Below are 69,729 nucleotides of genomic sequence, written 5' to 3'. Positions count from 1 at the left end.
AACCTGATCCCTAAATTCCTGGAAGACTGCTTGAAGGAGAGCTACAAGGTGAGTAAATGGGAAGAATTCCTAATATAGGGAAAACTGAGGGATTTTAGGAAGACTTGGATCCTCCATCCGCATCCGATGACCTCAATGTAAGGACATGAAGTGAAGCCAGAGGAATCCATGAGGAGGAGAACTTCCCTATGGAACCGGGATAGGAACATTCCAGGCACGGCCTCACCCCCTCTGCCTCCTCCTTTAGGTCCATGGAGGTCATTCCAGGCCTCGGGAAGCTCAGAAGCTGCTCCTGTTCCAGCTCCAAGCGATCCAAGCAAGTCTGAGCCAGAGGGAAGAGGTGGGAAAAGTCAGGATTCCTATGGAAGCATGGAACGGGATGGGTTGGAACTCATAGACTGGGGCCTACAACTCATGGATCTATGCCCTTGGAATTCCATGTTTTCCACCTGATTCCCTTGGCTCCTTTGAAGGTTCCTGGAGGAGAAGACCCGGAATTCCGACTGTTTCCTATGGAGAGGACTCCACTCATGAACTCCATCCATAAGTGAGTAATGGATACTCCACCTATGGCAATAGATACTCCATCTATGGCAATACCTACTCCACCTATAGCAGTAGAGTTAGGGATTCCATGGAACTCCATCCAGTCCATGGAATTCCTCAAGGATTAAGCATCATTCCATGTCTTTGAGTTGATCTACTACTGCCTTGAGGTCCAAACAGTGATTTAACCTCATAGACAGCATCTTAATGTATTTTACAACCTCTCAACTCCACAAAGGTCACACATAGAGTTAGGAATTCCATGGAATTCCATCCAATCCATGGAATTCCTCAAGGATTAAGCATCATTCCGTGTCATCGAGTTGATTTACTACTACCTTGAGGTCCAACCAGCCGTGTAAACTACATTGAGATGCTATTTCTAACCTCTCACCTACGCCAAGCTTACACATAGGGATGGAAACTATGGAATTCCATGCAATCCATGGAATTCCTCCAGGATTAAGTATCATTCCATATCCATGATGGATAACACTACCACGGAACCTGCTCTCAAAGCCTTTCTTTACCCTCCTCAGGGCTTTACAGGGATGTCTCCAAAGCCTGGAAGCTCAAGGTGACCACCAAGGGGTCTCCTCATCCATTCCATAGGGAAAGGAATCCATGGAGCACATCCCTAAGGTTCTAGATAATGGAAGAACACGGTCATAGGATCCACTTTACCACCAGTACCTGCTCTTAAAAGCAATGGAGTATTCCTGGATTTGCTCCTGCTTTTCCATGAGGATTATGGGATGGGTTGGAAGGGACTTTCCCATCTCCATCCATAGGGATCTGCTAGAGGTTCTCCAAGCTGGCCTTGAGGGATTCAACCCATTCCCATGTCCCACTGCCCCTATAGGGAAGAGCTTCATTCCTGTATCTCATTGGAGCCTGGGTTGGTTCTCTTCCTGCTTCCAGGGAATCCTGGTTCTTTTGGGAAGGGATGTGCTTCCCAAAGGCTGGAAAAGAGCACGGCCTCATTCCCTTCCATTTAATCTCCATTGGAGCATCCAAACCCCTTTAGTAGGACCTATAGAGTGGAGTAAAAGGGTAGAGTTTTCCCCCTTTTCCCAGCCTAAATTGATGGAATGACATTGGAAAACTTGTTGTCATACTCTTGTTTCTTCCTGGAAACATGGATTGGATTGGAAAAGCTCAGAATTCCACCTTCATTCTTCCTTGGAGCATCTTCATGATATCCATACTCCTGTTTCTTCATGGAAACATGGAATGGGTTGGATTGGAGGAGTAGTAAATCCCTTGGGAATCCTCTTCTACTCCTCCAACCCATCAGCACCTTCATAGGGATGAATTTCCCAAGATCCCAACCTCATCCCAACTGGATGAGCCCCATTCCCTGCTTCCCTGAAGCCAGAGTTGATGCTTCCATAAGGAAGCCCCTTCCTAACTCCTCTTTTTCTCCTTGTGGCCACGCTCCTGGATTTGATCATGGAATGCATGGAGAGGAGCCAGAGCCGCCCAGTGTAGAAACATTGGGAATGCTGGCTCCATCCCATATGGAGCAGGGGGGAAGAAGTGCTCCTGCTGAAGCTCCAATGGGAGAATGTGGCTTCGGATCCCCATCACTTTCCCATTGGCTCCTCCGAAGCCTGAATCCATCATTTTTTTGGGAATGGGTCACCCAGGGCATGGATTCTGACTCCAAGCTGGAAAACACTTCCCTATGCCTTTATTTTTCCTGGGATTGCAATAGGAAATAGATGAAAGGAGCTTTGTTTTTCTAGGAAAAGAGGGAAAACTCCAACGTTGGCTACTGGAATCCATAGGGAAGGGGGTGGCTTTCCATATCCATGCTGGTTTCCCACCCAATCCCATTTGTTATCTGCATCAGGGACCAAAGGAGAGAGGCCAAGGTCAATGTAAGGAATGTTGTGAATCCATCCCTATGGAGTTGGAAAGGGGGGGGGGGGTGCTTTGGCTTCCCCTCCTCCTTGTGTTCCAGTGAGGAACCTCCTTGGTGGCCCCATTCCATGATTAAATTCCCTTTGGATTGGTGCTGGCTCTTTTGGAAGCACCAAGCTGGGAAGTGGAACCTACTCCAAGCTTCGGGAATGCCACTGGAAAGCATAGAAGGGCAGGGGGGCTTTGCAACCAGGCCAAGAGGAGGGTTTGGAGCTGGGTGGAGGGGCAGCTCTTTGCAATGGGAACATGGGAATGGGATCGTGGAAGCCAGGGGATGGAAGGAGGAGCCCCATGGCTGAAGGACCTCACTGGAACCTTACTTCAGGTTTACTCCCTTTAGTAGCAGGGGTCGCTTAGGCCCACAGGAGAACGCAGAACAAGGAACTACTCCATGGAGAAGATCCCCACCTCATCCCTTCCATCCAGGCTGCTTCCGTATGGAGCTATGGAAGAGATGGAGGAGGCCTCTGACAGTGTCGTGGTTCACTCATTGCCGCCTTTGCTCCCCCAGTTCCTGGAGAGTTAGGAAGGAGAATCCAAGGAATGCAACTCCTGCAGGTTGGGATAAGAACAGCTCAATAACCAAGGGATAACACAGATCACTCCTGCTACTACTACAAACAATAATGATAAAAGCAATAACAAGCGAAGAGAATCCAACACCTCACCAGCACCGACCCATAACTCACCCCACTGAGCACCGACCAATACCTCCTCCATCCCCCCAGAGCTCCAGCCCTTCCGGGTCTGTCCCGGTTCCATCCCGGCCATGATGTGCTATGGTATGGATACCTCTTTGGCCAGCCTGGATTGGGTATCCTATATCTCCTTCCTCCTTGGAAGAGAATGAGGATCACCAAGGCATTGGACAAAGCAAACACTGGAGCAAGAACCGCAACCGTTGGTGCTATCAGCACCATTCCCAGCCCAAAAGTCAAATCCCAGCACTGCACCAGCTACCAAGAAAGAGGAAAACAACTGCTCCTGCTCAAACCAATAGTGCCTTCAGCTACTTCAAGCCTTATCGCACCCAGCTGCTGCTTCAGCCACCTGCCATTAATTAACAAGTGGGGCTCACAGAGTCAGCTCTGGGACAATGGACGCAGACAACAGAGCTGCAAGGACAATGTGCAGCCATGCCCCAGAAGACAATTGACCTAAAGACTGAGCCCAAGCCTCATCTATACTTTAGCTTAGGGAAGTCACAAAAGCTCCAACTCAACAGCAACCTGCTCCCTTCCCCTGCCCAAAGAGACCACTTCTTGAAGAACCTCTCTCCCACACCCACCTTACAGCTCTGTCTGACCCCTCCCCAAGCCCAGACTTGTACCTTAGCTTTCAGAGGGGCAGAGGTCCAAAGCCATCCTCCAGCAAAACCTCTTCTCACCTCACTGCCATATTCCTTCAGTACCCACATTCCTCTTCTTCATCTGCAAAAGAACACAGCAATGGTACACAGCTTATCAGTACCTTGACCAAAGGTGACCTTTGCCACAACTCCTCCTCCTGAGAACAGCCACAGAGTTCCACTGAAGCTCATCACCACCACCAAAGATAACAGAGAAAAAAACTAAGAATAAAAGAACAACAGGAACTTTACACAAAGATACTTATTGATGTCTGCACTAGTAAGTCTTGACATGCCCTGAGGGTCTTCATTCAGACAATACCACTCCAAAGAACTAAACCAAAACCAGGAAATGGCAACTGAAAGAAACCATAAAGCTCTAAGGCCACAAACCCCAAACAACAGGACAACACTTACCCCGATGAAAGCCAGGCACTAAAGGAGCTCTGCAGTGAATGGGCTTCATATACCCCGAGGCCCACCCACAACCCCTCCCTCAATGCCCTGCGGCAGGGGAGGAGCAAGCAACCAGCTGGCGCAGAAGGAGCCTGATAAGTCACAGCCTGCTCTCTTTACCCCCATTTACCCCCAAATAGCACCCAGACCCCATATACACACCTATAGCACCCATAGCATTCAGAACTCCATTTAACCCCCTATAGGACCCATAGCACAAACACCTTCATTTACCCCCCTATAGGACCCAGAACCCCATTTACCCCCCTAGAGCACGCATAGCACCCAGACCCCATTTAACCCACTATAGCACCCATCGCAACCAGACCCTCATTTAACCCCTATAGCACCCATAGCACCCAGGATCGCATGCACGCCCCTATAACAACCATAGAACCCAGAGAACCCAGACCCTGATTTCCGCCGTTATAGGAACCAGACCCCCATTTACACCCCTATAGGACCTATAGAGTAAATGGGATTCTGGGTGCTATGCGTGCTATAGGGGAGTAAATGGGATTCTGGGTCCTATAGGGGGGGAAATTGAGTTCTGGGTACTTTGGGTCCTATAGGGGGTAAATGGAGATCTGGGTGATATGGGTCCTATAGGGGTGAGAAAACAAGGAGTGACTGGCATACAGCTGGCACTGTTGCGATGCCAGCTGTGCACTGAAGAGGCACAGCACCAGTATCCCCTCCTGGCTCTTCGGCTCTGGGCTCAGGAGCCAAGCGTTCATGCCCCTCTCTGCTGCCCGGCAGCCGAGGGCAGGCACTGCATTATTTGGAAGCAAATGGACTTTTGGGGTGTCCTGGGTTCATCCGTAGCAGTCATTTGTGTCCTTCTTGTATCTGGTGCAGTTCTGTGGTGTGAGTTCTGGGCTGGAACAGTTGCTGATAACAAGTATGTTTTGGGGGTGTTTGTGTTCAAGGCTTGTTCTGGGCACATGCTCCAGCCAGGTGGAGGAGGTGAGGCCGGGAGGAAGGAGAGACAGGACACCTGACCCAGGCTAGCCAATGAGGTATTCCATACCATAGCACGTGATGCCCAGGATGCAACTGGGAGAGAGAGAGGAGGAGAAGTGGAGCTCGAGAGGAAAATGGAGGAGGGAGCACGTGGTGCTCGGCCGGGCAGGGTGGAGTGAGTTATGGGTCGGTGGCTGGTGAGGTGTTGTATTCTTTTCACTTGTTATTGGCTGTATCATTATTATTGTGTTGTGCCTTAGCTATTAAACCGTTCTTATCTCAATCCGTGGGGGCTACATTCCTTGGATTTTCCTTCCTAACTCTCCGGGAGTTGGGGGACTTGGTTTAAACCACGACAGGGGGTTAAAGGAATTCCTTTGCTTAAATAAAAGTATTGTCTTTCTTAAGTACTTAACATGCCAAGGCATCGACTACTGATGAGGGGGAGAAGCAGATGCTTAGTTCTACTGATGAGGGACAAAAGCAGATGCTCAGCTCTACTGGTCAGGGACAAAAGCAGATGCTCAGCTCTACTGGTAAGGGACAAAAGCAGATGCTCAGCTCTACTGGTCAGGGACATTCAGATGCTCAGCTCTACTGGTGAGGGACAAAAGCAGATGCTCAGCTCTACTGGTGAGGGACAAAAGCAGATGCTCAGCTCTACTGGTAAGACACAAAAGCAGATGCTCAGCTCTACTGGTCAGGGACACAAGCAGATGTTTGGTTGTGCTGACAAGTGGGGCAGAAGCAGACGGGACATGGACCAACCCCAGCACAGCCCCAGCCCACAGGTGAGCTCCTCACCTCTCCGGCTCCTGCCCTTCTCCTGCTCCCTCTGGCCTATGGCCAGGGGACGGTGGCCCAGCAGGGCCTGGCAGCAGGAGGAGCGCCCCGGGGCATGCTGGGAGCTGTAGTGCTGGGGCTGCCGGCGGCCATGTTGGTGCTGGGGCTTGCAGGTTGTGCTGAGGGGAGGGCCGGGGCCAGCGCTGAGGTGAGCGAGCCCCTGTGGAGATGGAGACAGCCCCGCTGTGGGCACAGGCACCGGGCACCCCGACTGCCAGAGCGCCGAGAGCTGCCCCAGCCCGGCCTGCGGCCTGCAGCTGGCCCTGGGCCTGCACAGGAGGAAAGGGGAGAGCACAGAGAGGCAGAGAAAGAAGGGCCTGGGCTGAAGAGGTTCCCTGGCAGGACGGAGAGCGGGAGCTGTGGTGAGTGCCCGGCCCTTGGGGCCGTGTCTGCCTCTCATCTCTCCAAGCTCCCGCTCCCTTTCCCCTTGCTCTCATTGTCTCCCTTCCCCAGACCTCTCTTCTATTCCTGTGCTGTCCTCCACGTCCCTCTCTTCTCCAAGTCCTTCTTTCTCTGTCTCTCTACCAGCCCCTTCTCCTGCTTGCAGCTCATTCTGTATCCCACCGTCTCTGTCTTTCTCCCTGCCTACTTCTCCTCTCTCTGGCTGTGTCTGCTGCTCCCAGACCCTTCCTCCATCACTCTGCAGGGCTTCTGATACTTCTCTTTCTTTCTCCATCCCTCTGAGCTGCTCGTTGCTCCTGCACTTCTCTTTCTCTTAGTTGTTAGTCTTGTTTGTTGCTCTGGTTTTAGAATCCTAGAATAGTTAGGGTTGGAAAGGACGTTCAGATCATCCAGTTCCAAGCCTGTGCCATGGGCAGGAACACCTCACATTAAACCATGTCACCCAGGGCTCTGTCCAGGCTGGCCTTGAACACTGCCAGGGATGGAGCATTCCCAAGTTCCTTTGGCAGCCTGTGCCAGCCCCTCACCGCCCTCACAGGGAAGAACTTCTTCCTTATATCTAACCTAAACTTCCCCTATTTCAGCTTGAACCCATCACCCCTTATCCTGTCACTCTGGTCCCTGATGAAGAGTTGCTCTCCCACATCCTTGTAGCCCCCCTTCAGACACTGGAAGCTGCTCTGAGGTCTCCATGCAGCTTTCTCTTCTCCAGGCTGAAGACCCCAGTGTTCTCAGCCTGTCTCCATACAGGAGCTGCTCCAGCCCCTGATCGTTCTCGTGTCCTGCTCTGGACTTGTTCCAACAGCTCCGTGTCCTTTTGATGTTGGGAACACCAGAACTGCACCCAGTGCTGCAAGTGGGGTCTCAGAAGAGCAGAGCAGAGGGGCAGGATCACCTCCTTTGCCCTGCTGCTCACGCTCCTTTGGATGCAGCCCAGGACACGGTTGCTTTCTGGGCTGTGAGCACACACTCATGTTCATTTTCTCATTGACTGACAGCCTCAAGTCCTTGTGGACAGGGCTGCTCTTAGTCTCCTCTCCGCCCAACCTGTAGCTGGGATTGCTGGGATTGCTCTGACGCAGGTGTAGGAGCTTGCATTTGGCTTGGTTGAACTTCATGAGGTTGGCATTGGCCACCTCTCAGGCATGTCAGGGTCCCTCTGGATGGCATTCCTTCCCTCCAGCATATCGACCGAACCACACAGTTTGGTGTTGCTAGCAAGCTCTCCCTGACCCTATTTGTTTTTTACCCACTCACCTTTCCTCTACCCACCACATCTTTTGATGATCTCTGTCAATCCCGTAGTCCTTACTTCTCTCTGCCCTGCTCCCTCTCCCACTGTTTGCCTCTCTTCCTCTTTCCCTGCTGCTTCTTTCTCCATCTCTGTGCAGATCCCTACTCTTTTATTCTTCTCATGTCTTTCTTCCTTTCTTCCTTTCTTTCTCTCTTTCTCTCTTTCTCTCTTTCTCTCTCTCTTTCTCTCTTTCTCTCTCTCTTTCTCTCTCTTTCTCTCTCTTTCTCTCTCTTTCTCTCTCTTTCTCTCTCTTTCTCTCCCTTTCTCTCCCTTTCTCTCCCTTTCTCTCCCTTTCTCTCCCTTTCTCTCCCTTTCTCTCCCTTTCACTCCCTTTCTCTCCCTCCTTCCCTCCTTCCCTCCTTCCCTCCTTCCCTCCTTTCCCTTCCTTCCCTCCTTTTCCTTCCTTCCCTCCTTTCCCTTCCTTCCCTCCTTCCCTCCTTTTCCTTTCTTCCTTTTCCTTCCTTCCTTTTCCTTCCTTCCTTTTCCTTCCTTCCTTTTCCTTCCTTCCTTTTCCTTCCTTCCTTTTCCTTCCTGGAAAGCAGCAGCTGGATGTGATAAGGCTTGAAGTAGCTGAAGGTACTATTGGATTGTGTTTTCCCAGTGAGGTTCAGGCCCTGATGCAGCTGACAGAAATGTGGCAGGCCTGGCCATTGAGCAGCTAATGCAGTGCCTGCCCTCGGCTGCCCGGCAGCAGAGAGGGGCACGAACGCTTGGCCCCTGCACCCAGAGCCGAAGAGCCAGGAGGGGATACTTCCTGATGTGTAGGCCTTCCCTTTGCACATGAAGGCAGCACGGGCAAGTGGGGTGCCAGGAGGAGCTGTGCTTCAGTGCCCATCACTTGTGAAGCAGCTCGAAGCCCTTCAGAGGCTGCCAGGATCTCTTTTTCAGGGGATATAACCAGCCTTGGATCCTGTGTATCCCCGGCTCCGAAAGCCGAGGGGTCGACCTGGAGTCTGTGCTGGAGCTTTCTGCCAGAGGCTCCAGGTAAGCCCATTCTCCCCAGTGTGGTGCAGAGCACATTTCACACCTTGCCCAGTGCGCACTGCCCAAGGGCATGAACTATCTCCTGGTTCATTTGTTCAGAGGCTGTTGTTGCTCAGGGCCCCATCTGCAATTGTTCTTCCTTGGCTCACTGCTGCAGTTTACAATCAGACTGTCATGTGGGTTGTGCACGGGCCCTGTGGGGCTCCTGAAGGGTGAGTGGGTCCTGCTGAGCACTCCTGGACTCTCCAAACAATGCATCAGCTCATGGATGGCAATCAGGGAGTCTGGGTCGGTGCCATCTTGCCACCAGTGCACTGCTGTGGTAGTGATTGGCACTTGTTGTTCTTCTCCCTTCAGCAGCCCCAGCACAGAAGGATCCTGTGAGAGACCAGGCAAGGCAGAACTGCTGCATTTCCTCTGTCTCCAAGACAGCTCTACCAACAGCTCCTCAGTCACCTTTGGGCAGTGCCTGTCACAGGGCTTGGAGCAGCCTCAGTGCCTGTTGCTGACATTGAAATAGCTGTGCCACCTCTTGCTGAGGTAGCAGTTGTGGTGCCTATTGTAGGGCTTGGAGTGGCTGCAGTGCCACATATCTTTTATTTGTATATGTGTGTCTGTATATTTCTGTGTGCCCTGTAATGTGATGAGGTAGTGGATTTTTGCTGGAAGCTTCAGCCCAGCCCTGGATCTAGGGCTTTTCTTTAGGGTATCTTAGAGCTGCCTGTGAAGGAGAAGGGGTATTGCAGCCCAGCAGAAATAATGGCAGAATCCCAGCCCCTCCAGCATGTCTTTGAAACCCTCCCACTGTCCCGCACAGCATTATTCAGTGTCTCTTGCAGGACTGGTCCAGGGACATCTGAATCAATAGGCAGGAGCAGGACTGCAGCAGAAGTAGCATGAGCGCCTGGCAGAGTTGGACTAGGACTAGTAATTGGTAGTGAGGGTGCTAGTGTTTGGTCCAAGTGTGTGGTACGTGACTGTTTGTATGGTGTGAGAACCCTGTGTAAAACCACATTTGGGGTTCCCCAGTGTGTCTGGGATACTCTGCTATCAGGGCAGTAGAATCTCCATGAAGGTTTCATACAACTTTAGGATAATACTGGACAAAAATTGGGAAAAAAGAAACGAAAACAAAGAAACCCCAACAAAACCAAACCACAAAACCTAAGTCAATGAAGAAATAATCCAAGCTTTTGTGCATTCTTTATAAAACAATCTGAACTCATTTGAGGTTGTCTGTTAAGAAGGAGGAAAAGAACTGTTAGAGCTGAACCCAGTGCAGTGATTGGGAGAAAACTCCAGGCACAAACTTGCCAACACAGTTTTCAAGCTGACAAGCAGGTATTCTTCATTGCGGCGCCGGGAGACACGGGGGAGAGCTCCTCCTGCCGTTGTGTCCCCCTGTTGCTCCACAGGCCATCCTTACGTAGTCGCTGGGCATACATACATAGTCATGAGGCTACGTGTGGATTATGTTGTTTTCCAGAACGTTCCCCGCATGCGTACAAAAATGTGGTGGTCTCTGAGGGTATTTACTTCTTCCAACAATCTTCATCACTTCTGGCAGAAGTTCTAATCCAGGTCCTGGAAGGATACCTGTCGGTAATAGTAAAATTGGGTATTACAGCACCTAAGGTGCCTGCCCCCTTCCAGCTGGGGGGGTAGAGTCTCATAAGCATTTTCTCCACATAACCATTACCATCCTTTCCCTTTAGGAATGGGCCACCACTGAACCAGGTTACCATCTATATTAATAGTGTGGTTGCAATTTGAATGGTGACGTACATCTGTGGTATTTGAACAAGCATGATCTCCTGCCCTGGTTCCTGGTGTAATACATCTTTGTGCACAGGTGTGATATTTATTACCTGGATTAGGATTAACTATTCCAAATGTTAACCTTTCGTTTGAATACAAATTGCTAGTGTTCACCCACAGATTTGTTCATGAAACAGTGTTAGGAATTGGAACTCCAGTTCATGGGAGTTCCAGCCTTTCTCCTGATTTAGGCAACTGTGCACACACCCAACAGCCACTACGATTAAAAACTTCAGTACCATTTTGCATTAATTTCAGGTATAAATTCTGGTCCCAAGCTTGTGCACCAGTTATCATACGAGTCCAAATTACGACCGATGCAAGTTCATACGTAAGGGTCCTGAAGGTTCCATCTGCCACATCTCTGGTTCTGGTGCTTTCTTTATTCTTGAATACTGTATCCGAGCAGGTTGTTCCTTTATCTTCCCTGCTGTAAAGGTGGTCAGTAATATCTGGTACGTTCCGCTCCACTTCTCCTGTAGAGGATCTCCTGAAAAATTCTTAACATAAACCCAGTCTCCAGATCTGAAAGGGTGAATGGGATAATCCAAACCTCTTGCTCTTGTCCCTGCTACTCTCTTATTTATCTCCTCCAATTCTTTTCCCAGATTGACCAAAAATTGTCAGAGATAGCCTTCTGCCACTTCCTGAAGACTTCCTGCTTTAAACTGGGACTGTTGTGGTCTTCCATATAAAATTTCAAATGGGCTAACCTCTTCTTTCGACCGAGGTTTAGTTTGAATTCTTAATAGAGCCAGTGGTAAACCTTGGTACCAATAGAATTTCATTTCCTGACATATTTTCCTAATTTATTGTTTGATCAGATGGTTCATCTTTTCTACGTGCTCACTGGCCCGAGGCCTGTATGGAACATGTACTTGCCAATCAACTTCCCCCTGATCCCGGAGGGATGGGAAGGAGAATGGAAAGAGTGTAACTCCCAGGGGCTGAGGTAAGTCAAGTAACTAAAGTATAACACAGACCACTGCTGCTACCACCAATAATAATAATAAGGGAAATAACAAGGGAAGAGAATACAGCTGCTCGTGAGGATCAATGTTTACAGATATGTAAAGGGTGGGTGTCAGAATGATGGTTTTTTTCAGTGATATGCAGTGATAGGACAAGGGGCAATGGGTGTAAACTGGAGCATAGAAGGTTCCATGTGAACGTCAGGAAGAACTCCTTTACTGTGAGAGTGACAGAGCACTGGAAGAGGTTGCCCAGGGGGGTTGTGGAGTCTCCTCCACTGGAGATATTCAAGGCCTGCCTGGACAAGTTCCTGTGTGATGTACTCCAGGTTACCCTGCTCTTGCAGGGGGTTGGACTAGATGATCTTTTGAGGTCCCTTCCAACCCTTGGGATTCTGTGATTCTGTGGAAAATGAAGATCTGCCCCTCTGCTCCCAGTGCCCAGAGGGGATGTGCTGGCAGTCAGCACGGAGGTCTCGATCCCATCAGAGCTGTAGAGTCTGACAGTACCTGCATGGCAGAGAGCAGAGGCTCTTGTAAGGGATGCACTGGCTGCCCTGTTTAAAAATCAAAGCCCTGGCTTGGGTTCCAGCCCAGGAGAGCCTCTGCACAGCTGTTGTTTGACAAAACTCCCAGTGTTTTTGGCCAAAAACTTTCAGGTACAAATGCAGTCAAATAGTTGACTAAGCAAAAGACAATCCAGTGGTTCATTCTTGAGCAGAGCAACGATTGCTTTGGGGTTTTGCTTGAGTTCAGACAGTTGTGGCTGTGGCATGGTTGTAATGGGCCTGTGAAGGCACCTGCTTGGGGCAGGTAAAGCCACATTCATCTTTGCTTTTATTTCTTGGTGCCTGCTTCAGTTTGGAAGCTCGTTGCACAGCAGGGCTTGTGCCTGCAGCCTGCCCAGCACCTCTGAGCACAGCGTGCGTGCTGCAGGGAGCTGCCCCAGCTGCCTGTCAGCAGCAAGAGATGGGCCTGTCCCTCCAGTGCTTCCCAAGTGATAAATAACCCAAGCTGCTCCTTTCACAGCTTCTGAAGAGCCTGCGGGGCTTCGTAGGTGCTGGGGTTGTGGCCGGTGCTCCTGTGGGCTCAGGTTGAAAGGCAGGTCACGGGCTGGGCTTGTCCCCTCCCTGTGTCTCCTGGTCTGATCTTTCTCTCCCTTGCTTCAAACCACAGACCCACGTGCCGGTGTTTGAAGGTGCCCCGGAGGAGAAGTATTAGCCCTGCTGTGGATGACCAGCTTGCTGCAAAGGCAGGAGCCCAGGAGCCCAGTCCTGCTGCAAATGGAGCTGCCACAGGATGTCTGAAGCTGCAAATGCCAACCAAGCTGTGGTGGAGCAGGTAAAGCACGTGAGGGCTGTTGTTTGTCTTGCTCAGGAGAAGGTGGAGGGAAGGAGTGCTTGTGGCAGCTGGTGTGGTCCTTGGAGCTGACCATGGGAGGATCCTGCTGGGCTGTGGGTGCTCGGGTGTAAGCATGGTTTGAAATGTGTGTGATGGCAGGAAGTAAAGAGCTGCCATGTGCTCAGGCTCTGAAGGAAGCTCTGTATCTTGGGGGAGGAGAGGAGGAGCCTGTACTCCCTAGGCTGTGGTGTGTCTTGGTGCTGGGTGGCATGGAGAAGGCCCTGGCAGGAGGGAGAGAAGAGCTGGGTGTGAGGGAAGAGACTGAGCCCTGCTCTGGCTGTGTGACTTTGACTAAGCCCTGGTCCTGCAGTGTGGGGGTACTGTAGGATGTTTCTGTCCTCAGTATCGTGGTGACTTTGATGGTTTTTAGCTGCCAGTGGAGACATGAGGCCAAGGCAGTTAGGATTAAGGCAGTGTCAGCCCCAGGAATGACTGTTGAACCATTCTGTAGCTGCTGCACAGTTATCAGTGCCCCTGACATCTGTCCCCTTTCCTGTTTAACCTGAGACGTGGTGCCAGTACCTTGCTGAATTGGGCCCGAACCTCCATCCTGAATGCGCCCATCTTTCTGTGCCCTGTCTCCTGGCAGTCACAGCCTCAGTTGCTGCCCTGCTCGTGTCAGAGATTGCCCCTGAACTGTGAGAAACTTCTTGAATGTTCTGAAATTTGCAGCAAGGCAGCTGCTGGGTTAAATGGTTTCACAGTGTGAAGGGAGAAGAGCAAGGAGGCATCACACTTGTTGGGCTCAAGTTACTTCTGTTTTGTTTTAAAAAGTGATGGAGGGAAAACAATTCCTCAGTTCAGGTTTGACTGCACAGCTGACATCAGGGTCTCCAAACTGGGGTATTTGAAATGCTGTCTGGATTTAGGAAAGGAGGAGAGAAGCCTTTGCTTGAGCTCTCCAGTTTTCACCTGGATTCGTGGCTGGACATGATGCGGGACATGTTTTGGAGTGTTTCCACAGGCTGGCTGCCTGGAGAGCCAGTTAGCACTCGGGGCTCATCTCCTCCCTGGCTGGTTTGTAAACCCCCAGATGCTGAGTGTTGGTTTCAAAGTGAGGGCTCCACGTTCCCCACCAAGCAGACGTGAGGATTTGCTTTGCCTGTGGCCGAGAGTCTCATGGGAAGGTTTTGTTTCTGGCAAAGGCTGTGCTGAAAACGTGTGAGGCTCCTGGCAGCTGAGATGCCCCAGGAAGCTGGGTGGCCTTGGCTGGTGCGTGTGCCCGTGTGCGCAGGCTGAATGGGTACAAAGTGATGGATGGGTGCTCAGCAGGGACAGCAAGAGGGGTCACCCCAAAGGCAGCCTGGCCATGGGCCTGGTGTGAGTGGGCTCCTCCTGGGCCCGCAAAATAGGAATTAAATGGGTGCTTTGTAGTCAGTGTGGAAGCTTTTTTCTTTACTCCTGCAGCAGGGAAATGATTGGCTCATGTGCAGTGTATAAACCAATTTATCTGCCACTCACGGAGCGTGAACAACTGCTGCTGTAAGGTGCACTTTAATGGTGCTGCAGCCCTTCAGTGCGGGGCAGACATTGAAGGCGTAGGGGGGCTGCAGGGATCTGCAAGGCTGTAACTTTAGCAAGGCCCTGCAGTGGCCATGGAAGCCAGCAGAGGAGAGACAAGGCGGCCGACAGTGATAGCGAGAGAGCTGAAGGCAGGAAGCAGCAGGGTCTCCACTCCAGCCTGGAGCTGGAGAAAACCCAGAGCCACAAGTGGTGGTGGCTTTGGTGTGGAAGTGGTGCGGGAGGGTGAGCACGTTCTTTCCGGGGCGTGTGGACCTCTCCTATTGTGACATAGAGGGAGCTGCTGCTGCTCAATGCACTGAGGCAGGAGCAGGCTTGAGCTACTGTCAGGCTCTGAGCTCTGCTTCGTGGAGGCGCTGGTGAAACCCTGCCCTAGCTGGCAAAGCCAGAGCGTTGAGGAGAGGGGCTGGGCAGCCCAGGTGCCAGCCCTGTCCTTTGGTGCCCAGGTTCCCCTGGCTGTTGGCAGCCCAGCAGCAGTTCCCTGCTGTGCTGGTGGGCAGCATCCCCACCGAGGCGGCTCCTGTCCCTCCAGCTGCCCACAGGTGCCGAGCAGCGCGAGGGCATTTGGGAGCCAGGGCCCTGCGGGGAGGAATCCTCCAGGAGAAGCGTGAATCACCTGTGCTGAGGTAGCGTCTGGCCCTGGGCAGGGAGGAGGCAGCTCCGTTGGCAGCAGGGATGGGGCAGTTGTGTGATAGCCGCAGGATTTAAACACCCCTGGGCTAAGAGCAGGGCTGGGCAGGTAGAAGGGCTTGAAGGGGCTGTGGAACTGCCGTGCGGCTTGCAGCGATGGTAGAGACTTGGAGCTAGGCTGTAGGTCCTGCAGCAAAGGGAGCCTTGTCTGTGTGAGGTGGGGAGCAGGGAGCCCTGGGGTGGTGGGCTGGAGGGGTGCTGTGTCCTGGGTGCTGGTTTGTGCTGCCCCTGCAGGGAGATGTGCCCGATTGCTCCGTTGTGCTCCTTTCCTGCTGCTCTGGGAGGCTGGTCCCTGCGCGCTCTGGGGCTGTGGAAGAGCCTTGCTCCAGGGCTCAGGGGAAGCTGCTGGGCTGGCCGGGCTGTGGAGGTTGGAAGCCCTCTGGAAATAAGCGTTGTGGGGGTGACGACAGGATTCGTTTCAAGTGAAGTGAAATCACAGTTTGGAGAATTGGGACGAATGAGGCAGTTAAGAGCCGGTAATAAACCCTGAAATCAGATGAATGTTGGATCATCCCCATGAGGTTTCTCCCCTGACAAGCAGTTCTTTCCAGCTTTAAAGGCCAGCTCTTGCTGCAGCAGGTCCTCCTGAGCAGAGGCAGTGCAGAGCTCTGGTGTTTGTTGCAAGAACAAAAGGAACCGGTAGCCTTGTTTCCTGAAGCTGCCAAGGGCCCAGCACCACAAACACCGTTTGTGCCGTGCTGTAGCTGTCTTGGGCGTAAAGGCATGAAGTGATTGCCTTGCGTGCAGGGTGTGGGGGAGAGTCGAGGGGCAGGGAATGGCCATCTTTGCCTAGATGCTGCCTTGCTGTGTAGAGCAAGTGCACACAACAGAGGTGCTGTGGAACACAGGGAAGCAGGAGGGAATATCCTCCTGGATTTTCCTTAGATCTGAGCTAATTGCTCCTGTGCCTTTGATGGTTTCCTGCTTCTTTCCTGCTGTGGCAGCCTGGAATGGCTGTAGGGAGCCTCGAGTTTGGGTGTTACCAAGTGACAATGAGGGCATCCTTCTGCATGGAGAAGTGCTCTTGGGCAGTGGGGTGGTTTCCTGGCTGGAAGGAGCCGTTTTTGCCAGCTAATCTTTGTAACTTCAAGCAGGCAAAGTAGCCTTGAGAAACTCTGGTTCTTAACCAGAGTCTTGAGCTCTGTGCTGAGTTAGTTAGAAACATCAGCAGGCTCCTTGCAGAAAGGGTGAGAAGTGCCAGCAGCCCCTGGTGTGTCTCCGTGGCTGGTGGGACTGCACCCAGAGCAAAAGGCTGTTTTGGCTCAGGGGCTGTCTGTTGTGGGGTTTTACGTCTATGAATGGAGCCTAAATGTGGTCTAATGATGAGTGAGGGTGGGGAGGGCCTGCGTTCTGCGCTTAGGAAGGATGCCAGAGGCTGGAGTCCTTTGGGTGTGCCAGGAATGGCGAGGCCCTGGCACAGGTTGCCCAGAGAAGCTGTGGCTGCCCCATCCCTGGCAGTGTTCAAGGGCAGGTCGGATGGGCCTTGGAGCAAGCTGCTCTAGTGGAAGGTGTCTGTGGCCATGGCAGGGGGTTGGGAGTGGGTGAGTTTTAAGGGCCCTTCCCTAAGGTTGTGGGTTCCAGGCTTCCATGGGTGTGGGGTTTTAAGGTTCTGGGGTTGTGGATTGTCCAATTGTTTCTTCTTCCAGGTGAGCTCTGCGACATGGCCAGTGGCAAGACCCCCCGGCCCATGAGGTCCTCCGGAAGGGCGGATGGATTCCAGAGCAGAGTGGTAGCATCTCGTAATCCCAAGCTGGTCAGAGAGGCAGAAGAGTCTCTCAGCAGCAAGCAAAGGCTGGCGAGGCCTCGGGAGATGAGGCGGCCCCGGACTGCCCAGCTTCGGGACATGGGTGAAGTCTGCCATCAAAAGGTAGCGTTTCCCTGGCCTTTTCCTTGCTGTTTGACGTGCTATTTGAAGAGGGCACGTGCTTGTGGCTGACTTGCCTCCAGCTCACCCAAGCAGCTTGGTGATTAGGTCCTGTTGTCATTTCCGACTGGTGGTGGTGGAGTTCTTTCTGCTGGGGGAAAGGCAAAACGTGTGTTTGCAGTGAGCCATTGAAGTCCTGATCTGCAGGAAGCAATGGAACCTGTGCTGCAGTTGGTGGGTTTTGCTGGAGTTGAGCTACCATCGCTAAAGCTACTGGGGGTAGGGCTGGGGCAGGACACAAGGGCAGGAGCTGCTATTTCTCATCCTGCTGTTCAAAGAGCCACCTCTGGCTTTGGTGTAGTCAACTGCCATGTGCTTGGGGTCACAGGACTCCCTCAGTGGTGGCAGTAGTGGCCTTTGAAGGCTGAGGGCCTGTGGCAATTACTTAAGCTGTAAGAAACCCAATTGCGTCAATGCATGAATGGGTTGGAAGAAGGCGTGGGAGCCTTCCAGGGTGTTTGAGTTTTCAGGCTGCTGGATAGCCAGGGAATCGCCCTGGGCAGAGGAGAGTGGATGCGCTTTCCCTGGATCAGTGCTCTCTTAGATGGATGTTTAAAGCTGCTTTTCTTGCAGGACTGCTCAGTGTAACAGCCAGTCCAGGTGGGTGGACGATTGAGGTAGGCTGTTGAGCAGAAAGTTGCCAGCAAGTGAGCTGTAGCACATCAGTTCAGGGTTGTCCCAGACAGCACACGAGGTGGGAACACGTAAGACGGGCGCCCAAATAACTGGCAGTGCTACAGCTTCTGGCCTCAGCCTGACCGTGGCTTTTGTGGGGCAGCGGGAGACCTGCCTGTGTGTCTTGAGTGGCAGCAGTGCAGCTGGGAGAGGGGAGACCAAGCAGGGAGGAATTATCTCCAAGTAAAGCCTCTGCTGGGTCAGCATTTGTTCTTTGTGTGTACTTTTCAGAGCTGCTTCTGCAGTGCTGTTAACTAAACCAGCAGTAATAGAATACAGTGAAGCAGCAACTTAAAGCTCCTGGGGAAAGGGGATACGAATTGCAGCCTAGCTCAGGTTGCCCAGTAATGCTGGGGAAAGAGCTGAACTTCATCCCCATCCAGCATTCACCTCATTTATCTGTTTCCCAACTGCCCTGTTACTTTCTTGTTGGCCTTTCCTCCCTGGTACTGGTGTCTTCCGCCTGGTTTCTTGGCTCTCCATCAAAAAACGATATGTGGGATGTGTGGGACTCAGTGTCGCTGTCCCAGAGGGAAGTTCACCCACAACTTGTTTCCTGTGGAGGCTCATGGAAACTGCTGGGTTTTGCTTGCTCCCCGAGTGCTGGTGGCTGTTCCAGCAAGTGTCTGGAGTTGAGCGAGCAGCTTAGCAGAGGGCTCTGCTGGAGGTGAGCGCTGCTTTGCCTGTTGGAGAAGGCAACCTGCAGAAAGAGCCTCCAAAAGAGCTTCTTAGCTTGAGGCTGCTCAGCATGGTCCAGAACCCTTTGCTGAGCTGAGAGCAGAGGTGGGTGAGCTGCCATCTCCTAGCGTGAGCTGGGCAGATGTAGTCACCAAGAGACTGTATTTATTGGAGATCAGTGTGGGATCTTCCTTCGTTAATCTTTCTCCCAGCAGCTGAAGCTCTCTCTGCTCTGTCTTGCATCTGCAGTTCTCAGCCGTTGATCGGGACCAGAGGTCGTTCCAGCCTTTCCCATCCGAGGTGGTGTTTGAGAACTACATTCCCCACCAGTTCTACATAGCATCGCTAGCTCTGAGGAACAAAGACAGGGTAAGTGCTGGGCTGTGGAGGTTGAGCACTGGGCTGGGGGAGGAGAGCAGTGGAATTCACATGGTGTGCAGCAGAGCAAGGTCCCTGCTGCAGTGCAGCGCATGCAGAATAAAATGTCTCACCAGCGTTATTCTGCAAGATGGGGGAAATGTTCCCATGCTGGGGATTCTGGTTTTGGCCGTGCACTGGTGGTATCTACCCAAAGGAGCTCTTTGAGCCAGCATGCTTCCCCTTGAAAGCCCTGGACTGATGGGATTGTCGAGGGCTGTGCAGTTCTTGCCTGCTGTCATGCTTTACCTCGAGTGTGCACCGTGTCCCGGTGGCTCTTTGGTCAGTCTTGGTTTCTGGCAGGCCATGTATTCCTCTCTCAGCCTGTTCAGCCACCTGTGTGCAAGTGCCTGTCAAAGCACAGGGAAGAGCAGTGGAAAGAGGCTAGCTTAGCAGGAGCAGTTAAAGGGGATTCAAGTCCAGCCTTGTGTGTTCCGTGCGTGTACCTTCAGAGCTAAAAGTGTTTTGGGAAGGTGGTAAGGAGGCTGTCACGTGGCCTGTCCTGGTCCCTTCTCAAGTTTCCCCAAGTGACAAAATCATAGTTGTGTGTCTTTCGTGCAGGTTCCTCGTCTGCTGAACGTCATCCTGGGGAACTCTCCTTACTTTGAGTTGATCAGCCCGAGTGATGAGGACTATAAGGTAGCCCCGGGCATGTCTTCAACCTACCGCATCCTTTTCCGACCTGATGAGAACAAGGTGAGAGTGGAGGTCCTGAGAGATGATGCCTTGAGGGGAGGTGAACCTGCAGGGCTGGATTCCAAAGCAGGCATCTGGTGTGGGTTTTGAAGAAGTGTCCTGGGTTCAGTGGGGTTGCACTGGATCTAGACCTGGGGGAGACTCTTTGCTGGTGCTGAAGGTTGTGCTCCCATAGGCTGGAGGCTCTTGCCTCTTTCAGGCTCTTTTGTCCTTCAGTGGTGGAATATTTAATGGAATGTCTATTGGCTTGAGGGCTGAGAGTCTGCTGCCTGTGCATGGCCTTTTACTCATCTTGTGTTTGCTGCTTAAATGTAGTTGAATAGTCTGTCCTATCCTCAAGCAGCATGCCTCTAGAAAGGTACAGAGGATCTGCCCCATGGTCCCTGGCTGCCCCTGCTTGTGAAATAATCTGTAGTGAAAGGCCATGAAGGTAAAAAGTGTGAGTACATTATCGAATGCTACTGTGAGAGTCACAGAAACCAGCAGCAGTTCTTCTGGCACGGGCATGGTGCTAAAGGCACTGTGCTGAGCTTGTTTCTTTCCCTGCAGGATTATTTTGAGGAGCTTATCATCATCACAGAGAGGGAGAAGTTCTTTGTGCCTGTCCGAGCCATAGGTGCCCGAGCCAGCCTGGACTTCCCTGAGCAGCTGAACTTCTCCGAGTGTCCAGTCAGGTTCAGCACCCAGAAGACTCTGCTGGTGCGCAACGTGGGGAAGCGGGAGGCTTGCTACAGCATCACCACTCTGAGGTAAAGGAGCTCATCTCTTGTGCAAAACGCTGTTGCGTGCTTACGGAGTTGTAAACAGTGAGAAAAAGGAGGCAGAGCATCTGAGGTGCTGGACATGGGCAGGACACGTGGGGTTTGCCATTGCTTACGGTGTTTTGAGAAAGCTCTGCAAGCAAGTTTTACAGTGCAGTGATGTCTCCAAGGCAGCATCTTGCAGATCTGATGCTGTTGGATTGGAAGAGCCAAGGTAGGAAGGCAGCTGGAGTGCTGCAGAAGGTGCTGTGTGGCAGAGGACAGCTCGAGGGGCTCAGGTCACGGAGCCCAAAGGCAGCATCAAGAAATGGGCAAGCAATGAGCTGGTGAGAGGCACTGAAGAGTTGCTCAGCAGCTATGTCTGTATTAGCAAGCAGAGATCATAGATGAAAGCAATTGCTCTGGAGGCCCTGGTAATAAGAGTGTGTGGTCCAGGGCCTTTGTTTTCCTGTGGGCTTGGTCTGGTGCCTGGGACCAAATATGCCTAAGCAGAATGAGCTCTGAAGTGGAGAGGAGCAGGTGGTGGCTTCAGAAGTGGACTACCTGAAAGCTAAGGAGAGCGCAGGTGAAAGATGCTCCAAGTGCCTGGTGCATTTGCAAAGGGTTGGGGGCCTTTTCTCCTGGAGCTGTCTCTCTCCCACATTTCCTGGAGAGGGCTCAAGTAGCTGAGTAGCTGGTTTGCACCCTTGTGGTCACAAATAACCTTCTGAAATGGTTCCATACCACTAGGAACCAAGTACACCCGGTCTCTGGAGGCCACAAGTTCATGGTAGTCTGGTGGTCCCGTCATCAAATGCCTGAGGTGAACTGTGTTGCAGACAGCCTGTCCTGTTCCTGTTGGTCTCAGAAGCCAGTCACTGGTTTTCCAGTTTGCTGCACCGGAGAGGGGAATGTGTTTATGACACTGCATCTGCAAGGCAGGCAGTTCAGTTGGCTGGGAGTTGAGAGTTGCTTGGTTCCAGAGGTCTCAGCTCAGGAGCTGAGGTTAAGAACGCACCAAAGACCTGCTGCGTCTCAGTTGGTGCACCTGAGCTGCTTCAGTTTCTTCTCCAGGAAACGGGATTCAGAAGACTTTCAACTTGTCTCCTGTGAAACACGAGGGTCTGAGAGGAGCTTCTGCCAAAGGCTGGCAAGGCTGTTTAAGCAGGCTTCTAGGGTGCTCTTTAAGCAGGCTGCTGCTTTTCCCTGTGGAGCTCCATGGGCAGGAACTTGTAAATCACTGTACAGTTTCCTTCCGGGATTTCCAGGCCTAGTTGTCACCACCACAATAAGTACCCAGTGAAGTCTAGCATCTATTTGCAATGCACTTGCCAACTACTCTGTTGGGTGACAGAGCATGTGTTGAGAGCTCCTTGACAAGGGTTTTAAGAGTTCCCGAACTTCAGCAATGAACTATTTCGGTCCTGATTTGCAATAAAGAAATGGGAAGCATTACAAAAGTTTAAGTGAGCTACACAAAAACCGTAGAATTGTGAGGATGGCAGAGGTGAAGAGCTGAGAACTGTGTGCAGAGGATGGGGGGCTGAGGTCATGTTATACCACGGGATCCTCTGCAGGGTTCTTCTGCATGGGATTCTTCAGCAGGGAGAGTCACCCGCTCTGTTTCTGATCCTGGATGCTCTGGTTTTCTTGTACCGCCTGTGGTTTGCTTGCTCCTTGCTTGCACAAGAGAGCTGAAGTGAACTAGACTGCAAAGTTAACGGAGGGCCCAGATCTCTCTCTTTGTGTTGCAGCCCTTTCTCTGTGGATCCCTCCATTGGGACTCTTGGCGTTGGAGAAGCAATGCAAGTCACGGTGGAATTTCACCCACCAAAGACCGGTGTTTATACAAGTCCCATGATTGTTCACTATGACACAGGTAAGTGCTTGGTGCACCCTCGGTGTGTCCTTCCAAAGAGAGCAGTGTCTGCCATCATCGTCTGATGGCTTCATTGTCCTGTTGAATCCCTTCTGCAAGACTCCTTCACGGTGGGTAGAGCAAAGCTTCCATGCTGGCTGCCAGATATTGCTGTGCTGGAATATTTCAGCCTGTAACAAGGCAGCAGATCTTCCTAAGCACAGTGCACAGGGGGCGATGGGGAATATTCTGGGTGCTCTGTTGGGGAAGAAGGCATAGCAAGGAGCCTGATTGAAAAGGAGATGGCTTTTAACGTGCGAGAGAGCTGTCTGAAGAGCCTGCAACTTGTCCCATAGAGCTCTCCTGACTGGTCATTGCTTTTCATCCCGATGTGTTGTGTTACAGTTCCTGGCAAGGCCTTTGAGGTAGAGACCCTCTTCTTGTGATGTGATGCACGGGTACAGTGGGTGCTCTGCCGAGAGCTGGGCCATGCATCTTGTGACTGTGAGGAGCAGTGAGTGTGGCAGCAGTAGACATTAGGGTGCTCTGAACTTCGCTGTAGCCTGGGAGTGATTCTGTAGAAACCCCCTTGTGAGCAGCAGTTATTTAATGTGAGGCTTAGGAAGAAGCTGCTGCTAGGGCTGGAGTCAGTAATGTGAGGGTGTAATGATGTCTGAAGGTGGGTGGTGAACAGGACCTTGCAGAAACCCTTGGGGATGGCTGTGCTGCTGTGCGTGTTGCTCTGATGCTGGAAGTCTCCAGCTTTCCAGCGGACACTTACTCTAGTGAAGGGACTCACTTCTTCAGTGGTGAAGTGGTAACAGCAGCACGTTTGACAAAGGAGAATGTGCTGGCAGTGGTGAGGCACTTGGCTGTGAGAGCAGCAGGAGCAAAAGAAGGAGTTAGCAGATGGATCCGAGGGCCCCATAGCACCCTGTTGAGTGCAGAGCTCAGCACAGAAGCTGCTCTGTACTTGCCATTGTTCTTTCTGCCCTTGTCCATTTCATTTCAAATGTTCCCGCTTGGTTTCTGAGATGAGAGCTATGGCCAATATTTGAGGAGCAGGAGATGAGGATGACACAAGAGTGGGGGCATCTCCTGCCTGCAGGAGAGCCTGGGCAAGCCATGACTGAGGTGGGCTCCTCAGCGTCACTGAGTGACTTGGATGTAGAATTCCCTGTGACCTGAGTGGGATGGCAGCCCAAAGGGCACCTGGGCACATCTGCAAAGTCTCACTGTAAATGCTGTCACCTTGGGGATAAATCTCCACGAACACCCCCCAAAATAAGGTGCCTAAGGTGGTGCCAGGACATCCTCATGCCATCTCATGTGCAGCTGTCAGGATACGATAAATGTCCTGATGTGGGGAACTGCTGATGCAGCTCAGAACTGCAGCTCTTTCTCCTGTTGCCTGCAGATTGCCCCGTTCCTTGTACTTCCATCAGCAAGTGAGATGAGCCAAGACTTTGCCTTTGCTTTGTTCCAGGTGAAGATGTTCACAAAAGCCTCTGTGGAACAGCTGTAAATGCTGACATCAGGCTGGACAAGAGCTCCTTGACAGTTGAGAAGACTTCCCTCACGCTGTCAAAGCAAAGTTCCCTGGTCATCCACAACCAGAGTGGCATCACAGCCCACTTCCAGTGGAAGCGTTTTGTTGATGAGGAAGAGGAGGAGCGGCAGAAGCTGAGGTTTGTTTGAGAGATTCCTCCCAGCAAGATAGATGCCCCAGGGGAAAACTAACACACAGCCTCAGAGGGCTCTTGGGGCTTTTGAAGGGATTAGGGCAGACAGAGCCATGCACAGTGTGGAGCTTAACCCTTGCCATTCCAGTCCCACCCGTGCTACAGCTGAGGATGATGTTTTGGGGAGAGAAGGTTGATTGCAATCACTGGCTTACCTCAGAGGGCAAATTCATGTTTGGGAGCCGCAAACTATTGAGTTCAGAGCTGCGTGCACTGCGGAGGGTCCATGAGGCTGAGGCAGGTGTCAGCACTCGGTACCTGGGACTGCACTGAGCAGTAGCACTGAAGAGCTGCAGGTGGCACAACTCTTACGATACTCAAGCAGTTTGTTCTTTGCTAAGGTGTCAGGCTCCTTTTCCAGCCACACGCAGGATACAGTGCTCGGTTGGCCCAGAAGGTGGAGGCCGTCCTGCTGTAGGCTGGGGAATTGCCTTCCAGTGTCCTGGTTTCTGGCCCAAGGAGGTGTTTCTGGCCTTGCTCCTCGGCTGGGCAGATGTGGAGGGGGAGGGCTGTGCAGGGAAGGGAGGGCAGCCAGGACTTGGAAGTGCTTTTGGGCTTCAGCAACCTGTGTCCTGGTGGTGAGAGATGGGGCAGGTTCTTCCAAGGGTGCCTCTGGTGAAGCTTTGAAATTGCCATTTCAGGCAGCAGAGAAACACTGACAGCCTGGGGGGATGAACTGGAAATGAGACTTAAAAGCTTCTGTGACCTGGGGAATCCTTGTGCAACTTTTCAGGCTCCCAGTAAGGAGCAGCCACTGTGCAGCACTGCTCCCCTCTCATCTCCCACTTGTGATCTCTAACCACTAGAATGATTTCTGCTGCAACCAGCAATAAAGGCAGAGGTTAACTGCATTGCAGCTCTGCAGAGGAGGCCAAAATGAGGGAAAAGATGAGGTGGTTCAAGGCTCAGCGTAGGGTTTGCATTCAGAGATGCTGGTCCTGACTTCTTTCCTGGGTGATGCTGGGCAAAGTCCCTTCCTCTCTTGGCACCTCTGTTTTCATGCACAGAAACACATTTGTGTCACTGAAGTGGTGGGATGCTAAACCCATTGGTTTGCTTTGGAAGTGCACCGGGATCCTCTGGCGCAAGGCAGTGCAGATACTGTCTCCTCATCCCTGTTGGGTGCAAAAGGGAAGGGGAAAAGTGTGCTGCTGGTAACGTGCAGCTGAAACCTGGTTGCTTCTCCCCTCCCAGTGCAGGAGGCTTTTTCTTGAGGGCTGCCAGCTTTAAGAAACCTCTGATGAGCTTGTCAGTGAGGAGTAAAACTCGCTGCTGTGCTGGGAATAATGGGATCCATGGGGGAGCCTGTGTCTCAGGGTCAGCCCCGTGCTGAGCTGCTGCTCTTCCTCACCAAGTGCTTTGCTGCTTGTGCACGGACACGACAGGCTCTGCAAATCTGCTGCTTCTTCAATGATCTCCTTGGTTTGTCTCTCCCATGGCACAGGCTGCAGAGGCAGGAAGAGGACAAGCTGGTTGATGTTCCTAAGGAGCACGGGGTGGTCCCCCCTCTCAGAGAACACCCTTCCCTTCCTGTCTGCACCTCCCAGAGCCAGGGGACAGAGGTGCAGGGAGACTCCACGCCTTTCTGCAGTGATATTTTCACCATTGTGCCCATGGTAAGTGATGGCTGAGAACCTTCCTTCCTGCTCCTCGTCCTTCTCCTCTCTGAATGAGGTCCCTTGGCAGATCCCACGTCAGCTGCTCCATGTGCCAAGAGAGGAGACTTCAGGTTTCTGGTGAGGCTGGGGGTGCTTGTTGCAGAAAGCATTTCTGAGCAGCAGCAAGAGCCGACCCCAGGCTGGGCTCTGCTGCAAGGGCTGTGACTCAAGGGCACTTCCTGAGTGTCCTCACAGTGTTCAGAGGTATCAGTTACTCTCTGTAAGGACACATTTCCATGTAGCGCATGGGGGTGAAGAAAGGCCACTGGTGCACTGTTAGTTCACATCCTGACCTGCAGAATGAAATGATCTCCTGTGGAAAGGAGTCCAAATTGAGCCCAAGTTTAATCGGGGGGACAGCAATCCATTCCTAAAACCTGGATGTATACCACATCTGAGTGTCCCTTCCAGTGTCGTCTGTGAGCCTGGACACGAGGCTGGCAGGTTTAAACAAGCTTTTTGAGTTCTACTGCAGATAGGTAGAGAAAACTGCTCACTTTCCTGGTGATGCAAGCAAAACCCCCATGTCCTTCAATCAGCCAGAGCCGTTGCTGTGGGTATTCACATGGTCTGAGCTGAAGAATGGCTGCTGTCTGAGCAGTGCAACATCCCTTCTCATCTTGGAGTGAAGCCTGGAATAATCCCAACCTCTTCTTTCTTTTCCAGTGGGTGAAACTAGTTTATGTTTTGATTTTGTTTTTGAGGAAGGGGCTGCTGTTCTCTTCTTGCTTGCTCCTGCAGCGCATGTAAGGCTGAGAGCCACCAGTGCCAGCACAAGTGCAGTCTCACAGCACTGTAGCTGGCAGCAGCACGATGTGAGCAAGAGACTGTGTCAGAGCAGCAGGGATATTGGGGAGAGTGGGAGCTGCTGAGCTGAGCCTTCAGAGCATCCTGTGGTGTGTGAGAGCTGGTTCTGGAGTGTGCCCCAGGGCTCCTGCTTCATTCCAGTTGCTGTGTCTCCACAATGAGCTTAAGCTGCTCTTGAGCTCCTGAGGTGCATTAAGGGGAGGTCTGGAATTGTGGCTGAGTCCTGTCCACATCAAGATGTGATGATGCAGAGACGTGAAGTGTAGCTTGGCCCCAAGCTGTGTGTGGAAGCCTTTCCTAAATGGCGGTGTTGCTGTTACACGGTTTGCTGTAGGGCTGAATCAAAGCAGGCTCCTACAGGAGTCTCTCCCCTGCTGTCTTGTGCAGCGTTATCAGTCTCTTGATTTCCATGAATTCCATTCTTTATGGAACAGTCCTTTTCCCATGGAGAGTCTTGCTGGTGTCTGCATTCCCCCTGACATGTGTGTGTCTTTACTCCAACTGACAGTACTTTCCCCTCTTTTACACATGTAGAATGTGCAGATCCCCTGCCACTGACTTCCAGACCGTGTTGTCTGTTGATGGCCCTGTAACTTTGAGCTTGGACCAACCCCCTTCTTGCACTGCTCTTGAATGTGCTGGGGAGGCCCCCCCAGAGGTAGGACCTTGCTGCCTCGGACGTCCTGGCCAGAAGCAGCTGCTCTCTTGTTGGCACCAATTGCCTGTGGTTTGTGGGAGCACCCTCTAGAAATCATCAACCCCTGGTGACAAGTGACTGGAGGAAGTGATTGCTTGCAGAGGTTAGGAAGCTGGTGGAGGGACAGTGGTGTTGGAAGTGCTTTGTGGGCAGGATGGCTTTGCAGGGCTTGTGCAGAAGCTTTGCTAAGTGGAGCATCAGCTGCCTGTATTTCAGGTGTTGCTGTCTGCAGAAGCTGCAGCAGGTCACTTCAGCATGTCTAGGGTTAAGTACTGGCTGCAGATCAGACCAGGACAGAGGAGGCAATGCTTTGGGACTTGCCATGTGAGGGGGAACATTTGGAGCAGCTTCCAGGCCCGTGGGGAAGGAGCTGTTGTGCAGGATATGGAAGTGCTGCTGTTGTTGATCCAGAGGCTGGGCCAGCAGGTAGCGGTGTTGTTTGTTCCTGCAAATGTCCACCTGAGCTGGGAGCCAAGCTGGTCCCCATCCAAACGAGAGGATCCTGCAGAGCCCTTCAGGTTTTGGCAGAGGCCCCATTTCCAGTGGGAGCTGAGAGTTGAGTCATTTGTGGATAGAGGCAGATGTTGGCTTTGGCACTGCCTTTCTCCTGAGTGCCCTGAACTAAGAGGATGTGCTCTGGATGTCATGATGGTGCTGCCTCTGCCAGCTCTGTCTTTGGGTATTGTTTGCTGTGAGCACTGGCTTGGTTTCCGTGGCTCACCTTCCACCTCTGCAAAGCAAAGCAAGTGGCTTGGGCAGCCCCAGCTGGTGGTGGGCAGCTTTTGAAGGCCAGCTTCTTCTTCGGCAGCCTGGGGGGGGTCTCACAGATTGTCACCATTTAGGGGCTGAGGAAGGAGCAATAGGATCTGTGTGTAGTTAGCGTTGGCTCTCGCCCAGGGATCACTTGTGTAGCTGTGAGTCGTGGTGTGCCATCCCCTCCTGGGTGCCATTGCTTTCTGGTGCAGCAAAGCCAGGGTCCGAGAGCTGAGGGGTTTGTGCTGTGTCACCAGGCAGCCACCGTCTGTGTTTAGGGCACCTGCCGTCACAGCCTGAGCCTGCCGTGAAGCCAGGAGTGTTGCAGTGTCCTGTTGAGAGCACTGCAGAGCTTTATTGCTGTCCTGGGTAGCATCCGTGGTAGTTCTCTATACTCTGCCTCAGCTGCCATCCTCTAGAGAACCTGCTCTCGTGGGCAGAGCGCTGGCTCCTGAGGTGTCCCGAGGCTCATCCGCATGTGTCACCAGTGTGCAAGGGTGGGGGATGAAGCACATCCTTTTATCCAGCAGTTCTTTTTGCTGGGGAGTAGCAGGCATGTGAAGAACCTCTTCAACAGCCTATTGTAATTTCCCGAGAGAAATAGTGTTCTGCTTTTGTGGTCTGCCCTAGAGCAGTAATGAAGGGAGAAGTGCCGAAGGGTTTCCCAGTATAGGTCTGTCTTTCAAGAATGTGGTTTGGCCATGGAATAGTAGGATAAAGTGTAACTGATGATGTCTCCTGGCCTTCCATCATCAGAGTTAAACGCTCTGGCTTACAGCTTCCCTGCCGATCCAGGGAATGTCTCTGTGGAGAGACTGCCAAAAGTTTCCATGCCAATACACTGAATCCTGCTGGATGGTGATTTCCTGTCAGGAGCTCAGGAGACCTGAGTCTGCTAAGTGCTGGGTCAGTTCTCTTGGGATGGAGGCTATGAATGCAAGGCTCCAGTGGGGGTGCTGTATCAGGATTGTTCCTGAGAGCTGTGCTGATCCCTAGAAAAGGAGAGGCTTTAGTGCTAGCCCATAAGCTTGTTCCTCAGGTGCCTTAGAGAAGTGTAATCTGGCTGTGCCTTGGGACCCAGCAGCACCTTGGATGTATGGAGATGTGTCCCTTGTGATGATCGTGGTGCCTCACTGGATGGCTTCCTGGTGCTTGGTGGCCAGCAAGGCATCATCCCTGGCAAGGGGGTGTGTGCTGCACCCTCCTCTGATTAGCTTGTAACGGAAGCAATGGCACGTGCCCAAAGCTCTAAGCTCCCTCCTGCACTAGTTAAAGAGTGTGTACAGAATGATGGCAGCAGTCAGTGTGGTCTCGGTATGGAGCAAATCATGCCCCCAGGGCCTTGGGCACTCGCAGTAACCCTGCCGGGCTCTCCTTTGCACTCCTCACTGTTTGAGATGCACCTTTGCAGTGTTCTCCAGGTTCTTGCTGAAGCTGTACTTTTTGGTGCAGTGGCAGCTCAGGGTTGTGATGTTGAGTTTGGGTTATCTGGGGCCGGGATCAACTGCAGAGTCAGACAGATGCCTTGAGGCCCTGAGCCAACTCCAGCTGCCCTGGCTAAGGAATGGGGATGCAGGAATGGGAGGAGGCTGGGGCAGCAAGGGCTTTGTGTCATGGGCAGTGTCTCCTGTCCCACATGGGGACTTTGTGCAGGTTTTGAGAAGAATCCAAGTGACTTTACTCTTTCAGACTTTTGCAGTTACTGGCAGTTGGTGTTTGAAAGGGTTCTTCTCTGCCTGTCCTTGCCCGTGTTCTCCTGACTCAGAGCAGGTTGTGCATCAGGGAACTACTTGCAGCTGCAGGCCAATAACTTCCCATGTTGTAGCTCTTTAATTTTTGTGGGGCTGTCCTCTAAGCTGTCAGTGCTGTGTCAGTGGCAGAACTGTAGCTAGTAAATATTGATGCTGCAGGAGTGCTGGAGGCTCCAGTCAGTTCAAGGCTCTTCTGGACAAATTCCTGAGAATAGCCAAGAGCAGAGCGGAATCAGAGCCTGGCTGTGCTGATAGAAAAATGACTCTGTTCTTTTTATCTGCTTCCGTCAACTCAATATTGAATTCCTGTAGAGCGTTATTACGGTTGCCAGAGGTGTAGCTACTTACGTCAAGTGTATTTGTAATGCTGGGGCTGAAGGGCTGTACGAGGTGCCTTTGCTTAAAGCAGTTGGAGGAAGTGAGAGCAGATAGAAACCAGGGATGCCTGCTGAAATGTGTGACAAGGCTTCCTGGGCCTGAGCACCAGTGCCAGGATCCTGTGGGAGAGCAGCAGAGAGAGAAGACCCTGAGGAAGCAGCAGACAGTTGCAGAAACTGGTAGCGTGGCCCAGACTTAAATCCCTGAGCCAGAGCTCAGTCTCTTCTGAGGGTAACAAAAGCCCCTTCCGGGTGCCAGTAAAGGCGAGGGACTTTGGAAGGTGTTTCTGCAGCTGCTTCCAAGCTCTCCTCTAAATTCTGTTGACAAGTGTTGCTTGCTCCTTGCTCTTTGCTGATGCTCTAAATAAAGGCTTACAGGGCTGTAGTGGCAACAAGAATGTGCTGTTTGAAGATAAATGGTTTGCTGTCACTTCTGTTTCAGGAGGGAGATATCTTGCCAAATTCTTCACTTGAAATCAAGGTGATCTTTAAGCCCAAAGAAGCCAGAGTCTACCAAGAGGCAGCCTACTGTGACATCTCAGGTACAGCTCCTTCCTCCTGCTCCTGTTCCCACAGAGGAGGTACAAACACTCTTCCAGCCCACTGGGATCTCGTGTAGCTCTGGAGGGCTCAAGAGGACAGTGCTGGCACATGCTGCTGTCCCTGCGGTTCCCAGTGGTCTCCTGTCCGAGGCCAGGGCTCAGGATGCCTGGCTCTGGCTTCCTGACCCCAGAAGAGACAAAGCAGTGAAGGAATAAGCTTTCCTGCCATGGGTTTGCCAGCATTTGCAACACACACAGCTTTAATGAAGGAGCACCAGGAGCCTGTAGACCATTTACCTCCAAGATGAGTCTTGGTTGCGTGGCTCTCTCCTCCTCCTGGTGCTGCTCGCCTTGTGTGCAGAGTAGAATGGGATGGCAGTGAGATCTCATCCAAAATTTGAGCCAGGATTCAGGCTTCAGTGGCTGAGAGCAGCTTTCAGACTGAAGATCTTGTGCTCTGTCATCTCTAGCAAATCTAAGGGAAAGAAGCCACCCTGGAGTTTGGCTGTAAGCCTTGAGGTGTCGGTTGCCTTTGCACCAAGGGATGTGTACGTTAGCAGTATATGTCTGACTTACATGATCTGCTCAGTGAGAGGGCTGGTTTTCCAGGGCTGGAGGGATGAGACAAGGGGTGATGGGTTTGAGCTTAAACAGGGGAGATTTAGTTTAGATATCCAGAAGGAATTGTTTGCTGTGAGAGTGGTGAGGCACTGGAACAGGCTGCCCAAGGAAGTTGCTCCGTCCCTGGCAATGTTCAAGTTCAGGCTGGATGGGACTTGGAGCAGCCTGGTCTAGTGGAAGGTGTCACTGTCCATGGCAAGGGGCTGGAAGTGGATGATCTTGAGGTCCTTTCCAACACAAACCATTCTGTGGTTCTCTGAGACACCATCCCAGGGGGTTGGTTAGAAATGAGAAACCAGCCCCAAGGCTGATCTCCTGAGGGACGAGATGGGTCCCGTATCTTCTCCTGGAGCATCTGGAGGTGGTTCCATGCAGGCCAGGGACTGGCAGCAGCACTGAGACAACCTGGAAAGTGCCGGGTAGCAGAAGGAATTGCGCTCACAGAGATTTCCCTCCACAGGCTGTGAGACCAGGCTGCCCCTGTGCATCAGTGGGGAAGGCGTCGGGCCCCAGGTGGAACTCAGCTGCGACCAGGTGAGCGTCAGGAAGGTGTTTGTTGGCTCAAGTCACAGCTACGGGGTGAGCAGGACGGGTGGCAGAGCATGGGGTGGATCCGGATGGCTCGTGGGCAGCAGTGAGCCTGGTGGAGGTGTGGGATGGGTCTGAATCAAGTTGGTGGTGCTGAGCAGGTCCTTGCCACTGCAGGTCAAGTGGAGTGCTCTGTGTCAGGGGAATAAGGCCAGAGTGGCTCTGTTTGTGTGAAGTTATCCCTGCTTTGCATGAAAAAACCCTGAGGCAGAACTTGTCCTGTTGTATTTGGCAGCAGCGCTCAGCATCTTCTGCCTTTTACAGATGTTAATTGCTAAAGTAGAAAAGAAGTGAGCCTTCAGTAAGTAAAGAGGATTCTTCATGCATTTCCATGTTGCTTTCTTGCTGCTGCTGCAGGTTCTCCTGCTCAACAGAGGAGTTCCTGAGGCTCCCTTCAGCATGGTGTATCCGGAGAGATCTCTGGACTCCTGCTACGAGGTGGCTCTGCGTGGGGAGGCCTCAGGCATCAGCTACCTCCTGGACACCACCGAGATCGACTGTGGGCTGCAGGTACTGCACGCTACTCTTGTCAGAGCTCCTTGTCTCCAGCCATGACCGGTGGGCTGCTGCCCCCCCGGGTCGAGGGCTCTGCCCCCTTCCCAGCTGCTCTGCTGGCTCTGTGGCTCGGAAGTCCAGCGTTTGGGTGATAGCTCCAAGCTGGTGTTTAATGGCCATCTCCAGCCCAGCCCAAAGCTGGGAATCCCTCCTCTTGGAGGGAACTAACGCTGCCTCCTGGGGCAGGCAGGATCCCAGTGGTGATCTCCAGAGGGATGTGTCCCTCAGATGTCCATCCGCTGATGGGCTCCTAAAGCCAGAGGTGCAAGGAGATGCTCTCTTTTAATGCTCCTGATTCATCGGCCAAGGAGGCAGCTGACTTGGGCTTCCAGTCGCTGTAGCTGGATAGAATGTCCCAGAATAACCCTCACTGTACTTCTTTCCAGTTACATCCCCACAGCTGTTTCCAGCTGTTGGCCATGTGTGTGTTGCCCTGTTTGTCTCCCTTTTGGCTTGTATTTTGCCCACAAATACTTGTGTGCAGGTGCCTTTTCTCCTGAAATGCCTCAGTGTCTCCTCCTGTGTTTCAGCTCGCTGTTGGGTGACACCTTCAAGTGCAGAGGGCTTGTGTCCCCTACTTGGTTTCTTCCTGATCTTTCCATGGTTGTAATTGCACCTCTGCCACAAATACCTGTCCCTGTGTAGGGCTCAGAGGTACCCTGCAGTCGTGGGTTGTCCGGGTTAACCCAGAGAGCCCAGTGCCCATCTCTCCTGTGCACTCCCTGCTTCTGGGCTGTGTTCCTTTGCTTTCGACCCAATGGAAGAGGAATGAAATTGTGAGCAGCAGACGTGTGCCTGTAACTTCCTGCTCTTCTGTCCTCTCCTCAGGTGTTTAACAAAGTCTCGGAAGCAGCAGTGACACTGCAGAACAGTGGGAAGCTGGGATTTGCCTTTGTGGTGCTGAGCCCCGGCACAGGCACTGTAGCCAGCCCTCTGCCTGGCGTGCCCCTGGTCGTGCCCAGCATGGTGAGTAGCACAAGGGCTTCACCCGGCCTGTGTCAGGCTGCCCAGGAGAGAGTTTTGGGGGAAAATAGGGGGAATGAGCACACAACCCCCGTCCAAAACCAGGCAGGAGAGACGGGGCTGTGAGCGATTGCTGCAGAGGCAGAGGAGGTGCATCGAGCACAATCCTAATGGAGCCCCTGACTGGCCTTGGCCGCCACTGCCTCTGCTGTCCTACAGCAACCAGCAGTGGGAGGCACGATTGGTTGCGGGAGCTCTTTGGAGCTGAGTGCTGAGCTCTCTGGTTGTGCCATCACTGGAGCATCACTCCATCCCAGTTGTCATCCTGCCTGGGTGTCTTAGAGCTGGAGCAGTGTTCCTGCCTTGGTGCCCTTTTGCAATGGGAAGAGGAAGCAAAGGGCCGAGTGGCTTCCACCTTCCTCAGTGCTTGTCCGCCTGAGGGATGACACGCTGATGTCCTCTCCTGCAAGCTGCTGCCAGGAGCTGCTGGCCCTGCTGGAAGCGCAGGCCCTTCGGTGCTCTTCCAGAGCAGCTGGTGAAAGAGCTTGTTGTGCCTGGCTCTGGCTAGCAGAGGGTAAACCCTGTCAGCAGAAGAGCTGTGCTCATGCTGAGCAGAGGGCAGCCTTGCGAGGCCTCTGAAGGACATACTGCATCTTGGTGTAGGAGACTCGGGCGTTTGGGTACAAGAAAGCTGGAGGTGGTGATGTCTGATGTTTCCTTATGTATGAGAAGCTGTCTTGTGTCCTCAGCGTGTCTGTCGTGTGAGCCATCCCTCCACTGAGTCCTCTTTGGTACACTACCTCCCTCCGTCTTCTGTGCCCCGCAGGGTTACGTTGAACCTGGCAAGCAGCAAGTGCTGAAAGTCTATTACCTGCCAGGAGTGCCTGGAGTCTTCTGCAGGGCTTTCCAGATCCAAGTGGGTCACCTGGAGCCAGCAAAAATCTACCTGAAAGGAGAAGGGACCTTTCCCAGGATCCACTTGGACCTGCCCAGGAACATCAAAGGTGAGCACTGCCTGTCTGCTCGCCAGGAAGGTCACCTGGCTTTCCCCCATGCCATATGCCCATAGGGCAGCTCATGGGCACCTGCGCCAGGCCTGGAGGTTTCAGGGCTGTCAGGCAAACTCAGCCCTCTGGTTGCTTCCTTGGTCTCTGGCAGACGAGCCCGTGTGGCTTTGTCGCAGGAACCATCCTGCACAGCTTGCCAGCGTATGCCAGAGGTCTGGGAAGACGAAGGCTGGGCAGAAAAGCACAGGGAAGCTGCAAGAGAGGCTGGCAGGGATTTTGACAGGGTTGGGTTTGCATCACGTTGTGGGGCTGAGATGCTCCTGTGTGGTGAGAAAGACGGCTGGGGGTGAGAAGCAGCAGGATCGCCTTTCTCTCCATTGCTGGAGCAGTTTGTGTCTGCGTGCTGGGGGAATGGGGCTTCCCGTCTTCCATGGGATTTGTGCTGCCCCACTGCTATTGGTGGTGTTCTGTGCTTTCAGGCAACGCCAAATATGAGAAGATCCTCCAAAAGGCCCAAGAAAAGCTGGACAAAGGCAGCCAGAGAGACGAGGCCATTGCTCTGGGGGAGGCTGTGGCAGCCGAGCCCCGCATGGACGACTTGGGCACCATAGTGAGTAGAGCTGCTGCCCTGTCCCACACGTGCCACCCTCCTGCGTGTCACTGGAGCCCCTGCACCCCACGGCCCTGTGCCCAGGGCTCTGCTGGCACTGGGTGCCTCCCTGCACAGCCCTGGCCACGGACTGTGTCAGCTCAGCGTGCCCCATGGGCTGCCCACCTCTGGGAGTTGTCCCTCCTGGAGATGCACCAGCTCCTGACTACCCCAGGGAGATGCTAAGGGCTGTGCTCAAGCAGTTGGGTTTATGGTGCTCTGAAGGACATTCAGGTTGGTGCTGGGGGTTTTGTTGCTCACCGGCCAAGCCCTGCCAGCTTTACAGAGTGTAAAGCAGCAGCCTGAATGCACCCTGAGGCTGTGCTGTGTTCTGGATCTCCGAGAGGCTCCAGCTCTCTCATGGTTCCCTTTCCAGGAGAGCTTTTGTCCAAGCTGCTTTGGCACTAACTGGGGGCAGGGACATACTTGGAGCTTTGGAAGGTTTCTGGCTTGTCTGTCCATGTGTCCAGATCAGCTTTGATAACTGGGCAGGGAGAGACACTGGAGTTCATTTCTTTGGAGCTATGATCCTGCCTGAGAGAGCAGGAAGTGTCCCAGACACTGAGCAGTGAGACAGAATGACTCCATCGCCTCTCTCAACAAGAGCAGGGTGGGATCCTCCACCTGAGAGAAGCTTGTGCCTTGGGAAGGACCTTTGCTAAGCAGCCCCTGTCTTTACTTTCCTCAGTGGGATGCTCAGCTGCAGATGGAGGAGATGCTGATGGAGGAACATGCTGTGGAGCAGCAGAAAGCTCTCAGCTCCCGTCCCCCGGAGGACACTGCCTTTCACCAGCGTGTACATCGGAGGCTTCTCAAGTTAGTAGGGAGTCCTGTAGCCTGTGTGCAGGGGCCCCGAGGGTAGCAGCCAGCAGTGCAGGCCTGCTCCTGAGAGCTCCTTGTGTCTCAGAGCTGGGAACAGCTGCGGACTTCAGAAGGGGCCTGATGCTGAGAGCTATGATGTGCTCCCTGTGGGCAGCTCGGTGTCCTCGCTTGCACAGTGCTCCCCTGAGCTCTGGAGGTGCTCCCCTCCCCACAGCTGCTGGGTTCTGTTCTCAGAGCTGAGGGGTGCAGACAAGCAAGCCCTTGCAGACAGCACAGGCACCACCCCTGCTGACCAGCTCTGAAAGGGGCATCTCAAAGCTGGCGTCTTTGTGCCAAGAAACAGACCCCACTATGCAGGAAGAGCAGGGAATGGTCCAGATCCCTTATGCACTTTTCCAAATGGGATTGCCTGCCAAAAGACCTCTGCAAGGAAATGCTATGACAAGGTCCTGAAGCAGTTTCAGGCTTGGGCTGGACACCAGCTTAGCAGTTTGATTGAGATCAGTGGAGATGCAGTGGACTTCTCTGCAATGGCTTTTTGCAGCATAGGAACTGTGTCCAGTACCCACTTTAAAGTCACTCGAAGATCCCATTGGTGGCTGATAAATCCTAGGCCCTGCACTCCCCATGACTTAGCCAAGTGTTATTACTGGGTACTCAGGCCTTGGGTTTCCTGGGCTTGGCTTGAGCTTTCAGAGCAGTGAATACAGAATTATCCACTCCATTTGCTTCTCCAGCCCACGCCATGCTGGGGTTTACAGAGTGTCCTTACTCCTCCTTTCAGAGCTGAGCTGCCCGAATACATCCTGGACCTTGGCTATGTTGTTCCTGGTGACATCCACACACACATGGTGAAGATCACCAACACCGGGCACTTCCCCGCATCTTTCCGTGTCGATGGATATGTCCTGTATAACACAGGTAACCCATGGTGGAGAGGCTTCACAGGGCCTTGAAGGAGCTATCTCTGACACATCAGCTGAAGCCATTGGTCACGGGGAGATTTGAGTACTTCCTTGGACAGCTTTTTCCTCCTTAGTACCCCCGTGCTGGGTGCCCTGTTCAAGAGCCTGAATTCTGGCGAGCAGTGCCCAGAGACCTGCTCTGCCTGTGGCTGCCCTAAAATCTGATTGCAGGGGCCAGAAGGGCTGATCACCTTGATTGCCTCTCAGCATCTTCTGCTCTTGGCTCCCGTGAGCATCATCCCAGTTTCTTTGTGCACTCTGAGGGTTTATGTTGCAAACAGATGGACCCTCTGTGGTTCAGAAGTGCTTTGTTTAGAGTTCATAGTGCCAGAGCACTTCTGCTCAGCCTTTATTGACCGGCCTGTGGGATCCTCTGCTCTATGGAAACAGGCTTCCCAAAGAGGCCTTGAGGTAAGGCTGCAGCTCCACCACATGGTGACTGCTGTCTCTGCGGGGTGGCCAGTCGTCTCTTCTAAGCCGTTGTCAGGGAACACCCCAGCATTTGGCATCTTAGGTGGCAATTCTCCTTTGGAGAGGTATATGCATCCTTCCCTGAGGTGCCTGATGAAGGAATTGCTGGAGTTCCTCAAGCAATGTGATTTCCTTTTACTATGTAACCCCTGGATTCTGGTTGTGAAAGTCCTTTTGCTTTGGGCAGTGCCAGAGGGAGAAGAGCAGCTTCTCTGGAGATGCAAAGGGGTCTTTCAGAGAGCTGCCAGCCAGGACACCCCTGTGGCCTTAGCGTGCTTCTGAGTCATTTCCTGTTGCTTGCATATCTCAGCTGCTTTATTTTGCTGTGTTCAGGCTTCAGCGTGTGCCTGGAGCGTGTGAAGCACCTGCCCTCCTGTGAGAGCAAGACATTTGAAGTGTGCTTCGACCCACAAAGTGCCAACGTGCCCCTGGGAAAAGTGGATGTGCTCCTGCCCATCAAGGTACTCCAGCTTCTGGGGCAGGTAGCAGGTTGGGCACAGCAGCGAGTATCGGGTGGGCTCTCAACCGGATGCTCTGTCCTTCTCTAGGTCAGAGGAGGCCCCACATTCCAGGTCCGCCTCCGTGCCATGGTGGCTGAGCCGTCCCTCTGCGTGTCCAGGGACAGGCTGGAGTTCTCTGCTGTCCAGTGTGGGCAGTGCCAGGAAGAAACCATCCAGCTCCACAACACGTTCCAGGTCCCCTGTAAATGGTCCATCAGCATGACTGATCCTGTTCAGGAGGTAAAGCACAGACAACGTGTAACACACAACCTCTCAGTTGGGTTCTCTTTGCCACTCTTGCCTTTTGTGCCCCTCTGGCTGCCTGAGCACTTGGGCTGCAGCTCACTTGAGGAAGCTTTTGAGGGTACAGAGCAAGGCTGGTTCACCTGGGCCTGTTCACTAGCTGATGCTTCACTTCTCTGCCGTCTTCACCCATTCCTCCTTCTCTGAGGACACTGCCTCCCCATCTGCCTGCCCTGCCAGCATGTTTGCCCTCCAGTTCTAGGCAGTGGTGGCCACGTCTGGGTGGGATGAAGGTGCTTCCTGCACCGTGCCAGCATCTCAGAGCACTGCAGGAACCGAGGGTCTGTCCTCACAGACCAAGGAGACCTCACACCACTGGTTTGTGTGCGCAGGTGGACAAACATCTGCCAGTGAGCGAGCATCAGAAGCTGCTGGAGGAGATGAAGTCTGTGCCCTGTGGCTTTGAGGTGCTGCCCTCAGCTGGAAGCCTCGCTCCAGGACAGCAGTGCCACGTCCAAGTCCGTTTTTCACCCACGGAAGAGGTGAGATTGGTGGGTGTCACGCCAGGAGGTCTGGCAGGGCAGTGTGGTAAGGGGAGGCCAGCCCAGGGAGCGGGGGATGAGCTCTGCCTCCACGTGGAGCTTCCTGCGCCTCAGTTTCCCCTGCACGTTCCCACGCAGTTCAGGAGTCAGCTTAAATGATGGAGCATTCCCAAAGGCAGTTTGCATGTGGCCACCGTGACTTGGAAACTGGTAGTGTGTGACAGGATGGACACAAGTGCTTCCATGCCTGGGGACAGTCCCAGGGATCTCAATTGCTCGTGGAGATTTCAGCGTCTCGTGTCTGGCTTTGACCAGAGGCAAGCACTGAGCAGAGAAGATGATCCTTATTTGTGTCCAGTGAGAGCTCAGGTGCCTCTTGCACACAGCTGATGTTTGCCTGGTGCTGCAGTGCCAGGACTGTGTCTGAGGAAGCAGACCTTTCTCATGAGCGTTGCGCTCCCCCATGCCCAGGTGAAAACCTCTGAGAGCCCATTTTAGATCCACCTGGGAGCCAACTGTCCAGTTATGCTCCAGAGCAGGACTCGCTGCAGTTCCTGAGAGCCATGCAGATGCTGTAGCCCCTGCTCTAAGTAAATACCTGTTTTGGGTTCAGCTTGGAGGTGCTGACAAGACCCCTGACCCTGGGCGATTGTTGACTTGGAGGTGCTGTCAGCTGGGGCTTCACAGAGGAGCTTTCTGTGCTGCTTCTTTGCAGAAGTGCTACCGGGGCGAGCTGCAGATCCAGATTTGCCAGAGCAGCCAACGCCTGCAGGTGCCGGTCTTGGGACGTGGTCTGGAGCCACGGCTGGAGTCCATCCCCGCAGAGCTGGAGCTGGGACCGCTGCTGCCCCAGAGCCATGGGGAAGAGGGGACAGTGGTGGTGAAGAAGCCCTGTGAGGTTTACTCAGTGCAGTTTGAGCAGCAGCACCTTGCTGAGGAGCAGGTGAGGGGGAAGGTCTGTGCACACTCTGTAGATTCCCAGCGCTCCAGCATGGCCAGGCTTGTGCAGGGAGACGGGGGCAGTGCACAGGGCAAAGCCTGGTGGCCTTCCAGGGTTAGCCAGCTCTGCTGGCAGGCTGCAGAGGGACTTGGATAATCCCTGCCCCTGGGGGGAAGGAATGTGGGAGGGGATGGCTCGGCTGGGGAGCCTGCTCACATGGTGAAGGTCAAGAAACTCATCCTGCCTATGGTTTCTCTTCCCTCTGTGCACAGCCCCTACAGACACCGAAAAATGACAACAGCCCCAACAGCTTGTTGCTGCCTCCATGTTCCCTGGGAGAGAAGCTGAATGCTGAGGCCCAAGGAAGGGGCATAAAAATGAAGGTGAGATGAAATCTAAAGGCTAAAACTCCAGGTGGCAACCGGCATGGTTTTCTCATTTCCTCCTCTCTTCCCCAGCCTCCCATGGTTTGGGTTTCTGCCACGAGAGTGGCAGAAAGCCTTTTCTCCTTCTTTCCTTTGGCTTGATATCAATCCCTACCGCCTCAGGTTGACGTTGTGGATCCACCAGGAAAGGTGGTGAAGCTGGGAAACGTCTGCATTGGACAGACGGTGAAGAAGATGGTCACCGTAGCCAACAAGAGTGCAGCCCCTCTCACCTTTAAGCTGAGGGTCACGTCCACCGTGCCAGAGTTGCAGGAAGCTGGGGTAAGGCCCGTTCCTTCTCTGCAGAGCACTTTGGTGTGCCTGCAGGGAGCGCTGAGCTGCTGTGGGTGGGAGCTAGTAGGTAATGACTCAGGTGTGGGCTGCCCTGGCTGCCTGTGTCTGCCCTGTCCTCCCTGCTGGCACTGCTCTGGCAGCAGATGCCTGCAGTGCGAATGCTTCAGCTGAGCTGGGTGCCAGGACTCCCTGAGAGCCAGAAGTGAGAAGGCAGCACAATTCCTCTAGCCTGTTTTAGACACATCCATCAGGATGCAGCCATGTGTTTTAGATCTGGAAAGGTGAGGGAGGTGAATCTTGAAAGAGGGAGAGTTGCAGCTCTGTTGGAACGTATGTGAAAGCTTTAGAAGACAGAGTTGACCTCGCCGTGACCAGGTGGACACATGGTAGAAAACACCTTTGGTATTCCCTAGGAATGCCTAGGAGGGAATGAGTGGGACTGGGGCAGTGCTGGTGGGGACAGAAGAGGAATTGGAAACCTCTTCCCTGAGTGTGGTGAGGGAGGCTCCACAGCTCGCTTGCCAGATGAAATAGTCTCCACTCGTTTCTTCGGGTAGGTTCTGTGCTTGAAGCCCAGCAAGGATCTAAAGCTGAAGGGCAGAGGAGACACCTGCAAAGTGGAGGTGACCTTCTCCCCGAAGCGCCGCATGCAGCCGTTCAGCGGGGAAGTGCTGCTGGAGTGCCGCGGGCTGGTGCGCTCCCTCTGTGTGGTGCGGGGCTCCTGCCAGGGCAGCCTCGTGAGCCTGAACCAGGACCAGCTCAGCTTTGGAGCCGTGGTGCAGCAGAGCTACACGTGCCGGCGCGTCGTCATGCGGAACGCGGGCGACACGAGAGTCAGGTAAAGCAGTAGGTCCTGCCCAGCCTGAAGCCTTATTGCCAGGTGGCTCAGGGTCAGGCCTGAGATGTGGTGGGAAAGCCCACGAGAGACTTGGAGCCTCACACTGAGGCTTACACTGCCTTCACAGCTCCCCGTGGCTAATCCTTCTTTCCTGTCCTTGTGCTTTCCTCGGCAAGGTTTATGTGGGACACGGAGAGCTTCAAGCCAGACTTTTCCATCAGCCCCACAAAGGGTTACATCAGCCCAGGGATGGATGTCCCCTTGGTTGTGACCTTCCGCCCCTCGAAGCTGAGCCAGGCTGTCCAGTACGAGGGGCTGCGGTGCTTCATCCAGGGCAGTGAGGCGCTGCAGCTTACGCTGGCAGGATCCTGCGTGGAGGCCCCTGGCCCCAAAGAGGTAACGCAGCAGGGACAGGATGGGCCCCTGGACCCCAGCATCTGCACCACATTTCTCCCAGGGCAGGAACTGAAGGACACTTGTGAGCACAGACTCGCTGGTGCTGGGGTATCCCAGAGAGAAACTGCTGGGCAGGATTGCCAGAATTCCTGAGCCCTGTCATTGCCTTTCTCCCCTGTTCAAGGTGCTGCTCCTCCAGTGAGCAGCTCAGCTGTCCTGGCTCTGCACTTCAGCACCCATGCCATGTATCCCAGCACTGCACCTGCAGCCACACTTCTCCCCCCTGCTGGGACAGGGGAGGGCATTCAGCAGTAGGAAGGGGCAAGACATCTGCATCCAGTCCCTGGGATGGGGCAGTCTGGGAGCTGTTGGCTCTTGCTCCCAGAGAGAGCGTGGAGCTCCTCTTCCTCCTGCCCACGAAGGAAGGGGCTGTGTGGCTGCAGATCTTGTCCTTGCACAGGAGTTTCCTTTCAGGACTCCCCGTTTCACCCAGCATGCGAAAGGCTTGTTCTGCTCCCTTCTTCAAGAGCAACCAGCTTGATTTACTCCAAAAGCAATGGCCAAAGCGTAATTTTTGCATGTGACAAGGAAAAGCTGCTCCCTGTGCTCCAGGTCCTGGTGCAGAGCCAGCATGAGAAGAGTGGGAAGGGTTGTGGGTACGACCCAGCAGCCTCTGTGCTCCTCTGTTACAGACGCTGACTTTCAGCTGCCATGTGCGTGAGAGGCAGAGCCAGACCATCCTCCTGTCCAACCCGAGCAGCGAGGCCTGGACCCTGCAGCCCATCATTGAGGGGAAATACTGGAAAGGGCCTGAATTTATCCATCTGGAGGCCAGGCAAAAATAAAAGGTCTACCAGGTCACCTACAGACCCCTAACCATGAGCTCTGAGAACAAGAAGCACCAGGTACGTGAGCTGTGCCAGCGTGTGCTGACCCTCATGGCATGACCCTTGTAGCTCACCCTGCTTTGGGCAGGAGGTTGGCCGAGATGACCTTCAGAGGTCCTGTCCAAGCTGAAGGTGTCCTGTGCCCTCTGTTGGAAGCTGGGTTTTGTGGTGGCTGAGGGCCAGGCACGGGCAAAGGGCAGATGGGAACTCGGGCCTGACCACCAAACGTGTTGGAGCAGCTGACCTAAAGAGCCAGGCTTTCTGAAGGCCAAGAAATGAAGTTTGTTCTGCGCAGCTCCTGGTGGCTGCTTGTGGCAGCCCAGGGGGCTCAGAGACCCCCACGCTCAGCGCACGGCTGCACAGGCTCTCCGACCCCTGGGCACAACCACTTGTGCCTGTCCTTGTGCAGCTTGCAGGGAGCAAGAAGGGCAAAGCTGCCCTGCAGTTTCTCAGTGCCCTCCTGGCCGTGAACAGGCAAGTGGGAAACGAGAGAGATCTCTTGACAGTCATGCAGGAGCTGTGGGAGGAGCCCTTCCTGCAGGTCTCAGGCTGGGCACATGGGGGTAACTGGCCCCTCTGTAATGTTTTCTGTGCCATAAGGGGTCAGTTCAGAAGGGCTCTGGGGTGCTGGAGCTGCCGGGTCCTTGTCCCGCTCCAGCTGACCTTACAGTAGGCCAGAAATGAGGTCAGAGATTTCTGGTCTCCGTCTCCAGGGTGCTCAGCAGATCTGTGCCCTTAGGGTTGCACGTGCTCAGCATGTCTTTAACGTAGAGCCTGCGTGAGGAGTCTTGCAGCTTTCAGCTGCAGTGGAGGCAGAGGAGATGGCAGAGGCAGGTGTCTGGGATCCACGGGCACCCAGAATGATCATGGATATGAGCTTTCCATGGCCCACGGCTGGTGGGAACCTGTTGTGCCAGTTTAGAGGCTGCTGTCTGGGCAGTGCTGTTGGGGCTAAGGCCAGCAGGACTGAGGCAATGGAGCTCATGAGGGATGGGCACCCCATGCCCAGGGCTGTCCCTGCATGAGCACAGGCTGGCAGGGATGTGCCCAGGTGAGTGTGGCCAGTAAGGGAGTGTTGGGATGTGCAGAGCAGCTCTGCTGCAGGGCCCGTGTCTCCTTGCTTTGCCCAGAGATGCTGCCTCTGTGTCCTGTAGCTGTGCCATGTCCTGTGGGCCACGCACCCACTCAGAACCTGCTCTGAGCAGGTGCGATGCTGGTGCCTCCTCCTGCACGGGACAGGGCTGCAGGCAGAGCTCTGCCAGCTGGGCGTGCTGGAAGTTGCTGCAGTGAGAGCCTGAGGCATGGGGCTGGCCAGGGGTGCTCCAGAGCCGACTTGTCCTATTCGTTGTCTGTAGGGCTCCATCTTCTTCCCCCTGCCGGACGGGACAGGCTTACGCTACCACCTGGAAGGAACTGCTGAAGCCCCCAGGTGTTCAGGGGCCATTTCCCGGCAGGTTCCATGCAGGAAGTGCCACACGGAGCTCATCCCTGTGTCCAACTGGCTGCACAGACCACAGAGGTGAGTCCAGCCCAGGAAGTCTGGAAGTGCCTGGAAGCTCCTTCCCTGAAAGCTTGTCCCTCTCCTTGGCCGTGTCTGGCCATACCCACGTTCTGCCTGTGCAGAGGCACCCTGGAGGGCTTTCCTCCAAGGGGGATGAGAGCTGGCACCCTGTGCCTGAGGCACTGAGGGTGAGAGGGGCTGTATTGTACCCCCACACGATGGGTATCCTATGGGAGTCCTTCGTGTTGACCTTCACTGTGTCCTTCTCACCCACAGGTTCCTGGTGGTTATTGACATGCTCAAACCAGAGAACCTGGAAAGCAGTTCTGTGCTGCAGGGGTGTTCCTATATGGACGTGCCAAGCTCTGCGAAGAAGGACTACCAGCTCACCTTCCTCTCCTGCAAAGAAGGAGTCTTCAGGGCAAAGGTAAGTGAGGACACTGGTCTGCAGGGCCCTTCAAGGAGCTGTTGGCTCACCGAGAAGCTACATGCCTCTTCATACCTCCACGTGCACAGGTCCTATGAAATACTGCACGTGCTTTCTGTGGTCTTGTGCTCTTCCTCGGTGGGTGCTCACAGCCATTCCTGGAAGCAGGGCGCTGAGCTCAGTGGGCTCTTTTGGGTCTGTTTTCATGTGTGGAATGAGCAGCCCTTCCCTTTCTGTCTGATTTAGGTGACCTTCCTCAATGAGACAACCGGAGAGTACTTGTTCCACATGGTGACTTTCAAGGCGGTGGCTTCAGGACCCATGGGCACTGTTCAAATGAGCACCGCTGTTCGGCAGAGAGTGTCCTCCAGCGTCAAGGTGGACAACCCTCTGCCTGTCCCGGTGACGTTTGACATCAACTGCAAAGTGCCCGACGTCAGCGTTCCCCAGCACTTTACTGTCCCTGCACAGTCGAAGGTAGGGGCAAAGCTCCTCCGGCTCCCTCTGCTCTCCCTGCTCCTGGCTGCAGGGGATGCTCTTGAAGGGTGATGCCTGAAAGGAGCCATGTGGGGCTTCCTTCCGTGGTGGCAGCTCCCTGCCGATGATCTAGGGAGGGAGCAGTGTGCGAGAATATCCCCAGTGGGCATCATCCTGTGCTGGTGGAGCCTGCCCTGCTGCCCCCTGGAACACGCTGCAAGTGGGCCTCACGTGGCAGGTCCTTGTGCCACGTGCCCCTCATTTAGTGTGGTGCTTCCAGCTGTGAGTGGCTGCAGGACAAGCCTCAGCCCATGGCCAGGTTGTCTGCAGCCTGGATTGACAGGAAGTGGTGTGTGCCCTGGGGGATCACAGGGGCTTTTTATGGTGGGAAGCTTCTGGCATCGTGCTGGATGGCTCTGAGCTGTTGGGATCTGTCCCTAAGTGAACCATCCCCCAGAAGGAGCAAGGCTGTGCCCGAGAGAGGGGAGTCAGAGCGGGGAAGGCAGCCCAGCCTTCTGGCACTGCCTGAGCACAGCAGGGACCAGCTGCCCCTTGTCAGGCACACGTGTTCCCTGCCTCTGCCTGACAAAGTGGCTTTTTCCTTCCTTCCTCCCAGGCGGATCTTGTCTTGGAGTATCAGCCCCTGCAAACGGGTGAGAGCAGCGGGCAGCTGGTTCTCCAGAGCAGCGACTTGGGCTCTCTGTTTTACACGCTGCAGCTGAAAGCCAGCTGGAGCAGGCCAGAGAAGCCCGTGTATTTCCGCACCAGGCTGGGCTCCCATCAGACCATCACCACCAAAATACGGCATTTTGCCCAGCAGAAGACCGAGTACCTCGTACAGGTGAGCGCGGCTGCCGGGGCTCTGGCTGGGAGGCAGCTCCTCTGGCCAGCACCAGCCCTCTCCACCAAGGGCTCCAAGTGCCTCTGGCTTGGCGTGGCAGAGCCAGGGTGGCCATGTGAGCCCAGGGGTCTTCCCACTGGTGTGGGCTTGTCACCAGCTGCACTGTCCTCCCTTGCGGGCCCGTGTCTGCTGCCCTGGTTGGAGCTGCTTCTGCAGGCGCCACGGTGCCTGGGCTTGCTTCCCCCTTGCAGCCCAGGTCTGGCAGTCGGGCGTCTTGGGGCTTGGGTGCAGGGTTGTCCCTGCTGGGCACGTTTGCACAGTTCTCGTGCCCATTCCCCGCAGGCACTCACCAGGAGTGTGGTGTGGGTGGGCCAGGCCAGGGCCAGGGGACCATCGTGTTCTTCCCGAGGTGCTGGCTCTGCTGTTGTGACCCACCCCCTATGGTCTCTTGTCTCCCCTGCACAGACCGACTGTGCCGACTTCCAGACGGCAAAATCCATCAGTGCGGCACCCGCCAGTGCTGGGGGCTCGGACCTGAGCGTGGAAGTGACCTTTGAGCCCTGCCACCTGGGCGAAGCCAAGGCCACGCTGCAGCTCAGCTCTGCTTTGGGTGGGCAGTACTGCATCCCACTCATCGGCCTTGCGCTGCCCCCTGAAGCCCAGGGCCCCTTCCTCATCCCAGCCGGCGGCACCACCTCCATCTCCTTCAGGAACGTCTTCCGGAAGGCCACGGCGTTCCAATACGCAGTGAAGCACCCGGGCTTCACCGTCAGGGCCCCCGAGGTGCTGCGCGCCAAGAGCAGCACCACCATCACCGTCTCCTTCGCGGGCGGCCCGGCTCCTGTCACCAGCAGGCTGGTGGTCTCCTGCCCTGGGGGCTCCTGGATCTACCACCTCCGGGGCCTGCCCTCCCCCCGCAAGTGAGCAGCTGCCCCCGGCCCTTCCTGCCACGTTCCTGCTCTCTGGAGCAAATAAATGTCATTTAACATCCTCCCACACGACGTCCTTGTCTCTGAATGGGAGAGACGTGAATTTGCTGGATGGACACCCGGTGGACAAGGAATTGGCTGGATGACTGCACGCAGAGAGCTGCGGTCAGTGGCTCTATGTCCAACTGGAGACCAGTGAGGAATGGTGTCTCTCAGGGGTCGGTGTTGGGCAGACCCTGTTCAACATCTTTGTCGGTGACACAGACAGTGGGATCGAGCACCCTCAGCAAGTTTGCTGACGACACCGAGCTGTGTGGTGCAGTCAGCGTGCTGGAGGGAAGGGATGGCATCCAGAGGGACCTGGACATGCTGGAGAGGTGACCAACCTCCTGAAGTTCAGCAAAGCCGAGTGCAGCTCCTGCCCCTGGGTCAGGGCAATCCCAAGCACAGCTACAGGCTGCAGGGAGAAGTGATTCAGAGCAGCCCGAGGAGAAGGGCCTGGGGGTCAGAACATGAGCTGGCTTCAGCATGGGCTTGAGCCCAGAAACCCCCTGTGTCCTGGGCTGTATCACCACCAGCATGACCAGGTCAAGGGAGGTGATCCTGCTCCTCCACTCTGCTCTCATGAGACCCACACTTGGAGCACTGGGTAGAGTTCTGGTGTCCTCACCAGAAGGACGTAGAGCTGTTGGAGCAAATCCAGAGGAGGGTCACGAGGATGCTAAGGGGGATGGAGCAGCTGCTGTACAAAGACAGGCGGAGAAAGTTGGGGCTGTTCAGCCTGGAAAAGGCTGCATGGAGACCTCATAGCAGCCTTCCAGCATCTGAAGGGTGCCTACAAGGATGCTGGGGAAGGGCTGGTAGCAATAGGACAAGGGGTGATGGGCTTAAAGTGAAACAGAGGAAGTTCAGGTTAGCTAGAAGGAAGAAGTTGTTCCCTGTGTTGGTGGTGAGGCACTGGCACAGGTTGCCCAAAGCAGTGGTGAATGCTCCATCCCTGGCAGTGTTCAAGGCCAGGTTGGACGTGGCTTGAGCACCATGATCTTGTGTGAGGTGTCCCTGCCTGTGGCAGGGTGTTGGAACTAGATGATCTTTAGGTCCTTTCCAATCCAAACAGTTCTATGATTCTGTTATTCTCTAAGATTCTTTGGGAAAGCATGGTTAAGACTTCAGGTGGTTCCCCTTAAAGGTAAAAAGTGGAGAATGAAGACCTTAGGCCCACTGTAGGAGAGGATCTGGTTCGAGACCATCTTAAGAAACTGACTGTGCACAAGTCCATGGGACCTGATGAAATCCATCTGCGGGTCCTGAAGGAGCTGGCAAATGAAGCTGCTAAGCCACTGTCCATCATATTTGAACAATCATGGCAGTCAGGTGAAGCTCCCGACAGCTGGAAAAAGGGAAATACAAGCCCCATTTTCAAGAAGGGGAAAATGGATGACCCAGGGAATTACAGAGCAGTCAGTGTCACCTCTGTGCCTGGCAACATCTGGGAGCAGATTCTCTTGGAAGGCATGCTAGGGCACATGAAAAACAACCAGGTGCTTGGTGACAGCCAGCAGGGCTTCACTAGGGGGAAATCCTGTCTGATCAATAGGGTGGCCTTCTATGATGGGGCTACGGAACGAATGGACAGGGTTAGAGCAGTTGATGTCACCGACCTGGACTTGTGCAAAGCGTTCAACACTGTCCCACACGACATCCTTGTCTCTAAATTGGATTAGAGACATCAATTTGATAGGTGGAGCACTCGGTGGGTAAAGAACTGGCTGGATGGGCGCATGCAAAGAGTTGTGGTCAATGGCTCAGTGTCCAGCTGGAGACCAGTAATGAGTGGTGTTCCTCAGGGATCGGTGTTGGGACCGGTCTTGTTGGACAGCTTTGTCGCTGACATGGACAGTGGGATTGAGTGTGCCCTCAGCAAGTTTGCCGATGACACCAAGCTGTGTGGTTCGGCTGATCCACCGGAGGGAAGGAATGCCATCCACCTCATCGCGGACGTGCCTGACTAGAGCCTGCGGCCGGAGCTGGGAACGGGCTCCAGGCAGGAGGGGGCTCCGGCCGGGAACAGCACAGGATGTGTTCAGAGGCACCCCCGGCTCCAGCTGTGGTCCTTGCGCCACCTGTGCCCTGTGCTGGGCAGAGCCTCCCGCACACTGCGGGTGCCCCGTTCCCGTTCCCAGCCTGTGCCCTGTGCTGCTGGAGGAGGAACTGGAGAGGCCATGGGAAGTGGGGCTGAGCTCTGGCTCAGGGTTATGGCTCCATAACCTCATAGCCCCACAGCACCATAACCCCATGGCCCCATAACCTCATAGCCCCACAGCACTATAACACCATAGCCCCATAACCCCATAGCCCCACAGCACTGTAACAACATAGCCCCATAACCCCATAGCTCCACAGCCCCATGGCTCTATATAGCCCCAGAGCCCCATTGCTCCAATGAACCCCATCCTCTATGACCCCCAATGATGACCCCATGTCACCCATGACCCTATCATACCCATGACCCCAATGACCCCATGACCTTGATGACCCTCCATGACCTCCATAGCTGCCCTGTCCCCATAACCCCGGATGACCTCGTGGCCCCCATCCCTCCCCGTGTCACCCGGTGCAGCAGGGGGCGCTCCGCGGGTCCGCCCGCCGCCAGGGGGCGCTGCCGCGCGTGACGCCGGCCTCGGCGGACCCGCCCTCCCCACAAGCCCTGCCCCGCAGTAGGCTTGCAGTTGTGGGGTTGTTATGGCTGCTTCCCCCATAAGCTGTGGAAGGCTCCTGCCACATGGTCAAGGGCAGAGGCATCGCAAGCCTCTCGCCAATGCACCTTGAAGAGTTCCTTTTGCAGGAGTGTAAACATTACATCAGCCAGAGCCAATGTACCAAAAGGAGTCATGAGTTTGCCTTTCGTGGCAGTTTATAATCAGCTTCTTGTACAAGATGACGCTAATGCCATATTGCATTGTGGTTTTTCTGAGCTCCTTTAGCAGTTCCCAGCACATTGACTCCCATGTGTCAGGTGCCTGACTGCAAACAACTACAGGGAATGTTAAATTCAACAGCTCTCCTTCAGCTGTGGCTGGCATTGAAGAGGCCCCAGCGAGCAGCAGGATCATAGTCCCCTGTCTCTGTCAAGAACTTTTGCCATGCGGGAAGGACAGAGGCAGTGCTGGCGGGTGGTGCAGACTCTACAGGCTCCATGGGAGGGTCAGGCCTAGAGTCTTTAGTGGAAGCCAGCGCACCCGCAGTGGCTGGAGCTGCTGTCGCTCTATTAGGGTCATCGGTATGACGATGCACCCGCTTCAACGCCTCATATATTAAACACCAAGCTGTCATTAACTCTGCTATCCCCTCGAGAAGCAGCATCCCATAGTTTTTCCTTTGCTTGTTCCCAACTGTGTAATTGAAGGCCATAGCAGAATGTGCAGTCAGCCCTTGTCCCTTTAACCAGGATAGAAGGGATTGAACCGGCTTCTCATCCTATTGCTGAGGTGAGCAGCTCGAGAGAAGCCTTCAGCACCAGAGCGGGGGGAGCTCAGTGCCCAGGAGCCTCAGCTCAGAGCGGCAGCACCCACCCAGGGAGCCTCAAGTCCTCCCCAGGCCTCGCCCAGGAGCCGGCAGCTCCGCTGAGGTGAGCAGGGAACCACAGGGGGGAGCCAGGAGGGAGGCACCGGCCCTGGGGGGGTGAAAACCGGCACAGGGAGAGCGAGAGACCAGGGGGGAAACGGGGAGGGTTCAGGCAGCTTGTAGGTGAGTGGGATGGGGAGCACTGACCTCATGGCCACAGCTCTGGGAGCACTGACCTCATGGCCACAGCTCTGGGAGCTCTGCCCTCATGGCCACAGCTCTGGGAGCACTGACCTCATGGCCACAGCTCTGGGAGCACTGACCTCATGGCCACAGCTCTGGGAGCTCTGCCCTCATGGCCACAGCTCTGGGAGCACTGACCTCATGGCCACAGCTCTGGGAGCTCTCCCCTCATGGCCACAGCTCTGGGAGCTCTCCCCTCATGGCCACAGCTGCTCTGGGAGCTCTGCCCTCATGGCCACAGCTCTGGGAGCACTGACTTCATGGCCACAGCTGCTCTGGGAGCTCTGCCCTCATGGCCACAGCTGCTCTGGGAGCTCTGCCCTCATGGCCACAGCTCTGGGAGCTCTGCCCTCATGGCCACAGCCACTCTGGGAGCTCTGCCCTCATGGCCACAGCTCTGGGAGCTCTCCCCTCATGGCCACAGCTCTGGGAGCACTGACTTCATGGCCACAGCTGCTCTGGGAGCTCTGCCCTCATGGCCACAGCTGCTCTGGGAGCTCTCCCCTCATGGCCACAGCTCTGGGAGCTCTGCCCTCATGGCCACAGCTCTGGGAGCTCTGTCCTCATGGCCACAGCCACTCTGGGAGCTCTCCCCTCATGGCCACAGCTCTGGGAGCACTGACTTCATGGCCACAGCTGCTCTGGGAGCTCTGCCCTCATGGCCACAGCTGCTCTGGGAGCTCTGCCCTCATGGCCACAGCTGCTCTGGGAGCTCTGTCCTCATGGCCACAGCTCTGGGAGCTCTGTCCTCATGGCCACAGCTCTGGGAGCACTGACCTCATGGCCACAGCTCTGGGAGCACTGACCTCATGGCCACAGCTGCTCTGGGAGCTCTCCCCTCATGGCCACAGCTCTGGGAGCTCTGCCCTCATGGCCACAGCTCTGGGAGCTCTCCCCTCATGGCCACAGCTGCTCTGGGAGCTCTGCCCTCATGGCCACAGCTGCTCTGGGAGCTCTGCCCTCATGGCCACAGCTGCTCTGGGAGCTCTGCCCTCATGGCCACAGCTCTGGGAGCTCTGCCCTCATGGCCACAGCTCTGGGAGCTCTGCCCTGGCTGCCCCGGCTGTGCCCAGCGCAGGCACCCGGACAGAGCCAAGGAGAGGGGAGGCTGCAGGGCAGAGCTCGGGGTGCAGAGAGCGCCTGCGCTGGGCTGGGCAGGGAACGGGGCCCGATGGGCAGGGCTGCACTCGGTGCTCCCTGGTGCAGATCCTGCTGCTGCAGGGCTGAGCTGCGGACGCCATTAACGGACTGCAGGTGTGAGGGGAGCTGAGAGGGAGCAGGACTTGCTGCAGGCCCAGGCTGTGCAGGGGCCTCAAGCATCCCCTGAAGCTCATGGAGGAAAGAAGGAGGCCGTTAACGAGGGAAGCTGGGAACTAGTAACAACAAAACCAACAAAAACAGGAGGAAGAGGCAGTTAACAGCAAGGGGCTTCCTCCTGAATGTGCTGTACCCACCCAGAGCCGCTTTGCTGTCCTGCAGGGGGCTGATGAGGAAATACACTTGCATCAGAAGCACCCAGCTGGTGCACTGGTACAGAAGAGCTCTACTGGTGCCACCAGGAACAAGCAGCAGGTTGTAGCAGTAGGGGACTCGGCCTTGAAAGGGACAGAAGCGCTCATCTGTCCGCCTGACCCGGTCGCAAGGGAGGTGTGTTGCCTACCTGGGGCACGGATCAGGGATGGTGCTGAGAGGCTGCCTGCTCTAGTAAGTCCCATGGACTATTACTCGCTTCTAGTGATACATGTGGGTGCTGGGGATAGAGATAGTAGTAGCCTAGAGAACATAAAGGACTACAGAGCTCTGGGAGAGGTGGTCAGGGGTTCTGGAGCTCAGATAGTCTTTTTGTCAATTCTCCAGGACACAGGGGAGGCCCTTCCAAAGGCAAGGAGGATTGGACAGGTCAATAAATGGTTAAAAGGGTGGAGTCATAGTCAAGGGTTTGGGTGTCTTGGACATGGGCCCACGTTTGTAGGCCAGGCCTACTGGGGGCTGGTGGAGCTGCTCTGATAGAGAAAGGGAAGAGTGTTTTTGCTGGGAGGCTTGCCAGGCTGGTCAAGGATGCTTTAAACTAGATGTGCAGGGGGAGGGGAGCATCATTCCATCCCAACACACCCAGGCAGTTGCCAGCACCTATAATAAATACTCTGAGCAATGTAGTGATATTCCAGCCGCTCCAGCCAATGAGCCGGCTTCATTTGGAGCTCAGCTCAGATGCCTCTGTACAAACGCCTGTAGCATGGGGAATAAACAAGAGGAATTGGAGATGTGGGCACATCTACGGGGCTATGATATAATGGGCATCACAGAAACATGGTGGGATGGCTCCTTTGACTGGAGTGTTGGAATGGAAGGATACAGGCTTTTTAGGAAAGACAGGCCTGGTAGGAGGAGAGGGGGAGTTGCTCTTTATGTTAGGGACAGGCTAAACTAAACTAAAAAAAAAACCCAACCACTCTTCATTTTGAACTTGTCAAATGACATGTTTCAAGAATTTCAGCATGTTTTCCAACATTCGTTTGAGTCGAGATATTAATGAACTCTGGCCCTTTCCTCTGAGCTGTCCCTTTCAAAGAAATGTCAACAATTTTAAACTGCCTGGGAAGCAAAAGGAAAATATTGTGGAGAGATTTTTTCCTTCTTTTCCTCCTCTGTTTAAAATAAAACCACTAAAAGTATCTACCAGCTTGTCCTTACTCATCTGGAATACTATGCAGTAAGCCAATTGCATGACCTGTTTCAGGACCAGTGCCAGCAGTATGCCTCTGTTTATTTCCTTTCTGACTTATGCTTTGTGTGCTCAATTTCTGCAGTCAATTTCTGTAACTGAAATATAAGCCCTTGAGAAATCAAAGCTAACAATAAACTGAAATATTGACAGGCCCTGAACTGCCCTGCCCAAATTGCAGTGCTTGAAAAGCAGAAAAATAGAATTAAGAGCCTCTAAATGACTGTAAATTATAGTCTGTCCATTTTTATTGTGGGGCAATCACAAGACTATTGAAGTAGAATCATAGATTCCCAGCAATGAGCTATTTGTAATTACAGTTACGCATACCAGGATCATGTCATTACGATTTTACAGTCAAGTACACATTATTAAAACAGTTGTTACATTTTCCTTAAAAACAGTTTTGCTCTCAATAGGAATTATTTTCTTGAAAGCTCTGCTCATTTTCAGCAGCTTGGAATTGGCATTATTCATGGAAAAAAAAGTGTGTATGTTTATGCGTGTCGGATGTAGCTGTTTGAACACACATGCACATACATGAGCTGTGTACTCATAGCTGTTTATCCTTTCAACAGTGAGCCTTCTGGCTTCAAAACAGTTCATTGCACAAGTTCTAGCTAATAAATGAATTGTTTATTACTTACTGTATATATCTGTTTTCAGGAAATTGAAAATGAATTGAGTAATAGGATGTGAGTAGAGCATTGTATTAGTATATCTATCACAGAGAGCTGTGACTGCACTGCAGCAGAGCTGTGAAGTCATTGGCTCATCTTTGCTTTTGATGTCTTCAGAGTACAAAGCTCTTTATATTGCAATTTATAAAAAATGTTTTAGGACTTCTGTAAAAGAATAAAACACTGATGTGCACTAAGGACACACAAAGGACAGGGCTGTAAGTCAGGTGAACCTATACGCTTCATATTTTATACATGATATTTTAGGTAAGGATACTACTGTTTGTGGTAGATGGCAGAATCATCACAGTAAAGTAGAAAAAGCAGATTGTGTAGATTTTAGCAAGTGATAAATATCCTCCATGGTGATCTGGAGAAGAATAGTGTAGTGTAAAAAAAATGACTCATTTATGTGTTACTGTCTATTATTATTGTTATTCCCCATGACTGGAGTGATAAAGAGGAGGAAATTCGATTGGGATAACATCCTGTGCAAATATGAATTAAAATCCTCTTTCTGATCCAAAAATCTTGCAAAGTAAGAAGATGAGAAATGTGAACAGAGGAAGTGGAGAGGGTTACATATGCCTTTACATCACATTGCCTCTAATGAATGCTGAACACACATCATGAAGGTTTGTAGTTGTATGGGTCAGCTAAGGGGGAGTGCTCCACGCAGAATAAATAAACCATATGTGAATGCCATCTACATCTGATTAACTTATGGTTGGTCCAAGTTAGATTTCAGTTCATGACTCAGAGAACCTAATCTGTGTGTCCTTCCCAGTATTTCCCAGGCACAGCTACAGGTTGGGCAGAGAAGAGATTCAGAGCAGCCCCGCAGAGAAGGACTTGGGGAAGTTGGTCGATGAGAAAATGAACACGAGCCAGCTGCAGTGTGTGCTTACAGCCCAGAAACCAACCGTGTTCTGGGCTGCATCAAAAGAAGCATGACCAGCAGGTCAAAGGAGGTGATCCTGCCCCTCTACTCTGCTCTTGTGAGACCTCACTTGGAGCATTGTGTGCAGTTCTGGTGTCCTCAACATAAAAAGGACATGGAACTGTTGGAACAAGTCCAGAGGAGGCCACGAGGATGATCAGGGACTGGAGCAGCTCCTGTATGAAGACAGGCTGAGAAAGTTGGGGCTGTTCAGCCTGGAGAAGAGAAGGTCCTCATAGCAGCCTTCCAGTATCTGAAGAGGGCCTGCAGGGATGCTGGGGAGGGAATATTCATTAGGGACTGTAGTGATAGGACAAGGGGTGATGGGTTCAAACTTAAAACAGCAGAGGTTTAGATTGGATATAAGGAAGAAATTCTTTACTGTTAGGGTGGTGAGGCACTGGAATGGGTTGCACAGGGAGGTGGTGAATGCTCCATCCCTGTCGGTGTTCAAGGCCAGAATGGATGAAGCCTTGGGTGATATGGTTTAGTGTGAGGTGTCCCTGCCCATGGCAGGGGGTTGGAACTGGATGATCTTAAGGTTCTTTCCAACCCTAACTATTCTATGATTCTGTGATTCTGTTTAGCAAACTAAGAGTCTGTGAGGATACATATCAAAGGCAGCATGCTGACTCAGCTGTTTGTCTGTGGTACAGTGGGATAACTAGAAGTCTTGCTAGGTCTGGTTTTGCTCTGTCCAAAATAAGGAATATTTGCATTTCTCTCAGAGGCAGGAGAAATTAGCATCCTTTACTTGAAGTGTTCTGTTAGGGATTTAATAATGACACTGGCATTTATACCGGTTGTCATTGATGAATGTCTCAGAAACATCAACTTCTATTTCACATTAGTTTCGTTGCACAGAATATGTGTTTTGCTTTACTGAAAAGACTATGTTTTTGTTTTGAAGAGGAAAAATTTTCACTGTGCAGGCAGAAAGTGTTTTCTACAGTGCTTACAGAGCAGATTCTTCCCAATCATATGGCTACTGGAACAACCCACTGGAATTAACAATTGATAATGTAAATATTAATTCAAGATCCACAGTTCTGTCAAGATATTAGGACTTATCCTAGCTTAGCCTCCAAGTCAGTGCTTTCAGGGTAACTTATTTGCTACAGAAGGTTCCAGAATGTGTCTACCACAGTGAAGAAAGTGGCCAGATGATGGTAAAGACTAAAATAAAACAGACTGATTGATGGTACAGGTGAATCCCAGGTCATTCATGCCAGACCAGTAAAGGATCACTTGCTGTTGTTAGGTTTTTAGGAATACCACCATGTTGCAGCACCATGTTTTAAATAAAATCCGTCAGGCAATCCTCACATGACAAGATCAGCATCACTTTGGTATCTCTTTGGTATCCCTCCCAGGACTCCTCCTTGCCCTCCCCGAGAGCCCCCAGGGCAAAGCCAGACTTGACAGAGACATCAGCCCTGGCAGCAAGCCCGGCCTAGGCCCAGAGTCACCCCTGCCTCCAGCATGGCTTCAGCCACCGTTGCTGACATCAGTCCAGCTTCCTGCACGAGGCAGCTGGACATGCAAGTGTCCAGGCATCTGGGGGTGGTGAAGGGGAACAGACAAAGGAGCCCTGACAGCCACAGTCCTATGGTGTCTGCCCACTGCTCCAACACAAAAGCAGTCTCCAACAGCCCCCAAAACCAGATCCCCCTATCTCCCAGTGCCCCTCACCTCCCAGCACTACCACCTCCCAGTACCGCCTGCCTCCCAGGACCATCTTTCTCCCCAGGACTCAGAGCAGGGGTCTCTAAGCAGAACTGTCCCTGCCCCCTCGCCATCCCTTGGGTAAACGGGGCTGGCAATGATCCCTCTTCCTGGGGCATGAAGGATCCCGGGATTAGGGAACAGTGGGAGGTGGGAGGACAGCTGCAGTGTACTGGCAGGTGGGGATAGTGCCGGGTGACTGGGATCTTCAGTCACGAGAGGCAGCAGGGAGCACTGGTGAATGCTGGGCACTGGGAGATGAGGGTTCGGCTTGATGGAGTGCTGGGGTGGTCACAACGCCCCGCTACAGCCCACCCCATTTCCCATGCACTGCAGGCCCCTGTCTGGTCCAGTCCCCAGCCATGGCCTCCCCAGTGCAGACAACAGAGCAGAATATCCCCTGCCCTGGCCACCAGCCTGCCACTGCCTGGGGCCACCATACCCACACAGATCACTGCAGTCCCACTCTGCAGAGCTGCCTCCAGGTGGTGGGTGCCAATGACTCTGTCCCCAGCAAGGCTCTGGCTGCAGCCGCCTCGCTGGATGGCACTTAGACACTGGTCACCCAAGGCCCTTGTCCCCAAGGGATGTCCCTTCAATGCCCTCATCCTTGGCCAGGCCAACTCTGTCCCCAAGCAGGATGTGGCCATCCGGAGGGACTCCGAGAAGCAGACGCTTGTCCACAGGCAGCCACTTGGAGCTAATTGCAGGGACAACAGAATTCCCATGGCAACAGGAGAGATGTTTGTTCTTGTCATCCCTCCTCTGTGTGTGTGTGGCTGAGAAGCTGTATTTGCCCAGGGCCAGGAAGTGCTGGGGTGGTCACAGTGCCCAGCTCCAGCTCACCCTGTTTCCCATGCACTGCAAGCCCCAGTCTGGTCCAGGCCCCGTGTTGCCCCAGGGGAGCCCAGATGCAGCCCTGCTCAGCCCCACTGTGACATCAGAGCTGCCACTCTTGAGTCAGAGCTGGGCACCCATAAAGCGCTGTGGGGCAGGGAAGGAGCCCACAGCTGCAGGTGAGTGTTGCCCTGGGCACGGATCCTCCTGTGGAAGGGCAGCGTGGAGCTGGTGCTGGAGCCGGTTTTGCCTGAGGAGCCCTGACTGCTGAAGCTCAGGAGGAAGAGCTGAGCAGGGAGGCTGCCTTTGCCCAGAGATGGCAAGGAGAAAGGCACCACAGAAAAGACACCAAGGGGCCTTAAATTGAGGGATTGAATGCAGACAGAGAAGAAGAAACTCTCCTTGGGATGTTCATGTACAACGTGGCAAAAGAGGCCCTTCAGACCTTCCCTCTGAAGGTACGGTCCATGCACGAGGGCAAGCTGCCCAGGAGAAAACCAGGAGTGCCTGCAAGGCCGTGGGAGGAAGAGCGTGAATGCTCTCTCCCCTGGCACAGGGGCCCAGAACACTGCCCAGGAGGCCTGGTGGAGTTGGGAGGACTGAGTAGCGTGTGGTGGTGGTAGCAGCAACGGGTTTGCAAGGGGAGGGTTGTTCCTGTGGGAGCTTAAGTGCTGAGAGACCCCTGGTGCATCTGCTGCCTTCAGCAGAGCCAGCTGCACACGTGGCCTCTCCACCAAAGCAACATCTTTGTGCCAGGAAAAATAGGGATGCCTTGGGGGGAAAGCTGCCAGGGCAGCATTGTCACTGCACCCCGTGGCCTGCTGACAGGCTGGGCAGTGTCCTTCCCTCCCAGCACAACACTGCCTGTTCTCCTGCTGCCCTCACACCTGCCAGGAGGAGGGCAGAGAAGAGGATATCGAGAACTTAATGGGGTTTCACACCAAGTGTCTCACGCATAGGAGGACCTCCCCAGCCTCTCTGTCAGCACAGAGCAAGCTGCAGAGGGAAAGGGGCAAAGGGAAGGAGACGCAGTCCCCAGCAGGCCAGGTTGCAGAGGGTGCCTTCTCCCTTCCCATTCCTCCGGGCTCTGCAGAAGCCCTGGTACCAGCAGTGAGCCTCAGATGCCTACAGCCACTCCTACCCACTTTTGGAAGCTTGCTCCTGAGCAGGAGCAGGGCTGGCAGGGGGAGAAACATCAATTGCCCTGTCACACTTAATGCCTCAGGTTTTTTGTCTCTCTCTTCACAGAACACACACAGAGCCTTTTCACACATCAAACTTGTTGTGAAGAGCAACTGGGGGTACCCAGACTACACCTGCATTTATCGAGTGCAGGCTCATGGAAAGATGGCAGAACCAGAAAACCTCAACTGAAACCAGAGAAGAACACAAATGAAAAGGAGGAATGGGGGAGGAGGGATCCATGGTTTGTCAGATCAGAGTGGTGTAGAAGATCTGTCTCCAAAGTAGGGTGTGCGGGAAGGTCCGTTGGGGATGGGTAGGAGCACCCGCTGACATGGCTACAGGGCAGCCTGCAGGCAGCGGGTGTGGGTCACCAACAATCCTTGGCACAGCTCCTTGGGGCTGCCAGGGGCTTGTGAGCTCTCCCTTTTAATTTCCCAGTGGCGGGGCTGGAGGAGCATCAGATTCCCCACTGCACCATCAAAGGGGTGTATGTGATGGCTGCCTTCTCCTGGGGGTGGTTTCAGGGCTGTGCAGCCAGGTGTGCAGCCGGGGGCACCCAGGGTTGTCCTTCCAAGCAGGGTCCCTGCACTCCAAGGGCTGTGTGTTGGAGCAGTCTGGGGGAAGTCATCTTCCTGCTGACAGAGCCAGCAGAGGGCAGCTGAGACCAAAGCTGATGGACAGATGGGATCTGCCGAAAAGCTCTTTGATATCTCGTGTGAATTTCATCTGACACAAAACCCCCGTACGTGCTCCCCCCATGTTCCTCTTTCCTCACTGCTGGAGAACTTTGAAAAAACTCTGGAAATGCTTAAAACTGCTTTGAATACGGACACACTTGAGGTGAAAACTGAAATTCAGGATACTGTTGATGCCTCAGGACACAACTCACAAATAAATAACGCACAGGCTTCTTTAGGAGATTCTGCACATAGTGTAAAACTGCTGCAGTTTGCCGTGCATGTGGGGAATGTCGGTGCTGCAAAGAGTAGCTCTGCTCAGTCTGAGATGTCTCACAAGGATGATACTCAAATATTGGAAATTACAGAGCGCTTGCAAAAGCTGAAACTAGATGAGGATCCACTCATTCCAGTCTCCCAGACTGTTTCCCGGTGTCCTCCAACAGATACACTAGCACCAGGAGTTTCTGTTGTATTGACTGAAAATAAAACCCTCATCCAGCTGTCTGCAGATACTAGAAATTAAGAAGCATCAACTGAAGTTTGCCCCATTCAAATGGGTTGTAGCTACCTGTCCAAAAACCTTCACAAGAAACTCTGATCTCCGAGCACACTGTCAGCTTGTACATCATTTTACAACAGAGGAGATGGTGAAATTAAAAATTAAATGGCCTTCTGGCAGAAGATCTCAAAATGAGACAGTAAACACAGCCCCACGGCCTGTTGAAATAAGAACTTTGCATCCACTAACAATAGGACCCAAAACTGCAGCTCCATTGGTCAAAGAAGCTCAGACAAAGGAAGTCATACAGCCTGTAATAGTCTTGGAAAAACTTTTACCAGAAAACATTCCCGAAAGACTGGAAAAACCGCCCCAAGTGATTTCTGTTCTACCAGAGCAACAGAATGCAGTCTCTTTTGGTAATACACAGGCAGAAGCCAAATTACACAAGGTTAGGAGGTACAGGAAGGAAAATGAGGACAGAAAATGTAGGAAACCTGTACCAAAGTCTCTGGAGTTTCCCACTAGATACAGCCCTTACTGACCCTATGGATGTGTCCATCAGGGCTGCTTCACGGCTGTTACAATACAGCAAAACCTAATCCTTCATGACCAAGCTATGCACAAATCGGACCTCCCAGCCTTCTCTGCTGAAGTGAAGGAGGAGAATGAGCCAGGCAGAGAGGAACGTGATGAGGTGGAAACCAAACCTGTTGTCAGAGAGTTCAGGTGTGAGGTGAGTGACTGCTCTCACATCTTCCAGGAAAGTTACCAGCTTGATACAACATTACATGAAGCTTCATAACATGACCCCAGAGCAAACTGGAGACATGAAACCAGCTCCAGAAATGGGAAGGTTTTTCTGCAATCAGTCTCAGTGTAAGTCCTCATTTACAGCTTATCTTAACTATGTTGTACACCTTGAGGCAGATCGTGGCATTAAGATAAAGCCAAACAAAGTAGAAGATGATGGTGTATTCAGAGGTGACTGTGAAGGCTGTGTTTATGCTACTAGGTCTAACCTCTTGAGGCATATTTTTAACAAACATAATGACAGGCATAAAGATCACCTAATAAGACCGAGGAGACTGACACCAGATCAGGAAAACAATTCAAGCAAAGCAAACCAGGAGAAAACACTGAAGTCCAAACAGAGAGTACTAAAAAACAGATTGGGAAAAGCATGTAACAGGCTGTCAGGGAAAACAACACTAAAGAAAAACCTGAACTTGGACAACAAAAATGTAAAAGGAATTCAAGTTGAAGAACGTCAGGGTTATTCACTGAAACGTGGCAAGCATGTGTATTCCATAAAGGCTAGAAATGATGCCTTGTTGGAATGTGCGAGCAGGTTCATAACTCTGTATCCATGTATGATAAAAGGATGTTCATCTGTAGTTACAAGCGAAAGTAACATAATAAGGCATTATAAATGCCACAAGCTGTCCAAAGCATTTACTTCACAACATAGGAATCTTCTTATTGTATCTAAAAAACTCTCTGTCTTGCCAATAAAGGAAGACACCTGTGAGCAAGAGAAGACTGATAAAAAAAGAGATGTGAAAGAGCCTGAACCAGGTTTGATTGTGAGCAATAATGATTCAAGCACAAATACATTACCACAAAAGGAAACAGAAAGAGGTGAAAAGGACGAAGTGGATGAACTGACAGAACTATTCATTACTAAACTGATTAATGAGGACTGTTCAGCTGCTGAAAATCAAGCAAAAATCTCTTCCAGTGTAAATAGTGACTTGCCAGAGACCAATTCCTGCCCCTCAGAAAAGCAAAAAATAAAAAGAGCAAAGAAAGAAAAAAAATGTATCTTTGTAGTATAAAAAATGTATATTTGTAGTTTGGTAAAGCCACCTACAGAGTTTCCTGAGGAAATAAGTTTGGTATTTGCATTTAGGTATTTTACCTCAAGTGATGTATAAAACATCCCAGTACAGCTGCGGCAGTGTGCCTGAAGTGACAGCTCCTCCAGAGTCGGGAACCGTACCCCTGCTCTGCCACCCAGCCTTTCTCTGTCTTCTCCTCTCCCTCCTCTATGTCTCCATCTTCCAGACATACCACCCATGAACTGTGGTGCCATTGAGCAAAGGTGCTTTCTTTTGAACCCCTTGTCACCATCGGGAATGTGCTGAGTAAACCAGTAGGTGTTGGTGATGGGGAAGTGACCAATTTGGGGTGTCTGGATGCAGAGCACAGAGCACATAGGTTTGTGATTGAAAGACACCTCTAAACCAGCAGTCAGCCTCTCTTCTGATTAACTCTGTTTTTAAAGAAATCTGATACTGTCTGAGCCCTGAGTCAGTGTAAGAGCAGTGGGTTTGTCCTCACATGTTTTGGGGTGGTCATTCTTAGCAGGAAGGGGGGGACTGTTGGTCCTAGAGCATCCTGCTGGGATGTCCTGCCTGCGGCTGTTGGACAGTGAGGGAGCGATGCTTGTAACGCTGCAAACAGTCATCGGTCCAGGTGAGGAAAAGTAGCTGGATATATTCTTACAATTAGTTCCTGTGGCAAAGAATTGGTTGGGGCTCTCACCTCTGTCGGCAGAGACAAGTTATATCCCCAGGTTTAGCCCCCTCCCAGGCTAGAGAAGCTCCTGGTTTTGTCTTGCTCACCCCTGGCTGGAGCCTTGGTGTAGAGATGATCTGCTGAAGAGATGGGAAATGGAGGGAAGAAACAGCAAATAGGGAAATATTTTTTTCTGTCACAGGGCAAGGAGGTTACTTAAACTGGGGGAGTTCAGGTTAGATAAAAGGAAGAGCTTCTTCACTGTGAGGGTGGTGAGGCACTGGAATAGGTTGCCCAAAGAAGTGGTAAATGCTCCATCCCTGGCAGTGCTCAAGGCCAGATTGGACAGAGCCTTGGGCGACATGATCTAGTGTGAGGCGTTCCTGCGATGTCGGGGTTGGAACTAGAGAGGTGACAGTCCTTTCCAACCCAACCCATTCTATGATTCTGCATCTGTTTAAGACTTGGATCTTTTAATGTGAAATATGAATAAGCATAAATTTTTCTGTATGAATGTGGACGGAGCAATTGCATGGGCTTAGATCAGTTTCCTACCAACTGCTATGTCCTTGAGGAGACTGTGCTTTCACACTTTAAATAGCACTTGAATTGATTTTTAATTGTTACTGATCTGGAATATGAAAACACAAAAAAAGCCCTTAAAACTTTAGGCTAGGGACCGAGGCTACAAACTCATTTGAACCAAAAACATAAGAGCAAACAACTTCAGGGATGGATGGGAGAGTGAAAGTGGAGCACAAAGGAGTATAAAGGCAGGGAAGTGGCTGTGGAAGGGAAAGAGCCATTAGAAGAGCAAATGTTGGACAAGTGCAAGGGCTTAGAAAGTTGGTGAGTGTGTTTCTGTTCTCTCAGGTTAAATAACATCTGGCAGAGCCACCTTGTGTGATGCTTATGTATTTAGCAGCTCTATCAAACACTCTGATTTTGCAGGACATGCCGCTTGGTTTCTGTGGGTAAGTCAGCACCACACAGAGTTAGTCCATAATCATTTTTCAGACTATTTCTCATGTAAGATGCTGGCTTTGTCAAAACTTGGAAGTATCAACCAAGACTTGAACTGTTGTTTTTTTGAATTTATTTATCATTTCATGGTTGTCAAAGATAGAAATAAAACCTAAAACATTCCAAATAACTAAAGTTCTTGTTTCACAAGAACATCTGGGGACTGAGCGAGAAGCTCCACCAGTCACAGAGCTTTAGGGGATGCTGTAAAACCCTTCAAGCCCTGACTTAGTATACTCCAATATTAAGGCAGCAGCTAATGCACAAATTTAACCAGAAACCTGTGCTGGCTAAGCTGTGTTTGCTTCTGTTTTGTCTCAAATAAACCTTGATTTTAAAAATAAAAATGACTAAGTACTTTTTCATTCATGTGCTGTCTTAAAATCTGTCCTCAATAATGAAAAAAGCAGTCACTATGGAAGCATTTTTTACTTGGCTAGTGTTGCCCTTGTCTTAAAAAACAAGGCATTAGGGTACAAAAAGGCCAAGATAATCTGGGGTTTATTCTCCACCTGTGGCTGTCTCAGTTATACAGGGTTGATGGGCAGTGGCTTTGCTTCATGTGCTTCTTGGGGGGGGTGACTTGTCCAGTCACTGCACAAGAGTTTCTAGCTGCATTTCTGCCATGAGCAGAAATCTCTGTTTACTACAGATTTAACAGAACACGTTCTGAGTGCTGTAAAGCAGTCTCCATATGCACGCTGACTGAGCATCACTCAAGATGCAAAACTTTAACTGGCTACAAGCTGGCAAGCTGGTACCTGAGGCTGCTCCTGTCAAGCTCAGGAGCAGGAAAAGTATTTTTACCTTTTGTAAAAGCAGGTTTATCTTTTTTGGGAAAAAAAAAATAGTGCATGGTTTATTCATTAGTTCTTTAAGTTAATTCTGTACCTGCTACCTGAGGACTCATAAAAGTAATGCTTTGTAAGCAAAGATGGGGGGGGGGGGGGAGTTTGAGTGAAAACTAGCTGACATGCTTCTACTACTGTTTCCTTCTCTATCCTGGCATGAACAATAACATCAGTTCAGCATTAAGGCAGCTCCGCTTACTGCAGATGGTGGTTTTCTCTACAAGGTGTATTTTGATCAGACTCAGTACTGAGGTATGTCCAGAGGTCTTTCATTCCAGCAACGGAATGTTTTTCAGCTACCCTGAAATAAGTCTTTTTAGGTGCTGTCGTGGTTTAAACCAAGTCCCCCAACTCCCGGAGAGTTAGGAAGGAAAATCCAAGGAATGTAGCCCCCACGGATTGAGATAAAAACGGTTTAATAGCTAAGGCACAACACAATAATAATGATACAGCCAATAACAAGCGAAAAGAATACAACACCTCACCAGCCACCGACCCATAACTCACTCCACCCTGCCCGACCGAGCACCGCGTGCTCCCTCCTCCATTTTCCTCCAGAGCTCTACCCCTCCAGCTTTCTCTCTCCCAGTATGCATCCTGGGCATCACGTGCTATGGTATGGAATACCTCATTGGCTAGCCTGGGTCAGGTGTCCTGTCTCTCCTTCCTCCCGGCCTCCCCTCCTCCACCTGGCTGGAAAAAACCTTGAACAAAAACACCCTCAAAACATGCTCAAACCATGACATTATCCACCCCTTATTCCATACCATTCACATCATGCCCAGATCCCACATTTCCAATACACCATCACTCTTAAGTCCACCCCTCGATCATGAGTCAATCTCTATGTTGCATCTCTGGAATGATGGCCTGAAGTATCTGGGCCCACCAGGCTCAAAATCATTCACCATCCCCTTCAGCAGTTCTACAGCTGCTGCTGGGGACTCCATACAGCTGCCTTCCACTTCCAATGCTTCCAAAGCACTGGAGGGGCCCAGTGGATCAGATACTTGGCCATACTGTCCCACATGCCCTGCCACTCATGACTGTCCAGCCTTGGGGACAGTCTCCTGGTGCTCCTATGTACTTGTCTAACCTTAGACAAGACCCAAACCTGACTCTGCTTAACTTTTGGGATCGGGGCTGATGTAGCTGCCCTGCTTGCCAGTTCTCCCACCACCAGCTTATCTTCTCCTGAGTCCGGATCTTCCTCCTCTGCCTTGCTGGGAAATGCTGCGTGGTCTCCTGTATCCTGCTGGGGCTCGGCGGGTGACTTCCGGGGAATATTCTCGGCCGCTGCGGGGTTCGGAACGGCCGCAGGACTCGGTTCCTCCACTGCCTTGCTGGGAAGTGCTGCGTGGTCTCCTGCATCCTGCTGGGGGTCGGCGGGCGACTTCCGGGGGACACTCTCGGCCGTCGGAGGGTCGGGAACGGCCGCGGGACTCACCTCCCCCGCTGCCTGATCCTGCTGCTCAGCTACCGCCCTGCTCCGCTCCTCCCCCGCCTGCTCCCGCTGCTCTGCCACAGCCGTTTGGCTCCCCGTGCCGCTCTCCCTGGCAGCCTCAGCTGCCGGCAGCTCCCGGGGCCGCTCCTTCCTGGCTTCACGCAGCTCCACGCAGACGGAGGCGAGGACAAGGACAAGGACAGCAAAGAGCAGCGGGACGGCCTGGTACAAGTCCAAGTCCACGGCCACGTCCATCCCCCCCTGCTGCCAGAGCCCCACCGTATTACAAGCCTTCGACACAAAGTACAGTGAAACAAAAGCTTTAGCCCAAGCCCCATGATCGACAAACACAAACACATCCAATCCATACACAAAGTACCCGGCAAAATCCCGAAACCGCGAGATCCAGAGAAAAACCTCTAAGAGCCAATAAATCAGCATTGTGACAAGAGACCATAAATCTGATCAGATCTGTTCTTATCTCAAACCCTCCGGCCCCACGTTGGGCGCCAAAAATGTTGTGGTTTAAACCAAGTCCCCAAACTCCCGGAGAGTTAGGAAGGAGAATCCAAAGAATGTAGCCCCCACGGATTGAGATAAGAACGGTTTAATTGCTAAGGCCTAACACAAAACCCCTACTGCCATTTACTACTACAAATAATAATGATACAGCAAAAAGCAAGTGAAAAGAATACAACACCTGACCAGCCACCAACCCATAACTCACTCCACCCTGCCCGGCTGAGCACCATGTGCTCCTTCCTCCATTTTCCTCTAGAGCTCTCCCTCTCCAGCTCTCTACCCCTCCAACTCTCTCTCTCCCAGTATGCATCCTGGGCATCACGTGCTATGGTATGGAATACCTCATTGCCTAGCCTGGGTCAGGTGTCCTGTCTCTCCTTCCTTCCGGCCTCCCCTCCTCCACCTGGCTGGAAAAAAACTTGAACAAAAAAAAAACACCCTTAAAAAATGCTCAAACCATGACATGTCTATATGGGGTCTCTATGGTTTCTCTATGGTATCTCCCTATGGAGTCTCTATGAGGTCTTTATGGTGTCTCTATTGTATCTCTCTATGATGTCTCTATGGTATCTCTATACTGTCTCAATGGTATCTCTATAGTGTCTCCATGGTGCCTCTATGGTGTCTCGATGGTGCCTCAATGGTGTCTCTATGGTGTCTCTGTCGTGTCTCTATGGTATCTCTATGGTGTCTCTATGGTATCTCTATGCTGCCTCTATGGTGTCTCTATGGTGCCTCTATGGTGTCTCTGTGGTGTCTCTATGGGGTCTCTATACAATCTCTATGGTATCTCTACGGTGTCTCTATGGGGTCTCTATGGTTTCTCTATGGAGTCTTTATGGTGTCTCTATGGTGTCTCTATGGTTTCTCTATGGTATCTCTATGGCATCTCTATCATGTCTCTGTGGTGTCGCTATGGGGTCACTATGGGGTCTCTATGGTGTCTCTATGGGGTCTTTAGGGTGTCTCTATGGTGCCTCTACGGTGTCTCTATGGTATATCTATGGTGTCTCTATGGTGCCTCTATGCAGTCTCTCTATGGTGTCTCTATGGTATCTCTATGGTGTCTCTATGGTGCCTCTATGGTGTCTCTATGGTATCTCTATGGTGTCTCTATGGTGCCTCTATGGTGTCTCTATGGTATCTCTATGGTGCCTCTATGGTGTCACTATGGTGCCTCTATGGTGTCTCTATGGTGCCTCTATGCTGTCTCTATGGTGTCTCTGTCATGTCTCTATGGTGTCTCTATGGTATACCTATGGTGTCTCTATGGTGTCACTATTATATATCCATGGTGCCTCTATGGCATCTCTATGGTGTCTCTATGGTATCTCTCTATGGTGTCTCTATGGTATCTCTATGGTGTCTCTATGGTGTCACTGTGGTATCTCTATGGGGTCTCTATGGGGTCTCTATGGGGTCTCTATGGGGTCCTTATGGGGTCTTTATGGTGTCTCTATGGGGTCTCTATGGTGTCTCTATGCTATATCTATGCTGTCTCTCTATGGAGACTCTATGGTGTCTCTATGGGGTATTTATGGTGTCTCTATGGGGTCTTTATTTTATGTCTATGGTGTCTCTATGGTGTTTCTATGGCGTCTCTATGGGGTTTCAATGGTGTCTCTATGGTATCTCTCTATGATGTCACTAAGGTATCTCTGTGGTGCCTCTATGGTGCCTCTATGGTTTCTCAATGGTTTCTCTGTCGTGTCTCTATGGGGTCCCTTTGGTATATCTATTTTGCCTCTATAGTGTCTCTATGGTATCTCTATTGTATCTCTATGGTGTCTCTATGGTATCGCTCTATGATGTCTCTATGATATCTCTATGGTGTCACTATGGTATCTCTATCGTGTCTCTAAGATATCTCTATGCTGTCTCTATGGGGTCTTTGTGGTGTCTCTATGGGGTCTCTATGGTGTCTCTATTGTGTCTCTATGGTGTCTCTATTGTGTCTCTGGTGTCTCTATGGTATCTCAATTGTGCCTCTACGGTGTCTCTGTGGTGTCTCTATGGGGTCTTTATGGTGTCTCTATGGTGTCTCTATGGTGTCTCTGCTGTCTCTATGGTGTCTCTATGGGGTCTTTATGGTGTCTCTATGGGGTCTCTATGGTTTTTCTATGGTGTCTCTATGGTGTCACTGTGGTATCTCTATGGTGTCTCTATAGTGTCTCTACGGTATCTCTCTATGCTGTCTCTATGGTGCCTCAATGCTGTCTCAATGTGCCTCAATGATGCCTCTCTGGTGTCTCTATTGTTTATCTGTCATGTCTCTATGGAGTCTCTATGATATCTCTATGGTGCCTCTATGGTGTCTCTATGGTGTCACTATGGTATCTCTATGGTGTCTCTATGGTGTCACTATGGTATCTCTATGGTGTCTCTCTGGTGCCTCTATGGTGTCTCTATGTTGTCTCTATGGTGTCTCTATGGTGTTTCTATGGCGTCTCTATGGTATCTCTATGGTGTCTCTATGGTGTCTCTATGGGGAATTTATGCTGTCTTAAGAGCCTCTATGGTATCTATATGGTGTCTCTATCGTGTCTCTGTGGTGTCTCTATGGGGTCTCTATGTTATCTCTCTATGGTGTCTCTATGGTATCTCTCTATGGTGTCTCTATGGTATCTCTCTATGGTGTCTCTATGGTATCTCTATGGTATCTCTATGGTGTCTCTAGGTTATCTCCATGGTGTCTCTATGGTATCTTTATGGTGTCTCTATGGTATCTCTATGGTGTCTCTATGGTATCTGTCTATGGTGTCTCTAAGTTATCTCTGTGGTGTCTCTATGGGGTCTCTATGGTGTCTCTATGGGGTCTCTATGGGGTCTCCATGGTGTCACTATTATATATCCATGGTGCCTCTATGTTGTCTCTAAGGTGTCTCTAAGTTATCTCTCTATGATATCACTATGGTATCTCTATGGTGTCTCTATGGTTTTTCTATGGTGTCTCTATGGTGTCTCTATGGTGCCTCTATGGTGTCTCTATGGTGTCTCTATGGTATCTCTCTATGGTGTCTCTATGGTATCTCTGTGGTGTCTCTGTGGTGTCTCTATGGTGTCTCTATGGGGTCTCTATGGTGTCACTATTATATATCCATGGTGCCTCTATGTTGTCTCTATGGTGTCTCTATGGTATCTCTCTATGATGTCACTATGGTATCTCTATGGTGTCTCTATGGGGTCTCTATAGTGTCACTATTATATATCCATGGTGCCTCTATGTTGTCTCTATGGTGTCTCTATGGTATCTCTCTATGATGTCACTATGGTATCTCTATGGTGTCTCTATGGGGTCTCTGTGGTGACTCTATGGGTTCTCTATTGTGCCTCTATGCTGTCTCTATGGTGTCTCTGTCATGTCTTTATGGTGTCTCTATGGTATCTCTGTGGTGTCTCTGTGGTGCCTCTATGGTGTCTCTATGGGGTCTTTATTGTGTCTCTATGGTGACACTATGGTGTCTCTGTGGTGACTCTATGGGATCTCTATGGTGCCTCTATGCTGTCTCTATGGTGTCTCTGTCATGTCTCTATGGTGTCTCTATGGTATATCTATGGTGTCTATATGGGGTCTCTATGGTTTTTCTATGGTGTCACTATTCTATAACCATGGTGCCGCTATGGTATCTCTATCGTGTCTCTATTCTATCTCTCTATGGTGTCTCTATGGTGTCTCCTTGGTTTATCTGTGGTGTCTCTGTGGTTTCTCTATGTTGTCTCTATGGCGTCTCTATGGTGTCACTATTATATATCCATGGTGCCTCTATGTTGTATCTATGGTGTCTCTATGTTATCTCTCTGATGTCACTATGGTATCTCTGTGGTGTCTCTATGGTGCCTCTATGCTGTCTCTATGGTGTCTCTATGGTGTCTCTATGGTATCTCTATGGTGTCTCTTTCGTATCTCTTTGGTTTCCTTGTAGTGTCTCTAT

General features: G+C 52.4%; 1 protein-coding gene and 1 long non-coding RNA gene across 2 annotated transcripts; both read left to right on the top strand.

Annotated features, from left to right (window-relative positions):
• Positions 1-20,172: 20,172 nt before the first annotated feature.
• Positions 20,173-23,764, top strand: LOC117437014 (uncharacterized). The gene is made up of 3 exons (XR_004550284.1): positions 20,173-20,302; positions 22,048-22,172; positions 23,638-23,764. It is a non-coding gene; the product is annotated as an uncharacterized lncRNA (long non-coding RNA).
• Positions 23,765-42,146: 18,382 nt separating this feature from the next.
• Positions 42,147-46,372, top strand: LOC115947334 (hydrocephalus-inducing protein-like). Its single transcript, XM_034069381.1, has 6 exons — positions 42,147-42,202; positions 43,540-43,703; positions 43,962-44,112; positions 44,359-44,589; positions 45,206-45,430; positions 45,896-46,372. The coding sequence occupies exons 1-6, from the start codon at positions 42,176-42,178 to the stop codon at positions 46,352-46,354; spliced, it is 1,257 nt and encodes a 418-aa protein (XP_033925272.1). The 5' UTR covers positions 42,147-42,175; the 3' UTR covers positions 46,355-46,372.
• Positions 46,373-69,729: the final 23,357 nt, after the last annotated feature.

The sequence above is a fragment of the Melopsittacus undulatus genome, chromosome 14 (assembly GCF_012275295.1).
Source record: "Melopsittacus undulatus isolate bMelUnd1 chromosome 14, bMelUnd1.mat.Z, whole genome shotgun sequence".
NCBI lineage: Eukaryota > Metazoa > Chordata > Aves > Psittaciformes > Psittaculidae > Melopsittacus > Melopsittacus undulatus.
The sequence above is the reverse complement of the archived record's forward strand: the minus strand, read 5'-3'. Positions and strand labels throughout refer to the sequence as shown.

Coding starts and splice junctions, on each gene's coding strand:
- LOC115947334 (XM_034069381.1), top strand. CDS start 42,176: ATGAGCTCTGAGAACAAGAAGCACCAG. Junction 42,203..43,539: donor CTGAGAACAAGAAGCACCAG/GTACGTGAGCTG, acceptor CGTTGTCTGTAG/GGCTCCATCTTCTTCCCCCT. Junction 43,704..43,961: donor TGGCTGCACAGACCACAGAG/GTGAGTCCAGCC, acceptor TCTCACCCACAG/GTTCCTGGTGGTTATTGACA.